General features: G+C 46.6%; 3 protein-coding genes across 5 annotated transcripts in view; all 3 read left to right on the top strand.

Moving 5' to 3' along the window:
- Positions 1–274: 274 nt before the first annotated feature.
- INCENP (inner centromere protein) lies at positions 275–28,562 on the top strand. 3 transcript variants are annotated; one of them, XM_057317173.1, is made up of 18 exons: positions 275–525; positions 3,781–3,927; positions 4,305–4,418; positions 5,330–6,129; positions 11,620–11,671; positions 12,230–12,284; positions 12,367–12,469; positions 13,598–13,649; positions 14,066–14,183; positions 14,258–14,392; positions 19,058–19,167; positions 19,242–19,362; positions 19,605–19,727; positions 20,527–20,795; positions 21,003–21,087; positions 21,199–21,312; positions 23,193–23,343; positions 24,763–28,562. In XM_057317173.1, exons 2-18 carry the CDS (start codon positions 3,788–3,790, stop codon positions 24,975–24,977), a joined length of 2,757 nt encoding a protein of 918 aa, XP_057173156.1. In that variant the 5' UTR covers positions 275–525; positions 3,781–3,787; the 3' UTR covers positions 24,978–28,562. The 3 variants fall into 3 exon arrangements, with proteins under 3 accessions (XP_057173156.1, XP_057173155.1, XP_026343582.2); XM_057317172.1 differs by having other exon boundaries at positions 276–525; positions 3,777–3,927; positions 24,763–28,561; XM_026487797.4 differs by having other exon boundaries at positions 277–525; positions 3,777–3,927; positions 5,333–6,129; positions 24,763–28,561.
- Positions 28,563–53,843: 25,281 nt separating this feature from the next.
- LOC113246932 (mammaglobin-A) lies at positions 53,844–57,817 on the top strand. Its single transcript, XM_026487685.4, has 3 exons — positions 53,844–53,995; positions 54,366–54,553; positions 57,643–57,817. The coding sequence occupies exons 1-3, from the start codon at positions 53,941–53,943 to the stop codon at positions 57,679–57,681; spliced, it is 282 nt and encodes a 93-aa protein (XP_026343470.1). The 5' UTR covers positions 53,844–53,940; the 3' UTR covers positions 57,682–57,817.
- Positions 57,818–70,031: 12,214 nt separating this feature from the next.
- Positions 70,032–70,561, top strand: part of SCGB1D2 (secretoglobin family 1D member 2) — a 3,795-nt gene continuing 3,265 nt past the window's right edge. Inside the window, exon 1 of the mRNA XM_026487659.4 lies at positions 70,032–70,142. Coding sequence (XP_026343444.2) covers positions 70,088–70,142 — 55 coding nt within the window. The 5' untranslated portion in view covers positions 70,032–70,087. The remainder of the gene's footprint in view (positions 70,143–70,561) is intronic.

A 70,561-nucleotide genomic window follows, 5' to 3' on the forward strand; every position in this document is an offset into this window, starting at 1 on the left:
TGTAAGGCTCCACGGACACACACGGTTCCGAAGTCCTGCCCCACACATGCCCAGGCCTCTCGGCCCCGCACGCCTCCCTACCCTGCGGGGCCTCGCAGTGCATGCTGGGGCTTGCAGTTCCGGCGCGAGAGGCCCTGCGCGCGCATTCCTCACAGAGCACGACTTCCTCCCTCGGCAGCTTGCCGCCGCTCCCGGAAGCTGAGCAGGTTAAAGTTTCAGCCCTTCCTTTCCCCGCCTCTTAGTTCCGCAGACGGCCAACCCACGTAGCTAATAGGCGGCCGGGCTGGCGCTTTCTCTTACCTGATTGGTCTAGAGTCTTGCAGCGTCCAGACAAACTTACCGGAGATTGGTCGAATCTTCAGTTTTGAAATTTCGGAGGTTTCGCCGCGCTGCACCGCCCCATTGCTTCTCCGAAGCCGTGAGCCCTGGAGACCCGGAGCTGAGGGTTTGGGCCGGCCGGGGGCTCTGCTAGGGAGGCCGCCGGACTTGGATCGGAGCAGCACTTAGGAGACGCGGTGCAGTCGAGTGAGTGCGCGGGGCGTCCGGCGGGGCTGGGGGTGGTTGGCGATTCTATAGCCTCCCTCCAACTTCAGACCGGGGGCGTGACACCCCCCCGCGCTTCGCCCCGCGGCCTGGAAATGGACGGGCGCCACCTCTTCCAAGTGGCGAGGTGATCTGCCTTGGTCCTGGCGCCTGAGATGACCCCTTACCCTCCACCTAGATCACCAGATTCCGAAAGAATAATAACCCTCTCCCCCCCGCCCCTGCTCGGGTGCCTAGCACCCTGTTTTGTGCTAGGAGGCCCTTTGTTGACCTGGAGGCACAGGAAGCGCACACCAACCCGGGATTACGCCAGATGGCATTTCTGTACAGTTAATCCTCGCTCAACACCTCCCCCACCAGCTGAGCAACATTTTAAATTGACCATTTCCGGAGGCCAGTGCTGCTTCTCATTTTGTCCCTTCCCAAGGACGTTCGCAGTCAGCGGTTCAATTCCATCCCGCCGCCCGTGGCTTTCCCTGCGGGTGCCCAGAGCCTAAATTTGGCGCCTGCCTTTCAGGGACAGAAATCCAGCCGGCGGCGTAGCTTGTGGTTACCAGCGCAGTTTAAATCCAGACCCCGCCCCTGATTTACTGGGTGACTTTGACTTAACTTCTCTTTGCCTCAGTTTCCTCATTTGCACGCGGGTATCCTTGAGATCGTGGTGAGAGTTAAATGGGACGGTGCTCCACCTTAGCATCGAGGCAGGACTGAGTAAGTGGGAGCAGCTATTTATGATCGCGACCGGCCTTCACTGAGGTGTCGTAGTCGGTTAAGTGCCCCACTTCCTGCACCTCAAAGGTGCCTCAAAAAAAAGGCACAGCACAGGAGGCCGGGGGTGGGGTGAGGAGGCGGCTCTGGTCTGGTGTGTGGTGTGAGGGAGGTACTGGGAGAGGAAGGTGAGTTCACTTCTCCCTGGGTGGGATGTTGGGTGCCCTGGGTTTGTGCACACAGGTTCTTACACCCGCGGAAGAGATTTTCTGCTATTCTTTCCAGGAGCCTCTGTGGTACACTGATCTTTCTTTCTCAGTGTCACCTCGGTTCTTACTTACAGTGAGACTTTTTAAGTAGCCAAGCTGAGGTCTCAAAAAAAAAAAAAAAAAAAACCCAAAAAACTTTTCCATGGAAGAAGCCTAAATAAGCAGTTATTCGCACTTTGTGAAAGAAATTCTCACCAACTCTGTTGTTTTGAACAAATACTTAGAAAAAAAAAGATAGTAAATTGTTGCTTGCTGTAGCTCTTCAGTGAACCTTTGTTTTGGTTTTGGCTTCCTTAAACAATTTTCTCTTTCCTGGCCTGGAACTGGAGTCCCACACTTTGCCAGAGCTGAGCTCTGGGACAGAGGGTCTGGGGCGAGGGATGGCAGCAGAGAGGCCATGCCTGCGATTGGCTGGCTTTAGTGCTGTCTCTGCCCAAAGCTTCTGCCATCCTGCTCAACGGGCCCTACCCTGATTAGTGGGCATCTAGGAGCAGGGGCCTAACCTGTGTATGGCGTGCCCTAACCTGTGTAGAATGGTATCCCTGTGTGTTGCCTGGGGGGGAAAGTACCTGTAGAATGTTTATTTCTAGGCATAGAACTGACAGATGAATTAATTCATTCAATAAGTATTCCTTTTATGCCAGGCACTGTGCCAGGCTCTGGGCTTTTTCATCCGCAAGCAAGACAGACAGGGGCTTGTCCCGAGGAAGCAAATGTTTAGTGGGCAGAGACAGGCAATAAGTTAGATATATAGTTACCCAAGTGCCATGCGGAGAATTGAAATTGATGGATGGGATCGTAGGTGGTGGTCAGGTCCTTCGTGAGTTGCTGAGATCCAGGTACAAATAGGAGGCAGAAGTTTCCAGATAGAGGGCAGATCTTGCTGGAGGAACAAAGGCTAGGGTACCCTGGAGATCAGGCCTCAGGAAGTCTTGTGAAGCTGCAACAGGACCTGATTTCAAGCTCTATAAGGGATCAGTGACTTAGTCCCTCCTTCCAGGAGGTTCCATCCTCTTTTTTTTTTTTTTTTTTTAAGATTTATTTATTTTAGGAAGAGAGAGAGCGAATGAGAGCATGCACAGTGGGGAGGGGCAGAGGGAGAGAGAAACTCAAGCAGATGTAGGGCTCTGGCTTGGGGCTCGATTCTGCGACCTTGAGGTCATGACCCAAGCCAAAACCAAGAGCTGGCTGTTTAACTGACTGCGCCACCCAGGCGCCCCAACTAGGAGCATCCGTCTTCTGTGGGAGGCTGAGCTCTGCATGGTTCTCGAATTTACGGGTGTAGATCAGAGTGGCGGGTCACTGCCGTGGCATGAGACACACAGTTTGTTATGATGGCTGATGTCCATCACTCATTCATTCCCCCGTAGGGATATTTACTGAGCTCCTGCTGTGACTAAATGAGCACTTCTTCCTGGCCTGGGGCTTTGATGGTGATTTTATAATTGAGCCTTGAGGATAGGTGAGTTGCTGGGTTTTTTAGAAATTAAGAGCCATTGGTTTTGTATTTTTTGTATTTTTTAATACAAATTTCTTTTTGTATTTCTTAAAAATAAGACATTGCTTATCCACTCCCCTTCTGCTCTCTCATCATTTCAGTTTAAGGGAGAAGGCGGTAGGGAGCTCTTTGGAGAGGAGCTTGTCTCTGAATCCCTGCTTTCTTACCAACTCCTTTGGAATGCAGAACCCTCTGTTCACTGGCCTTTGGAAGAAGCAGTTGGAGCTGATGTTCTTTGGCCCGATGCCAGGGGTCAACTTGTGTGTAGCTCAGGGTGGCTGTGTCTAGCCCTTGCTCACCCACAGGTAGTAAGAGGGGAACCCACAGGCCTGTGATTGGGCAGGTAGAGAGGGGTCCTGTGCTGGCTGCAGTTTCTCCCTGATCCAGGAAAGTGGTTGGCCATGCCTTGTCATTTTAAGACCCAGAAAAGGACATTTGTAAGGGCTGTTGCTACCAGAATTGGCTGGGAAGTGTGGACTTAAGGGAACAGTGGGCTGTGGGTGGCATCAGGGCGGTCGATTGGGAAGGCGTTTGAAGAGCAAGAAGGGTGGGCCCTTCTTTTTGCAAAAATGAGGCTAGTGGATTGGCATTTGGGATTTTGCACCTGTGGGGGTGGCTGCGAGCAGGAAGAGGCTCTGATTCAGGTACTGGGTGGTTGTGGCTGGGGGGATGGGTGCTGTGCCCTGGCAGGGTCTTCCCCTGGAGGAGGTCCCAGCCCCCAACCCTGAGCCCTTGTGCCTCTTGTCTGCTTTCACCAGATAGAGTCACCATGGGGTCGACAGCCCCAGGGCCCATTCACCTGCTGGAGCTGTGTGACCAGAAGCTCATGGAGTTTATCTGCAACGTGGACAATAAGGACATGGTGTGGCTCGAAGAGATCGAGGAGGAGGCCGAGCGCATGTTCACCAGGTAAAGGCAGGGGCGTGCTGGCAGGAGGTGCTTTGGGGGCACAGCAGCCTACATCCCTACCTGACCCACAAGACAGGCTGCCAGGCATCCCTCCAGGGTGCCCGGTGTGCTGGGGGCTGCCCTTGGATCATGGGAAGGAGGGGAGGTGGTGCTGGGCTGGCCCTCGGGGTGGGGCTGCGGAGGCTTGCCTGGTAGCCTTGCTCTGCTCTGTGTCTCTGCGAGGAAGCCCCAAGTGCCTGGCAGGGGCCTTGCTCATGGCCTGCAAGTCGTCCCAGCTCAGCTTGTCACAGCCAGGAAAGGGGTGGGGCAGGCGGGGTCGGGGAATGGGCTGGCGGTTCTGGAGCAGCTTTGATCATCACCCTCCTTGTACCAAACAGAGAATTCAGCAAGGAGCCCGAGCTGATGCCCAAAACACCTTCTCAGAAGAACCGGCGGAAGAAGAGACGGGTTTCTTATATTCAGGATGAAAACAGAGACCCCATCCGGAAAAGGTGGGAGGATGGTCAGCTGGGCAGGTGGGGTCTCTGGAGGCCTGGTTCCCCACCAGGAGACTTTGATTTGCAGGTGTTCACGGGGAGCGGAGGCCGGCAGGAGTAGTGGTGGATGCCATGTGGGCTGTGTTGAGGGGTAAAATGTCCCAGGGAAATAAAGCACGACCCAATACCATGGAGTCCAGTGTGTGTGTGTGTGTGTGTGTGTGTGTGTGTGTGTGTGTGTGTTTGTTCTACGTCTTGGAGGATGGGAAGGATTTCTAGAGGTGGGAGAAGAAAAAGAATACAACCTTCTGCTCGGTGAACTGAACCAGAGTTCTGGACCAGGGTTCCCCCTGTTGCCATACTTGATAATTCCCCGTGGAAATGACCATGGGCTGCAGGGTCCTAGGGGAAAGAGGCTGGGTCTTGGGGTCAGGTAGTCCCTAGCTCATGCACCGTCGCTCTGCCCCGTTGTGGCTGGGTGTCCTTGGGTTAATTTTCCACCTTTGAGCCTCAGTGTGCTCATCTCTAAGGTGACGAGGGTGGTCCCTGCCTCTCAGGGCCGCCTTGTAGATGAAGTGACAGCATGAGTAGAGCCTTCAGCAAGATGCTTGGCGCAGTGTGATCTCAGCGGGAAGTTTGTGTGAATTTAATCTTCCTGGCAGTTCTGCGAGGTCTGGCATTATCCCGATTCATAGGTAAGGAGGCTGAGGCTCAAAGAGGAACAGCCAGGGGTCTCGGCTGGGGGTTGGCCCAGCCTGGACTAGAGCCTTGGTCTTCCGCCTCCAAGCCCTCTGATCCATACTCCATGTGACCTAGTGGCTCCTGGGGAGATCGGTGGCTCCTGGGAAGATCGGTGCCACCTGCTCGATTTTAGGGGTGCCCCTTGCCCTGTCGGGTTGTCTCAGCTTCTGCTCTGCTGCCTCCAGCAGGTTGTCCCGCAGAAAAACCCGGAGCAGCCAGCTGAGCTCCCGGCACCTCCGTAGCAAGGACAAGGCGGAGAAGCTGGCCACGGTGGTCGGGGAGAACGGCTCTGTCCTGCGGCGGATGACCCGCGCTGCGGCTGCAGCTGCGGCGGCCACTGCGGCATTAGCCGCCCCTTCGCCCAGCCCTGAGTCTCCCACAGCCCTGACCAAGAAGCTTGAGAATAGCCTGGCCCAGGGCCCGCTGGTGCCCGTGGTGGAGATCAGCGTCAGGGAGCGCCGCAGTGCCGAGCAACACCTCTGCCGGCTCCAGTCCGCCCAGACGCCTTCTCCGGCTCTGTCCCCTCCAGCCGCAGCTCCCACCGACCACAGCATCTCGATATCGGAGGAGGAATCAATCCCCAAGAAGCCAGAGGCTGGGAGACTGGAATCTGTCACTGTGAGCTCTCTGATGGCCACACCCCAGGACCCCAAGGGCCGAGGGGTCAGAGCAAGCCGGTCAGCCTCCAAGCTCAGGATCGCGCAGGCTTCCCCTGGCCTGCAGGACCTGTCGGGCTCTCCCGCCTCCCCGTGGCAGGAGCGGGTGCTGGCTCCCATCCTGCCGGATAACTGCTCAACGCCCACGGGTACCCGCGTAGACCCGCAGTCAGTGCGGCGCAGCCTGATTGCGCCGTCCTCCCCTGGCCGCCAGGTCTCGCTGGCCCAGAAGTACTCCCTGGTGGCCAAACAGGAGAATTATGTCCGCAGGTCAAGCAGGATTGGCAAGAAAGCCACCGAAAAGCCAGCTGCCTCCGCCCGCATCATCTGTGAGTCTGGGGGGTGGGGCTCAGCAGTCGGTGGGGGCGCTGTGGAGGGTCCTTGGTGCTTGGCTCAGCCAGAGGAGCTCTGGGGAACCATCTAGCAAGGAGCTGTCTCTAGAACTTTCTGCAATGGTGTGAATGTTCCCTGTCCGTGCTGTCCCCTACCATAGCCACTGCTAGCCACATGTGGCTGTTGAGCCCTCAGAAAGTGGCTAGTGTGATCGAGGAACTGAATTTTTAGTTTTATTACATTTTACTTAATTTATATTTAAACTAGTGGCTGTCATATTGGACAGCGCAAATGTAGTCCAACCCTCTTATTTTACAAATGAGGAAACTAAGGTCCAGGAAGGTTGGCCACAGTGTCCCTGTGATTAATGGCCACGTTGAGGCTCAAACCTAGGCCTTTTCCCCGGGGCCGGTGTGTTCCACTTTCTTGCCACAGAGGCTCACGTAGATTGCCCATGTTTGTAGGCCGCCTCCTGGTAGCGCAACTGCTGGTCTGGAGATACTGAGGGAAAGAGATGGGGGTGCTCACTGCAGCAGGCTCATTCCGGAAGGACAGAGAACTCAGCCATTTACCTGCCCCGTGAGCAGGTTACAGAAACTTCGTGGGCCTCAGCTGTTAATGTTAGCCTTCTTTTTTTTTTTTTTTTAAGATTTATTTATTTGAGAGAGATAGTGTGCACACAAGGGGGGAAGGGCTGAGAGAGGGAGAGAGGCTTAAGCAGACCCCCTGCTGAGTATGGAGCTCATCCCACAATCCCCAGATCACAACCTGAGCCGAAACCAAAAGTCAGAGGCTTAACCTTAACTCACCGCGTCACTCAGGCGCCTCTCACGTTAGCCACTTTATCAGCATCTGGTCCCAGCTCAGGGGACCATTGTTCTGGTGGGAGTAGCTGTTATGAGCCACAGAGGAGGATAGGCAGCTGTAAGAGTCAGGGCTGGCAGCCTGGAGGAGGTGGGGTCTGAGCTGGGAGGGTTTTGAAGGATGCCCAGGCTTTTGGCAGGTGGGAAAAAATGGGAGGAAAGGTATCCCTGGCAGAGGGAACAGCCTGTACGAGGACCCAGAGGAATAACTTGGCAAGTGATGGGGTATCTTGGGCTCATGTGCCACACAAGGGGCTTGGGCTTGACTCCACTCACGCGGAGGATGTGGTTCCTTGATGGTTGTTGAAAGGTCCCTGGCACTGTGTGAAAATGGCCAAAAGGAAGGGAGCGAAGGAGGCAGGGAGACCAGGGAAGAGGCTGCTGCCAGGGTCCAGCCAGAGGACGGCGAGGCAGTGGGGTTGATGGAGAAGGGCCAGGTTTTAAGTGACTTTGTCTTAAAATTGGGGTCACTGCCTGCCTGGCACTTCCAGATGTACGAAACACTAGATTCTCATTTGCTAACAGCAACACTGCTAGCCTGTTAGAATTCCTGGCCACTTTACAGAGGAGGAACCTGAAGCTTATGGTGGCCACCGAATCTATAAAATTGGGAAGCGGGCTTGAGCCCCACGTTTCGGCCTTCCTGGGATGGTGGGCTGCTTGCTGTGGAGGCCTTATGGAGAGCCCTGGAGTGGGGTTCGGTCCGGCAGGTAAGGGCGCCTCACCTTGCCAGGTCTTTTCCCCACTTGGGGAAGGACTTGCTCCGGGTCCTGGGGCCTGAGGACAAGTAGTCCGGGCGCCTGGCACACTGTCCGTTTTTGGATTGTCAGAACGGCTGAGATGTGTCTGACTTGCCTTGGTGGTTACCTCAGGCCTGAATCTGATCCTTGGAAGGGGTCTGATGGAGCAGGTGAGCCTGGAGCTCCAGAGGGAGGGCGGGGGAGAGACTAGACAAGTCTGTCTCACTCTGAGCGCAGGGCTCATCCACCTGGAAGTGGAAGGAGGAGGGAAAGGAGGGAGACAGTAAAACGTGGCAATGGTAACCTTGGGCACATCCTTCTCAGGACCTCAGTTTTCCCATCTGTTAAATGGTGACAACACCTGCCTTTGAATGTGGATAGAGACCCCATCTTAATGCTTGGGTATGGTACCGGCTCAGTCAGTCTTCGCCATAAAACCCGAGAAGGCCTGTGTTCCTGATGCTCAGTCTGGGTGTGGCCAGGCTGACCCTGACCTGAACTGGGCTGCGAGAGTGTGGAACAGTGAGGGGAGAGGCTTCCTGGAGGCCTTCCTGATGCCCAGGCTCGGGCTTGGCTGGCCAGGCAACTTGGAGTGAAGGGGGAGGGGGGTGTCTTAGTTTGGGTCCCTCAGAAGCAGCCTTGATGTCAGGATTTGAGTGCAACTTGTTAACTTTGGAGGCGCGGGAAACGCCTGCAGCGGGGTCGTGGGGAAGTGAGACAGGAAGGCCTGCCAGTGAAGGGGCCTGGTGCTGTGGGGGAGCCCCTGGAAGTCAGGTGGAACACTGAGGCGAGGGGCTGCCGGGCAGGGGCTTTCATCCCCTGCGCTCCTGGCCTGGCGCACTTTGGCCAGATCGAGCTGTTGGGCAAAGAAATGGTACAGCAGTTGACGACGGGTGGGTGGGCTCTAAAGCCGTTAGGCAGAGGCCACTTCAAAGTTTTTGGAGGGTCCTGCTCTTTGGGGTCCCCCAGCCACCTCTGCATTGGGGAACCGCCGATCTGTCCCTCTGCCAGGACTGACGCCATCTCCCTGCCACCACACCAGGCCTGAGACCCAAATGGCATAGAGATGGCACTGAACATTCCAGAGGAGTCCTTGTGCTGGCAGAAGAGTTGTGCAGTCACGTGGCCTCTCCTCATCCCTCTGCTCCCTCACTGAGCCCTGAGCTGGGATGGGAAACAAGGGGAGCCATTTTGGCTCCTGGACCCCGCAGGTGGGAGCAGGCCGGGCTCTGTAGCGCTCCCTCCTGCTGCCCCAGGCCCCACTACACCCCCGGAAGCAGGGTCCTGCTGTTCTTCTCTCTCTGCCTCACAGTTTGCTGCTCCAGCCCTTTGTTCTTTTCCCCTCCTTCCCTTCCTCCCATGGGCACCGCCTGGCTTCACCCAAGCTGTCTCTGAGCTTCCCTTCAGAAAAGCCTGCCCTTACCTGCCTCACGGCCTTTGCAGGTGCTGTGCCTTTTGCCTGGACCAGCAGCTCTCAACTTTCAGGCTAAGCACCTGCTTTCAGTCTTAAAAATTACGGAGGACCCCAAGAGCTTCTGATTATGAGGGTTCCGTCCACTGATAGTTACTGTATTAGAAACTAAAACTGCGGGATTGAAAATGTTTCAGTATTATTTAATATTTTATTCTCTGTAGTCCTATTACGGTGATACTGAAGATGAAGAAAATTATTTAATACTTTGATATTTAAAAAAGCCCATTATCTATTAACGTTAGATTTCTTTTTTTTAATGAATAAAATAAATAACTCTTCTCCGAAACAAAACAGTAATGAGGACACTGGCACACTTCGACATCTTGCAGATCTTTTGAACGTGTGGCTCAAAAGAAAGCAGCGGGTTCTGTGCTCCGTCTGTTGCCTTGTGTTGTTTGGGGTAAAGCATATGAAGACAAGTTGGCCTCACGCAGATACGTAGTTGGAAAAGAGTGGAGTACTTTAAAGAGTCTTTTCAGATAATTGTGCACATTCTTTTTTTTTTTTTGATAATTTGGGCATAACCCAAAACAAGTGGCTTCTTAGATGCTCCTTGTAGTGTGAAATCCAAAACTATCCTTGATCCCACCTTGGTCTGTCTTGCACTTTGAATGGAACTTTTAGCCACGTCTGATTTTGTAGCCTTGTGCATTGGTCATTTGGAAAAATACTATGTTACTGAGTTATGTGCACCTTCCAGGTTGTTGACACCCTTCCTCATCTGTTTTTTAAAAAAACACACATTTGTTTTCTGATCTCATGGGAAAAGTCTGTAGGTATTGGGAAGCTATGAAGCTCATGGTAGTGCACACATATTTTTTTAAATTTTATTTTTTGCCTTTTCTTGGAGGGGCCTCATTTTTTAATTGTTGGCAGCAAATATTATTTATTGTCTTATATTAAGTGACAGACTGACTTCATTTTTTAAGAAAATGTCTGCCAAGTATCCAAGATGGAATAGCCATGGTTTGCCAGTTGCCTTTTCAATTAAAAATATTTCCATGAAAAGTGGTTAGTTGGGCTGGGTACTCAAATATGGGCGCTTTCTGCAGAGACACGGGTGGGCAGCAGAGGGCACCACGCAAACTTTCCACTCTCAAACTTTCATATGGAGGATTCCGAAGGCATGTATTTAAGTTTAGATTTGATAAAATTCATTGTTTTTACTCCTTCATCAAGGACATTCTTAAGTGAAACTGGACATTTCTGTGCTGAGCGTGTGAACAGTTTGGTTTCACGACCTCCATCTGGCGCTCAGGCTCCAGCAGTGTCACCTAGCATTGCTTTTGCACTTTTGGGGCAAATCCCAGCACAGTGAAAAGGGAAAATTATGTTTTTGTGTTATGATGGAAACAGGACTTCACGGATCCTGCCGGAAAGGGTCTTCTTGGGCACTTGACTTCCAGAAGTCCGAGAGTGCGCTTTGAGAACCTCTGGCCTGGGCATCCTTCTCCCTGCCAACCCTGCCCCTTTGTGACCTTCTTTTCCTTCACGTCACAGCCTCTAGACCAGCTCAGGTCCCATCCCCCTTATGGTCTTTCAAAATCCTCTGCTCTGTCTTGTCATCACACATACCACATGTCTTCCGCAGGATTATTTGATGGTAATACAGACCGGATACTGGCTCTGTTTTGCTCACCATTGGGTCTCCGGGGCCTGGCTCAGGGCCTGGTACATAGTAGGCCCTCAAAGAATAATTGTGGAATGAATTAGCTGCTTTTTGTTGGGCCCCATGCTGGATGTTGGGGGCCTGGAATCAGACATTCCCAAGATACTCCCAGGCTGGTGAAGGAGCCAAGACGTGCCCTCAGATGGGCAGGTTGCCAGCTAGGGAGCAGTAGGAGACATAAAGCAGCAACTCTACTGAGGCTGCTAGGAGCAGAGAGAATGTGCTCAGGGCCTCTGTACGTGGTGAAGGGAGGGGTTTCTGGGATGGAGAGGGCCTACGTCTAGTGAAGAGGAGTCTCTGGGCTGGAGAGGGCCTGGGTCTAGTGAAGGGAGGGGTCTCAGGTGGAAAGGGCCTGGGTCTAGTGAAGAGGGGTCCCTGGGGTGGAGAGGGCCTGGGTCCAGCGAAGGGAGGGGTCTCAGGTGGAGAGGGCCTGGGTCTAGTGAACAGGGGTCCCTGGGGTGGAGAGGGCCTGGGTCCAGTAAAGGGAGGTCTCTGAGGTGGAGAGGGCCTGGGTCCAGTGAAGGGAGGGGGTCTCAGGTGGAGAGGGCCTGGGTCTAGTGAAGAGGGGTCTCTGGGGTGCAGAGGGCCTGGCTCTAGTGAAGGGAGGTCTCTGAGGTGGAGAGGGTCTGGCTGCAGGTGAAGAGTGGCCAAGCCCCAACCAGCACCTGGCTCTCTGGGCCTTTTGGAGTGGCGCCTGGCCAGTTTCTGAGGCATCATTTATTCATTTGTTTTCCCCTCAGGTCACAGTTACCTGGAGAGGCTCCTGAATGTTGAGGTGCCCCAGAAAGTTGGGTGAGTTCAGTTCCAGGGCTTGGGGACCTTTCCAGGGCTGGGCAGGGCACATGGATTCCTGTGCAGGTGAGCCCCAGGGCTGGAAGCATTTCCTGTGCTGAGCTTTCCCTCCTGGGGAGACTGCCTACTGCTGCAGCCCCACCCCGTTCTAACCAGGCAGCAAATCAGGCAGGTGTCATCCCTGGCCTGGCCTTGACTCCTCCAAGCCTTACCCTGGGGCGTGGGCTCCATGGGTTGTCAAATTCAAAGGGCCTGCTGGCCTCACAAGAGACAAGAGACAGACAGTGGCTCATCCGGCACGCGGGGTTGGGGTGGAGCCGGGGTCCCGAATCAGGCCCTGATGCAGTGAGTGCACCGAATTCAGAAGCTGACCGCCCTTGTCTGCCCAGGCGGCAGACACTCCAGGGAGCCCCGGGCTCTGGCTGCTGTCCTCCTGGCCTGCCTGGCAGTGTGGGTTTGTGACCCAGGCCAGGGCATCCGATGGGCTGGGGAAGGGCTCCTGTGAGGAGGACTCAGGCCGGCTGAGCGGGTCCCATATGCCTCTTGCTCTGTTTTCAGCCCTGAGCAGAAGCCCAGTGAGGAGGCTGAGCCTGTGGAGTCAGATGAGCCAGAGGTAAGGCAGCAGGCCGGGGAGAGGAGGGCTCGGGGGCCTGGGAGTCCCAGGTGAGACCCCAAAGCCTCGGTTCCTCCCCCAGGTCCCCAAGAACGTGCCCCGCAGTGCCACCAAGATCGCCATTAGCACACCTGGCTCGCGGCCTGTGGCTGGTGGCCAGGAAACGCCCTCTGAAGGGCAGCAAGGTGAGTGTCTCTGACCTGCCATGTACAGAGACCAGGGCCGTGCTGGCCTTAGTGGCCTTGGCCTGACTTTCTGTCTGGGGAGAGGGAAGCCCATATCCTGCACTATCGGCCAAAGGTAAATGAGACCCAGGGGTGTGTAGATCTCCTTTGGGTCCGCAGGTTTCATCGCCCAGCTTTTGGCTAGAGCTGCTCCAAGGGCCATGTGAGTGGCCACGGTTGGCCGGTGTATGAAGCCGGGTGGGGGTGGGGGGCCTGAATTGGGACATTGACTGTGAACGTGCAGGTCAGAGACTTGAACCCCTCTCCTGGGGGCAGTGGAAGGAACTCTGCGCTGGGGTGTGAACACCTGGCCTTGTTGTGTCTCTGCCATGGGCTCACTTCTCACCTTTGTGGGTCCCCTGTGTGCAGAGGACAGGAGAGCTTTGGGCTCAGGCAGCCCCAGGCTGCCAGAGGCCTGGCTCATGTCTCCTTAGTGGGAAGAGCACGATAGCTGCGAGGTCTTTGAACAAGGCTTCCCAGCTCTATGAGGGGGTCAGGGACAAGGGCCAAGCCAGCCCTGTAGCCCACAGGCAAGCTGCGAGGTCCCTTTGGAGGAGAGTGTTAAACGGGAAGGGGAGATTGGCTCTTTTCCTGAGCAGTGAAACAAAATGTACTGACCCCACACCCCACGTGGGGACCCTGCACAGGAGCCCTTCTCTCCTCCTATCATGCTGACCCCAGCTAATAGGCCTGGAGGAGTGGGGTTTTGAGGCTGGGTAACAGGTCTGTTAGAGTTTACAATTTCCATAGGCTTCAGCTCCTGGAAGTTACCCACCCCCCAGCTCTCAGTGTTAGAGGTGGATGAGACATGGTTGGGGTCACCTCAATAGGATTGTCCTGCCATTCTTGTCACAGGGGCCAGGCATGGGGGGTGAGGGGTCCACGGGCTGGGCATAGCATGCTGGGCTCTGGATGTCCCCACATTTCTCAAGGCCAGTCGGTGCTGAGGCTGATGGCTTCTGCCAGTGGCCACCCTGGGTTCTGCCAGGAAGAGAGCCTAGCCCCTGCCATGGCTGCTCCTGGTGGGGGGGCGCTGGCTGACCCCTCCAAGCTGTCCCTGCAGCCTCACCGAAATTGCTGTCTTTACAGAGCCCAGGACTGACCAAGCAGATGGCCCCAAGGAGCCACCCCAGAGTGTCAGGTTTGCGTCTTGGCAGGGCCATGCCAGCAACGATCCTGAGGGGCCCAGTGGGGCGTGAACCTTGAGTCCTTGTTCGGGGAGGGTGGGCCTGTGGTCGGGGGCCTCTGTTTCTTCTCGACAGCGGTGGGGCCTAGTGCTCCGGCTCAGCGAAGGAGCTGGCACCCCGCTATGAGACAAACCCGGTCTGGGAGTGGGTGACCGGATCCTAGACCCCGTCGTCTGCATCCTCCTGGCTGCACGACCAGGACAGGGCAGCACAGCGTTGGTCAGGGAGATGCCACGTCAGCAGTGCTGTTTAGTCTGGGGCCCTGTGCTCGGCCCATTTTGTTCACAGGGTGACCTTGTATGGGTGTGGCTGGGGCTCTGGGAGGGTCCGGGCTCAGCCCTGTGATGCGGCTCTCGCCACGCTGGGGCAGGAGGAAGCGCAGCTACAAACAGGCGGTGAGTGAGCTGGACGAGGAGCAGCAGCTGGAGGAGGAGGAGCTGCAAGCCCCCAGGAGCAAGACCCCTTCCCCGCCCTGTCCAGCCAGCAAGGTGAGTGGGCATCTGCCCTCCCTTGGTGCCCAGCATGCGCACACGCATGGCCTTACCCCGGTCCTCATCCACAGGTGGTGCGGCCCCTCCGGACCTTCCTGCACACCGTGCAGAGGAACCAGATGCTCATGACCCCGACCTCGGCCCCCCGCAGCAGTGTCATGAAATCCTTCATCAAGCGCAACACTCCCCTGCGCGTGGACCCGAAGGTGAGGGAGCCCGTCCGCCTGGCCGAGCTTTGCTGGAGCTGGGCCAGCGCGGCTGCAGGCTCCAGTCTGTCCCCTCGGCTGCTGGGAGTAGCGTGGATCTGGGCCAAGGCGGCTGTGACCTGGCCCTGGTCAAGAGCCAGCTGCATCCTCTATGGCCATGGGCTGCCTCAGCATCGGAGGACTGTCCTGGCTCCCTGGGCTCTGCACTGCGGCTTAGAGGCTCAGCGGCTCAGAGGCTTCGCGGCTCAGCGTGACGCCTGGGCCTCGGCTGCTGAGCTGGGAAGTGGTAGAAATGGCATAGCTGACCAGTGCCATGGCCATCCATCCCCATGCTCCCCGCAACCCTCTGGGGGCTGGAGTAGCTAAGGTGAGGGACACACGTGGACGCTGTGCTCACTGGGGAGGACGGCTGGTGAGATGGGAGGAGGCAGGGGGCTGCTGATGAGAGGCTGCGGGCCCCACGCCGATGCTGGCATGGCCAAGAGGGTAGCCTGCTTTCAGGGCGTCCCCCAGCCTGGCATTAACTCCTGGCTTTTTCCTTGTCTCCTCTCCCCCACAGTGCAGCTTCGTTGTAAGTAAAGCCTTTTCCTGTCCCGGTAACCTAGCTCCCACTAGCACTTACCAGCGGTAGCCCTGCTCCTGCAAACCCACCAGCGCCTGTAGAAGCACTAACATGGGAAGTGGAGGGGGAACGGCCGAGGGGGTGGAGAAGCCGGAGGCGCTGGGTGGCTGCCTGGAGACGTCCAGCCCTTCCGGTGTCCTCCCCCTGCAGGGTCTGTCCTCTCTGCCCTTGTCTCTGCTTCCAGGAGGACGAGTGTTGATCTCAGAGCCTCCCTGAAGCCAGAGGAGGCAGAGGGGGTGTGGCCTGCGGCTACTTATGGGGGTCACAGCTTGAATTTCCCCATAGCACCTCCCGCCCTGCTCCCCAGCACCGGGCTCCCCCTCGGGGTCTGGGGCTGCGAAGAGAACAGATAAGTTGTCTCTGATCCCCAGAGCCACTGAGATTGATGGGGTCACAGACCTGAGCTACTTGCCTTGAGAGGCGGAGCAGTGGGGGGATACCAGGGTTGAAGGCTGGGTCTGGTGGGGGTGGCGGTGGAACTGTCAACAGCGGCCTCTGGAGAGAAGGCCACAGAAGCTGTTCTCTTCTCAGATACCTCAGAGCTGAGCTGGGCCACGGGCCCTGAGGAAGGAGCCCCAGATAGCCGGGATCGGCTCATCCTGGAGTCTTGGCTTCCTGGGGTTTCCTTTGTTCCCGCTGGCGCTTTGAAGGGCCTCCTACTAGGAGGGCTTCTGCCTCTAGCTGAGGGCCTGGGGCTTGGTAGGTCAAGGGGCTTCTCAGCAGCTGGACAGGTAGGCCCTGAACTTTCCTCCGGTCCCCTTTGGTTGAAAGAGGCGATGGCATGCCTTATAATGTGCAGGCGAGCAGGCTGTGTGGCCTTCCACTCCTGTTGTGTGCCAGACCCCTGCTAGGCACCTGGGCCCACAGCAGCGAACCGGACTTGGCCTTGCTCTTCCTATAGAGAACTCCCATGCCCCACACAGACGGTTTGGAACCTGACAGGCCTCGTGGGGATGACTGAGAGGTCCAGGGAGCTGCCCTTTCCTGCTTTGGGGAGCCCAGATCCCTCACCGGGCATCTGGGGGTGGTGGACCTGTTCTCAGGAGACAGGGGGCCTAAGTGGGTCATAGGGACCTCGGGGCCTTGGACTAGTTTCCTAACCTTTGGCTGAGTGTCCTTTGTCTACAAAAAGAGATCGAGGTCGCTTCATAGAAATGGATGAGCCAGAATCCTGTGTTCCAAGCACCCAGCACAGGGCTTGGTATGAAGTGGTTTTTGGTAAGAGGCAGAGGGCCTGCTCGGTTGAGGTCCCTGGAGGCAGAAGGGCCTCCACAAGCTTTTGGTTTTCTCACCTGCTACTTTGGCCTCGATGGTGACCTCTGGGGAGCAGGGACAGCCCAGCCCACCTTGGAGGCTTGGGGCAGAGGGCGAACGTGGATTCTATGACACGGACAACTCTTGCTTTCTTCTATAAAATTCGCAATGCTCAGGATAGTTTCCCTGACCTGTGTTGGGAGATTTTAGGACTCAAACTTCGAGAGTAAAACCGGTTTTGCTGAGCCCTGTAGGAAGCTGGAGTCTGGTTGGCACTTGGGGCAGGAAGAGAGGGGAGTGGGCCCTCCAGGTACTATGTGACCTTTGCCTCCCAGGTGCTTTCCTCACCGGAGAGCAGGGGGTGGGAGTCGACTTCTGATTTCTCCTGCTTGGGTGACCTTGAACCTGCAGAGTTACACCTTTTACCAAATGTGGAGTGTTCGCAGCCACTATTGCTAAGAAGTTCTGCTTCAGTACTGCGTTCTTGCCTCTCCATCGTGGATGGCAACAACACCCATGCCTGCGGCGGGCCTCCCTGTGTGTCTTGCAGTCCTTCAGTCTCGGTTCATTTCTCTTCAGCAGTTTTTTCTCTCTGGATCAGATACACTTTGTTGACTTATCTTCATGTTTACTGACATGTGCCTGTCTTTCTCATTCTGCTCTTGGACCTTGGCTCTGAATTTTTTAATCTCCGTTTCTGTATTTTGAGCTCTAAAATTTCCAATTTGCCTTTTTCTAGATCTTCTCTTTGCTGAGATTTCTCTGTTTTGCCAGTTGTCTTAAGAAAATGATTACTGTCAAAACACAGCCATAATAGCGGCTGTGATGTCTTTGTCAGAGAAGTCTAACATCTGTCATCTTGGCATTGGTGGCTTCTGATTGTGTTCACGTGGGAGCTGAGATTTCGCTGGTTCTCTGTGTACTAGGAATTGTGGATTATATCCTGGCCATTTTGCGTATCATGTTATGAGGCTGCGTGTTATTGAAATCTTATAAAGAATGTTGGTATTTTGCTCTGCCAGCGACCCACCTGGTTTGGTTCAGGCTGCAGGCAGGGATATGGTTCCTATGTTCAGATTTCAAAGCCTCTGCCATGCTCTTTGGATCTGTCCTGGGTGTGCTGGTCGGTGGTCAGGATAGGATCTGGCAGGTGGTCTGTGAGTTTAATTCTCCAAAGTTCTTGGTGTAATAGGGTCAGACCTACGTATCTGCAGCTCGTGGCTGAGCCCTGGCATTCACAAACAGCCTTACAGTGTCGTTTTCTCCGTCTATCTCGTACATTTCCCTTCTCTGGGGATCCCCCTCTCCATCCTCCCTCCAGGAAGCTGGGCCTTTAGTTACCCTGGTGTGCTGCGTGCGTCCACGCCTACATCCAGAGTCACCTGGTTGGGGGGGACAGAGAAGACCAAAAGCCTTGTCACAGCCTTCTGGGATCACAGCTCCGCAGTGTGACTCTTCAGTTCCTATAACTGCTGCTGTCCCCACTGCCACAGGGTTGCTTGTGGCCTGCGGCACGAGAGGAGGAAGAAAAGGACAAACTGAAATTGGGGTTTCTGCATACTCTGCGCATTAGATGTTCCCTTTCCACTCCCTGAGTCGGAACGAGAGGGCCTCTCCCAGATTTTGTCTGTCTGCGCCCCACGGGTCCCTCTGGGGTTTCAGATCTTATTGAGTTTAGAGGAGAGGAAACATAGTGGTAAACTTCCTGAGGGTTTAGTGATGCCTCAAAGCCTGATCTTCTCCATCTGTCTGCTCACACAGGCCTCACATAGCTGCTCCGTGCACTCAGGTTTTATGGCCACATTCAGTGGGAGAGGCCGTGTGTACCAGGTTGTGTCTACCCTCAACCCAGAGGAGCCCTGCTCTCCATCTTTAGGGTCGTATTGCCTTGGGGCCAGATTTCTAGGTGGGAAATCTGCGGTCAAGGTCAGAGGCTAAGGGGAAATGGACAGTCACTCATGCAGGGAGAGGGGCCTGTGGGTGCCCGAGCCCAGAGGTGAGGGTCTGATGGGAGCCAGGAGAGGGCGATGCAGGGTGGCTCTGGTCCAGGTCCCAGCCCCCACCCTCATGCCCTTGGCCATCAGGGGGCAAGGACCAGTCTTGTCCTTGGCCAGGGAGGGCTCGGAGCCCCCACCTATGCCCTCTAGTTGCCCACCGCTGTGCCTCTGCGGCTTTCTGGGCATGCGGAGGAGAAGGGCTCCATCATTGATCTGCTCCACAACCAACTAGTACTTTAAAAAAGTCGTAAAAATCATCATGTACCTGTTATCACAGGGAGTTTGGAAAAGAGGCCATCCTTAATATATCTCCCCAGCCTGTAGTAATCTGTTAGCATTTGGCCATCCTTCATTTTTTTCAAATATCGAGAAACACAAAAGAGTGTGCGTGTGTGTACACATAGTATAAAAGTGACAGAGCATAGTACTAATAGATGAACACTTATGTACCCACCACCCCCCGTGTGGAATGTTAACTGTAACTTCTACAGCCGTCTGTCCCTTCCCGGTCTCCTCCTTCCTTCTGTTCCCAAGTGCACTTTAACATAGTTACAATCAGAACATATATCCAATTTTGAGCCTGACTTTTGTGCTGCTGCGACTTAGCAGGGTTCAGTCCAGGGCACTTGGGAGGCCTTCGGGTCCCCCCAGAAGGACTGCAGCCCCAGGCCTCAATCTGGTTGGGGAGGGAGGCATGTTTGGGGGTGACTCTGCCTCTCAAGCAGTCTGGCCGGGGCCGGGGGTTCCCTGCTGCACCAGGGCCTTGTTCAACACCCCCCACCCCCACCCCAGGAGAAGGAGCGGCAGCGCCTAGAGAACCTGCGGCGGAAAGAGGAGGCCGAGCTGCTCCGCAGGCAGAAGGTGGAAGAGGACAAGCGACGGCGGCTGGAGGAGGTGAAGCTGTAAGTGCTCGGGCTCCTGACCCCGGCCTGCCCCGGCCTCGGCTTGGTTCCCCACGACTGCCCTGTGCCCGCAGGAAGCGTGAGGAGCGCCTCCGCAAGGTGCTGCAGGCCCGGGAGCGGGTGGAGCAGATGAAGGAGGAGAAGAAGAAGCAGATCGAGCAGAAGTTTGCTCAGATCGACGAGAAGACCGAGAAGGTGCGAGCCTCAGGCTGGTGGGCAGCCATGCTCGGGGGGGGGGGGGGGGTGCGGGGGCATACCCTGGTGGGCCCCAAGCAGGTCAGATTTGGGGCCGTGGTTTCTGGGCGCCCCTCCCCTGGGCTGTGGGGAATAAGCTGGGTTTGCAGGGGCACGGGGTGCAGAGTTCTGGGCCCATTCTGCAGGGCTGAGTGAGGAGGGGTGTGCTGTAATGGGCACATACGGGGCGGGGGGCTCTGCAGGCCAAGGAGGAGCGGCTGGCTGAGGAGAAAGCCAAGAAGAAGGCAGCAGCCAAGAAGATGGAGGAGGTGGAGGCTCGTCGGAAGCAGGAGGAGGAGGCGCGGCGGCTGCGGCGGCTCCAACAGGTACGAGGACAGGTGGGCGAGGCTCGGGCGTTGGGAAGGGTGGGGAGGGCCTGGATGTGCCTCAGTCCCGGGGTTGGTCTTGGCGGCCCTTGTGGCTTCAAGCCCGGAGGAGGTTCCACAAATGCTCTGAAGACACGGACGGTGACAGTAACTTGCCTCCCGTTTTCTCTAGAGGTGACAGTTTGGGGGGTAAGTATAGAGACTCGGGAGCCAGATTTCCAGTCTCAGCTCTGCCACTCAGTCGCTGTGTGACCCTGGGCAGGTCACTCGACCTTGCTGGGCTTCAGTTCCTTCAGCTAACGGTGGTATCTACTTGCTAGGGTTGGTGTGAGGATTGGACGTTTTGCCTCGAAGAGTAGGGGTCTACTTCTTCTTGGGAAGTGTCAGTCTTGGGACGATAGGGAACACAAATCCGTCACCAGGGGCTTCTCGTACTAAAAACTACCGTGTAGTTAGTATTTGCTGCGTGCCAGACACTGTTGGAAGTTTATTCGGTGTACGAACTCAGCAACTTCATGAGGCTGTAGGTATTGTCGTTCCCTCTATCAGTGAGGAAACCGAGGCCAGAGAGCTTCAGCCAGTTGCCAGGGTCACACAGCTGCTGAGTCCGGCTCCCGTCCCTACCCTTAACTACTGACACGGCTGCTGCCTGAAAGCGGTCTTCTCGGTGGTTCTTGTGCAGCTCTGTCCGGGAGGCGGCGGGCTCTCGGCCGGCTCTCTGCGCTCCTTCCCGGACCCGTCCCTCGCGTCGCCGGCCCCAGGCTGGCCTGAGGCCCCTGACCTTGCCGTCTGTTCGCAGGAGGAGGAAGAGCGGCGGCACCAGGAGCTGCTGCAGAAGAAGAAGGAGGAGGAGCAGGAGCGGCTGCGCAAGGCGGCCGAGGCCAAGAGGCTGGCGGAGCAGCGGGAGCAGGAGCGGCAGCTGGCGCAGCAGCGGGAGCAGGAGCGCCGGAAGGAGCAGGAGCGGGAGCAGGAGCGCCGGAAGGAGCAGGAGCGGGAGCAGGAGCGCCGGAAGGAGCAGGAGCGGGAGCAGGAGCGCCGGAAGGAGCAGGAGCGGCTCCAGGCCGAGAGGTGAGGGCCCACTGCCCCGGCCGAGGGGCGTGCCGTCGTCCCGCAGTCTGCTTTCCGGCGAGTGTGCGGAAGCCAGACTCGAGGGGCCCTCAGCGGCAGGCGGCTCCTGCCTTCACCGGGGGAGCTGCTAAGGGACAGGCTCCTTCTTGGGGGGCGCTGGGCCGGGACGCGGCTTCCTGCCCTGACAGGCTGTCGCCTGGTCCCCAGGGAGCTGCAGGAGCAGGAGCGGGAGAAGGCGCTGCGGCTGCAGAAGGAGCGGCTGCAGAGGGAACTGGAGGAGAAGAAGAAGAAGGTGAAGGGGAGCGGGCCTGGGGCTCTTGTGGGGTCTGGCCGCTTGGGGCTGGCGGGGGGTGCGGGGGCTGCCACGCACGGTCGCTAACCCCCGGCCTCCGCTGCGCCCCAGGAAGAGCAGCAGCGCCTGGCCGAGGACCGGCTGCAGGAGGAGCAGCAGAGGAAAGCCGGGGAGGCGGTGGCGGCGGCGGCCAGCAAAAGCCTGAACGTGACCGTGGACGTGCAGGTGAGGCCGGGCCCCCGAGCGGAGGCCCCCCTTCCCCCGCCCCGGGCTCTGGTTCTTCCCTTCCCGGGAGCTGGAGGCACAGACTGTGGATTAGGACCCGAAGAAAGAGGAAGGAGACAGTTGGCACAATTGTTTTTCCCATGTTTGGTCTGTATATTTTCTTACTCTTAAAAGTAGAATTTTTTAGGGGCGCCTGGGTGGCACAGCGGTTAAGCCTCTGCCTTCGGCTCAGGGCGTGATCCCGGCGTTCTGGGATCGAGCCCCATATCAGGCTCCTCTGCTATGAGCCTGCTTCTTCCTCTCCCACTCCCCCTGCTTGTGTTCCCTCTCTCCCTGGCTGTCTCTATCTCTGTCGAATAAATAAATAAAATCTTTAAAAAAAAAAAAAAGTAGAATTTTTTAGAAAAAAAAAAAAGAAGAAACTAAACTTTTTTTAAAAAATATAAAGTGAAAGAAAGTACCCTTACAGGAAAAGTTCGGTGTGTATCTTTGTATAGTTTGCACATATAAACCTTCTCTAAACACACACACACACACACACACACACATGCACACTCATCCTCATCCTCTCACACACACTCTCACATACACACTGTCATACACGCACACCGTACTCACACTCTGTCACTCATACACTCACACACTCATTCTCACACACACTCTCACATACACACTGTCGTACACGCACACTGTACTCACACTCTGTCACTCACACATGCACACTCACATAGACACACATTCTCTCATACACTCACATACACACTGTCATACACTCACACACACATTCACACACACACACTCACACACACAGAGTTTTAAATGGGCACCGTCTGCCGTGCCGTCTTAGTCTGCTCAGGCTCCTGTCACAAACTGCCACACTGGGTGGCTTAAACAACAGTTCCGGAGGCTGGAAGTCCAAGGTCAAGGCACCAGCGGCTTCAGTGTCTGGTGAGAGCCCTCTTCCGGGCTCACAGACGGCTGTCTTCTCCCTGCGTCCTCCCAGGCTGAAGGGGAGCAGGGGCTCTCTGGGGTCTGTGTTCTAAGGGCACCGATCTCACTCAGGAGGCCTCCATCCTCACGACCTAATCACCTCCAAAGGCCCCACCTCCCAGTGCATCACACGGGGGTGAGGATTTAACAGAAGAATTTGGGGGGTGTGGGGAGCACAAACAGCATTTAGTCTATACCATATACCACTTGGCAGCTTGAGTCCCTCTCCCCTTTATTTCTGTTTCATTTAGTATGTTGTAGACATCTGTGTGTTTCAGCACTTGTAAATCTCCTATTTGACAGCCGTGTGCCAGTTGCTTGTACCAGAATTTCTTTTTCTTTCCTGAAGATTTTATTTATTTATTTACTTGGAGTGTGAGCAGGGGGAGGGGCACGGGGAGAGGGAGAGAGGGCATCTCAAGCAGACCCCGTGCTGAGCGTGGACCCCGACACGAGGCTCGATCTTAGGAACCTGAAATCATGACTTGAGCCGAAATCAAGAGTCGGACACTCAATGGACTGACCCACCCAGGTGCCCGTGTACTAGAATTTTTTTAACAAGCCCTTATAACAGCGTATTGCTCTTATAGACAAAATGTACGTGGAAGGGTTTTCATGGCAGCATAGTTTATGATAACAAAAACTCGGAAATGAGCTGAATATACATCTATCACAAATGGTTAAAAAAAGTACCAATCATGAGGTTCCCAGGGGAGTGTCCTGGGCTGTCATGTATGTGGTATGACTTTTTTAAATTAAAAGGTGAATCCCTGAACCTTTTTTATTCCCCATGAAATGAGGGGTGGTGACTAGAGCCCCAGTGTTCCTCAGCGGTGAGAGATGCCAGAAGGTGGGGAGGGGGAGCTGACAGCCACGTTTGTCTTCTCCAGTCTCCAGCTTGTACCTCGTATCAGATGACTCCGCAGGGCCACAGGGCCCCCCCGAAGATCAACCCAGATAACTACGGGATGGATCTGAACAGCGATGACTCCACCGATGACGAGGCCCATCCCCGGAAGCCCATCCCCACCTGGGCCAGAGGTAGGCAGGGCCCAGAGTTCCCCAGGACACCTGGGTCCTCACTCCTGACATCTGGGACCCTGGAGGTAGTGGCTCGGCAGCTGTGGGTGTCAGGAGGCTGTCGTACCCACGGGCTGGCAGCTTGAAGCAGTGGCCCAATAAGCCTGCGTTGGGCCTTGGGATGTGCCCAGGGAACGGTGGGCACTCTGTGGCCAGTGTTGGGCACCGCTGTCCTCAACAAATGGGTTAAGGCTGCAGGCGGGCACGGTGCTGGGTGTTCCAGCTCAGGCTCTGTGCCCCTCCTTGGAGCCCCACCCAATGGGCCAGCTGAGAGTTGGACCCAAATAAGCGGCTTAGGGTGGGAATACTGCCAAGAGGTTTTAGCGCACCAAGAGCTAGAGCTGGGGGTTCCAGGCAGCTGGGGAAGGCCTGAGGCAGGGGTGCTTGAGCAGGGTTTGACCCCCGACTTTACAAGCCCCAGTGTTTAAACAGGAGTGCAGGTGAGGGTGACCAGGCCACCGCCAACCGGGGGTGCAAGGCCTCCTGGGAAAGGGGCGGGGCCTGTGCATACAGTGGGCACTTTATAAGAGTGTGCTGAGCTGGGAGTCAGGGTGGGATGCAGTCTTACTCCCCAGAGAGAAGGGCCCAGAGCCCCATAGGGGGTCAGCTCTCTACAGAAGACACGTTGCTTTGGTGTCACCTCATTTAAACTCCACATTAGCCAGAATCTGGTTTAGTCTCCTTCACTTCTGATATCAGGTCATTTGGCAGGTGGCAGCAGGCAGGGGTCCGCATGGCCAAGAAGCCAGATCGCTGGCAGAGCCACCTAATGGGGGTTGACCTTCACCAGCTTACTTACACTGGCTCAGTTTTCTCATCTGTGAAATGGGGGTGATACCATCTGAGAAGGGTTATTTAGGACGAAGTGAGTTAGTGTTTGTAAGTGCCAGGCAGAGGTTCCACCTCCTGACCCCCCAGAGGCCCCCTCAGTAAGACCCTGCGCCGTGGGACCTGGGGGCTGGGGAAAGAAACAGCCGACCACAGCAGTCAGGGACGGCCACGGATGCTTCCGTTCTAGAGCTAGGCCGGTCTCCAGAGCCCAGCGCCCCCGGTCACTAGCCGTGTGCCTTTGGGCCCATCTCACTGTTATAAAGTGAGGAGAATAAAGGAGCTGCCTCCCTGGCGGTTGTGGGGATAATGAGGTCCTACAGGGAGGGCCCCCCGCAGGGCCCGGCCCCTGTGAGCCCCTGAGGACCTGTGCCAGAGCATGGCCATGGGGACAGGCAGTAAGATCACTTTCTGGGAAGAGGGCTCCGAGAGAGGAGCTGATGTGGCAGAGGTGGGGGCATGCTGGGGTGGAGAGGGTGACAAGGGGCCGGGGAATGGGGAGGCTCAGGAGGTGCCCCGAGGCAGTGACCTGACCCTCCGTGTCCCCCGCAGGCACTCAGCTAAGCCATGCCATCATCCACCAGTACTACCACCCCCCGAACCTGCTGGAACTCTTTGGAACCATTCTCCCACTGGACCTGGAGGACATCTTCAAGAAGAGTAAGCCCCGCTACCACAAACGCACCAGCTCTGCGGTCTGGAACTCGCCGCCCCTGCTGGGCGCCAGGGTCCCCGGCAGCCTGGCCTACAGCCTGAAGAAGTACTGAAGCCCCTGGGCTTGCTCAGCGGTCTCAGCCCCTGTGTGTGTCTGTCTGTCCGCCCCTCTGTCGGTCTGGTGCCAGCCTGCCCGGTGTTCTGGCTCTGGGGGTTTGCCGTGTGTATATAAATGTCCTCTGTGTGCTGCAGGTAGAACATGGCCCAGGCCCGTTTGGAGGCTGCACTCGGTGGGTGGTTGGGGGAGAACCAGCCCAGCCCCACCTGGCCTGCAGACAGCACTCTGTAAATAGATTCTTATGACTCAGCTGAATTTTAGCCTCTAGTGTTCGAGCTCTAGATTAATAAAGTCTGTTCCTTCAAGCCTGCTGTGGGTATCGTGGAGATAGGGGGCCTTGGAAGAATGCCCTGGACCCTGGCCCTGCAGCCGCGTGTCTCAGGCCACCGATGGGCGGGGGGACCAAGGGACTTTTCCTTTTCCTGAGGTGTGCTTCCAGGTCACCTGGGTCTCACGTCAAGATGCTGATGCAGTGGGTGATTCTGATTCTGTCCTTGGGCAGTGCTGAGACACAAAGCAGTTACTTGCACGATGGGGCAGGTGAAGCTACTTTCTGATTTTCTGGGGAGCTCCCTGTTTGTAAAGGGGGGCTTGTTCTGTGGGGAAGACAGGAGATTGAGGTCGGGAGGACTGGGCCCTTGACACAGCTCTGCCACCTAGAACAGCCCCTCAGCCCCACAGGCTCCACCCTTGCTGCACAGATGGTCAAAGGACTTGACAAGGTGTGCACACTGCTAAAGCAGGAGCTCTGATTAGAAAGATATCTCCTGAAACCACGTTGGGACAGTGCTTGCAAGCAGTTGAGATGTTTCTCCAGCAAATCCAGGCAGCCGCTCATTGAATGCTTCGCGTCAGTGGAAGCTGGCCCTGGTCCTGCCCCATAGCTGCCTGCTGTGTTCTAAATGTGCAGTGGCCGGCTCCTTCTCATCTGCTGCTCCAGGCCCTAGAACAGGGGTTGGCGAAGTATGGCCTCAGGGGCCAAATGAAACCCTTGTAAAGTTTTACTGGAACCTACCCAGTAGAAACAAATGCCTGCTGTCTCTGGCTGTTCTGCCGAGGGCAGAGTTAAGTAGTTGTGACAGAGGCCTGATGGCCTACCAAGCTGAAAATACCGTGACCCTTTACCGAAAGTTTGCTGACCCCTGCTTTAGGACAAAATGAAGGCTAAATTCAAGAGTGCTCGAAAATGAGGAAATAGCAAACATACACAATAGACTGAAGTTTAGAGGAATCCACCTGTTTAAAAGAAAAAGTTAATGGTTTATTCAAATGTGGTGCACAATTCAAATTGGTTCCATATGCTCTTGGACTAGAAACTGTTGTGTGGGGTCCATTGGCGAGCGTGTTTTTGCCCAGAATTGATGAATTTTTTTCTTTTATGGACTGTACTGTTTGGTGTCACGTCTAAGACCTCTTGGTCTAGCCCCAGTTCTCAAAGCCTTCCTCTTATATTTTCTTTTAAGTGTTTTATAGTTTTACAAATATTACATTTGGGTTTGTAATCGACTTTTGAGTTAATTTTTTCAAGGTGTGAGGTTTGTTTTTGATTTATTTGGTTTTGGGGGGCATATGGTTTTATGTCCAGTTGTTCCAGGACCATTTGTTGAAAAGGCTGTTGTTTGTTTTCCACTGACTTTTTTCTGCATCTTTGTCAAGAATCAATTAGCCATATTTGTATGGGTCTATCTTTGGACTTTACATTCTCTTCCATTGATCTGTGAGTCTCCTATTTCCAGTACCACATCATCAAAGTTCCTGTAGCTTGTATCCATCTTAAAAATCTGTTAGTGTGATTCCTCTAACTTTATTCTTTCTTTTCAAAATTATTTTGACTCTTCCATCAATTTTGCCTCTCCATATAAATTTTAGAACTAGCTTATTTATACAAAAGCGTTGCTGGGATTTTGATTGGAATTACATTAAATCTGTAGATAAGTTGGGGGAGAATTCACATACGTTAGTGAGTCTTCTAAACAGACACATGTCTTGTCTCTCCATTTATTTGCATCTGTGGCTTCTGTCATTAGCATTTCATAGTCTCAGCTTACAGATCCTGTACAAGTTTTGTTGGACTTATAACTAAGTATTTTATTTTCTTAAATGGTATTGTTTTTCTAATTTTGGTTCCCAGTTGTTCATTGCTGGTATATAGAAATAGAACTGATTTTTGTGTGTTGACCTTGTATCTTGTGATGCAACTAAAGCAGTATGTAGAGGGACGTTCATAGCACTAAAGTGTCTGTGTTAGATAAAGGGTGTTGAACCAATGACTTTAGCTTCCACTTTAAGAAATTAGAAAAAGAAGAGCAAATAAAAGTGTACACAGAAGAAGGGAAATCACGAAGGTAGAGCAGAAATCTATGACATTGGAGAGAGAAAAATAATAGAGAAATTTTAACTAAACCAAAAGCTGAGTCTTTGAGAAGCTCAAAAAAAAAAAAATTTACAAACCTCTAACTAGATTGATCGGGAGAAAAAGAGAGAAGAAACAAATGGCCAGTGTCAGGAATGAGAGAGGTACAACCACTATAGATTCTGTAGATATTAAACCAACAGAATATTATGAGCTACTTATAATAAATTGGACAATTTAGATGAACATAAATTCCTTGGAAGATCCAAATTAACTTAGTTCACTCAAGAAGAAATAGAAAATCTTAATAGTCCTAATTATGAAAAAAATTGAATTTGTTATTTAAAATCTCACAAAAAAGGGCGCCTGGGTGGCTCAGTCTGTTGAACGGCTGCCTTCAGCTCAGGTCATGATTCTGGGGTCCTGGGATCGAGCCCCACATTGGGCTTCCTGCTTAGTGGGAAGTATGCTTTGCCCTCCCTCTCCCCTCCCCTGCATTCATGTTCTCTCTCTCTCTCTAATAAATAAATAAAATCTTAATAAAATAAAATAAAATCTCACAAAGAATACCCTAGGCCTAGATCACTTTAGTCGTAAGTGCAACCACACATTCAAGAAAGATATGCTACTGATTCTACGGAACCTCTTTCGAAATTAAAGAGGAAAGAATGCTTTACCCCTCCATCAATGAGGCCAACATTGCCCTGATCCCAAAACCAAACAAAGACACTGCAAGAAGGGAAAATTAGACGCCTATCCCTCATAAACCTCAACACAAAAATTCTTAACAAAATTATGGTAAATTAAATCCAACAAGTTCTATAAAGAGGATAATACATCTTAACTAAATAGAGTTTATCCCGAGAATGCAAAGTAGGTCTAACACTTGAAAGTCAACTAATGTAGTTTGCCATATTAATGCAGGAGGAAAACCATGTGATTAATAGATGCAGAAAGTGCATTTGATAATGCTAAGTTGTGATAAAAGCTCTAACTAAGCAAATTAGAATTTTTTTGGTCTCATATTTAACTTTGCTTCTCCCACCAAGCTGAAGGTATGGTCAATAATATGACTTAAATAAGTATCAAAAAATAAATGAGTGAATGAATTATAGCATGCAAATTAGACTCTAAAAGGAATTTCCTCGGTTTGATAAACAACATCTACAAAAAAAAAAAAAATCCTTCAGCAAATATCATGGTGAATGTCTTCCTAACAGGTCCAATGCAAAGATGTCCACTGTCATTACTACTTTTTTTTTTTTTAAGATTTTATTTTATTTATTTGACAGAGACAGCCAGTGAGAGAGGGAGCACAAGCAGGGGGAGTGGGAGAGGAAGAAGCAGGCTCCCAGCAGGGGAGCCTGATGTGGGGCTCGATCCCAGAACACCGGGATCACGCCCTGAGCCGAAGGCAGACGCTTAACAACTGCGCCACCCTGGCGCCCCCACTGTCATTACTTCTGAACATTTTACTGGAGGTTCTAGCCAGTGCAATAGGATGGAAAAAAGGCAGGAGAGAGAAAGGATTACAGCTATATTCAGAGATGATTTGTGGAAAATCTGGTAGTGTCTACCAGGATTAATAAGGGAGTTTTAGCGTGGTTGTAGGATACAAAATTAATATACAAAATCACATGTATTTCTTTTAAGTTTAACATTTTAATTGGAAATAGTTCATATGGCGCATTCAGTGGAAGCTCAGATAAGCAAAGTGCAATAAACAGAATGAAATATCACACAGAAGTCTATAAATCAACATGAAAAGATATCCTAGGTATTTGAAAAGGAAAAAGCATATTACAAAATAAGAAGTACAGGGAGTCTATTGTCAAACATTTTTTCTAAACTATGTAGTAGTATTTTTGCAAATATTTTTCATAATATAAAAACAAAATTAATGATGTTTTAAAACATTTACTGAATCAATCACATGTATTTCTATATACTTACCTTGCACAATCAGAAATCAATATTAAGAGACTTTGCAATTTATGACTATCAGGAATTAACAACATCTTAGGAATAAATTTGACAAGAGATGTGAAAGATCTTACATTAAAACAAAACATTTCTGAGAGCAGTTAATGGAGACCTAAATGGGACATACATATTGTTCATGGATTGGAAACAATTTTCTTAAGATGTCAGTTTCCTCCAGTTTGATCTACAGATTTAATGCAATGCAATCTCAAAGTGCAAATAGGCTTTTTTTTTTTTTGGCAGAAGTTTATGAGAAATGAGGTTACAGTGGTAAGAATGGTATGGTATTAGTGTAAGGATGGACAGATCAGTGGAACTATAGAGTCCAGAAACAGAACTACATACATACAATCACTTGGTTTTTGACAAAGGTGGAAAGGCAATTCAGTGTGGGAAGGATAATCTTTTCAACAAATTGTCTTGGAGCAATTGGATATGTTAAAAAAAAATCTGCAGTCCTTCCTCACACCATGTATCAGATTTAATTCATGATAGATCATAGGCCTAAATGTACAACTCCCAGAAGAAAACCGGACAAAATCTTAGTGTCTGTATTTGGTACCAATTTCTTACACTTGATGTAACAAGTATGAACTGTAAAAGAAAAAGTCTATGTTGGATTGGTATAAAGGTAAAAGTCAATCAAAATTGAAAACCTTTTCATCTTTAAAAGTCACTATTATTCAGCATCTCTCCCCTGCTCTCCCCATGATTGGGATAATGGAAATAACCTATCCTTTCATATTCCCGGGAATAGTACTAGGAATGGTCTTCACCACGTGGTCAGAGTGAGGATGAATGAAACATGTTCATGTAGACTCTTGCTTCAGTAGCACCTGCCCAGCCAACCTTACCCCTCACCCCACCCCTTGTCTACCTAGTACTCTTCCTCTTGTTGGGCCCCAGCTAGTTGCCTGTCCCATGAGGTTTTCCCTGTCTGCCTCAGGTAGACCCAGGTACAGCTTCTTTCTGGTTCCATCTGGGCTTCTTCACAGCCCAGGCCTCAGTCTCTATGCTGCAAAGATCCATGTGCCACTGACACCCCCCTGCAGCTTGGTCTGCTGAGCAATGGTGAATCGGCTTGGGCAAGAGCCCTGGCAGCTTCTGCTGCTTCTGGGCTTCCATGATGCAAACATTCCTCCAGAAGGTTTAGGAAAGAAGGAAGAGCAGGCATGAGAAGGGAAGTTGGCCATGACCTGTATTACAGAGGTTTGCAATCTCTACCCAGATCTTCAGTTTTTTCTTGTCTGAGCCACTTGGAGCTTAATTCTCAGGTTTGCTTGGATGTCTACAGAGCTGGATAGCAGCACCCAGAACCGTAGAAAGCTGAGTTACTCTAGACCTGAGGTTTTGTATTCCTCAATGAGAAATGCAACCTCAGTTGCCCCCAACCAAGTAGCCAGTAACTTACATGTTCAACCCTAGCCAAATCCCCACTCCTGCCCAATTCTTTTGAACATTCTCAACCAAGGAAATCTGCCTTGCATGCTGGAAAGAGGAAGTGAACTAATTTTCTTGAAATTGGGAACTTTAAAAATAGTCATACCTTCCTTTGGTACTTGCCTTAATTGCAATTTATTAAGCCTGAAAAAGTGGATGTGAAGGCCAATGCTTTCATTCAGAGTTAGGTCTCTAAATTCATGGACCTTTAATATTTGCCCACAGATAACACATATGTGTGTGCATACACACACACAGACGCACAGACACACACACGCCTGCCTACATTACTTTGCTCTTTAAATATTCTCCATTCCTCTGCTATTAAGGTATAGGAAAGTTGATCATATCAGATTAATTTCAGGATAACCTCTCTGGGATTACATGTCAGGGAAGAGGAGTCAATGACCCATGAGCACTTTGATGTTTCTTTTTTTTTTTTTTTTTGGGTATACATTTAGTAGAAAGACTTTATTATTTTTTTTATTTTAATGTTTTTTTTATTATATTATGTTAGTCACCATACAGTACATCCCTGGTTTCTGATGCAAAGTTCGATGATTCATTAGTTGCGTATAACACCCAGTGCACCATGCAATACGTGCCCTCCTTACTACCCATCACCAGCCTGTCCCATTCCCCCACCCCCCTCCCCTCTGAGGCCCCCAGTTTGATGTTTCTGTGGATGTCTGTTGTTCCTGCCAGCTCTGCCTCTGGCCTGAAGGCGTCTTTGGGGATGGGGAATCCGGGCCCAGAATCACAGCAGGGGAACTTGAGGAGTGTATTTGTGTCTCTGAATTGCAACTTGAGAATAGCAGAGGCAGGGGCCCTCTGAGGGGCTCCTATCACACGTGCCCCTGAGATCCCTGGGATCCTGTAACGAAACAAGCATTGGATCACCTGTGAGGGCGCCTATAGCTGCTCGAGCTCAGAAGCCTTGTGAGGGGCTGGGGCAGCAGCAGGGGCAGGAGGGTGCAGTCAGCCCTGCAGGAACGACAGGGAAACAGATGCCAGCTTAGAAGGCTCTTGCCCCAGGGACCTTGTCATGATGTTATTTGCGTGTTTGTGATGCCACTGGACTAAAGTGGTTGACAGCAGGCACTGTGTCTGAGGGAGAGAGGTTTGAGGCGACGCAGGGAATTACAAGGTCAGGCAGTGATGGTAGCTTCATCCGGTCAGCATTTCATCAGAGATCCCTTCAGGGCTAAAAAGGACCCAACTTCATAGCCACTTGGGCAGTCCTGGCTTGATCTAGGTGCCTACCATCTTCCCTGGATGGACAACTTGTGGGTCCCCAATCCTCTCCCTCTTACCCCAGTACCCCTGATTATTTCAGCCACCAGGCCACCTTCTTCCACCCACAGCACCCAGCCCTCACCTCTGTAGGAGACCCCAGCAGGGAAGAGCCTTGCCAAGAAAGCAGTTACAGTGTTTTTATTGAGAGGAGCCAAGAAAAGTTGGCAGGCAAGTGGGCCCAGGTGAAGATGGTGGCTCTTGAGGGAGCACTAGGACAGCCCTACGAGCTCCGGTGGGAAGCGCATTCTCTGTGGAACTGCTGTCCCTTCACCAGGTGTGTCTCGTGTTTTGCTGCAATAGATCAAGAAGAGTGACTCAGGCAGAGAACACAACGTGGCAATAACTCATCCAGTAAACTCACTCTGTCGGGGCCAAGGATATGGGGTTTGTCATCCATCCCACCTAACTCTTCCTGGGGAATAGTGTAGGAGTATGGATAATAAAGCCCCTACTCTGTGTGAGGCACAGTGCAAGGCACTTGGCCTTGGCTCTGTTCTTCAGTCACATCTGCTGTCCAAGTTGGGGCTCGTCTTATTTTCATCTTCCTCTTACGCTTATGGAAAGTGAGACTGAAAACGTTCGTCACTTGTCCAAGGTCATACAGTGTGTGCAAAACCCTGGGCAAGTTGTAGGTTTCAGTGGGGGCACAAAGGTGAGGTTGGCCATTCCTACCTCCTGTGTTCTATCCCCCTCAACCTACCTGTGTAAATCAAGGCATGCTTTGGGGAGCTTACTTGAGTGGAAGCTTGAAGGATGCATTGGAGGGTGTTAGATAGGTGAGGTGGGGAGCAGCACATGTGTGTACAGGGGTTCTGACCTGCACAGCGGATTGGGTGAAGGATGTAGGAGTGGTTCCTTACCCCCCGCAGCCTCTGTGGACCTTATCTGTAGGGTGGGTGTAAGAATAGAGCTCTTACAGTGAGAATTAAATGAAATCCCATCACCATGCTTTCTATAGAGCTCAGCATCAAGGAATTTGCTCATTCAATGTTTATGGATCTGTAATCTGAGGAGTGGGGGCTCCTGCTTTCTGGGTTTGGGGCACTTCCAGGTCTCAGTAGGGCCATCCACATGCAACCAATAATTGTCACTTGTTGGCTTCTCAGCCTCTGGACCCTTCCTATTTGATAGGAATCTGAACACAGGTGGGTGACAAGTCCCACCCCACCCTCCCCTTTTGGAAGCTGAGGGGTGACAGACTCATGTTTCCCACTCTCTGACGTAGAGTGCTTAGTTAGACATGAGGCAGGTGGCCCAGATTTGCCAACGGCATGCTCTCGTCCAAGACTTTCAATTCTCAGGGAATGACAAGAACATTCCAGAGCAATCATGATTATTCATGGCAGCCATGGTGAGCATGAGAATCCAGTGCCCATGAAATCCAGTGGGGCGGCCGTGAGCATTTGATGACGCCATCACCAGGGGCACACCCTAAGAAGGCCATCCCATGGCTGCATCCCGGCTCTGCCCAGCCTCACTTGTTCTGGCATGTAGCAAATCTAGTCCTCCCCCTTCTTTGTGATTTCCCTCTTCTTCTTTCTTTCTTTCTTTCTCCCTTCCTTCCTTCCTTCCTTCCTTCCTTCCTTCCTTCCTTCCTTCCTTCCTCCCTCCCTCCCTCCCTCCCTTCTTTCCTTCCTTCCTTCCTTCCTTCCTTCCTTCCTTCCTTCCTTCCTTCCTTCCTTCCTTCCTTCCTAACAGCTTTTGGGGAATACAGATCACACACCACACAATTCACCCATTTTTTAAAAAGTAAGCTCTATGCCCAGTGTGGGGCTTGAACTCATGATCCTGAGATCAAGAGTCCCATGTTCTACTTACTGAGCCAGCCAGGTGGCCCACAATTCACCCATTTCAATTGTGCAATTCAGTGACTTTTAGTGAATTCAAAATGCTGTGCAACCATCACCCATCTCTGGTTTCAGAACATTTTCATTGCCCCCAAAAGAAACCTCATACCCGTATCAGTCTCCCCACAAGCTCTGGCAACCACTAATTTGCTTTCTGTCTCTATGATGTCTCCTATCCAGATATTTCATATAAACGGAATCATACACTATATGGTCTCTTGTGTCCAACTTCTTTCACTTGGCGTGTTTTCCAGACTCATCCATGTCATAGCATGTATCAGTATTTCATTTTTTTTAATTGAGGTATAATTGACATTTAACATTATATTAGTTTCAGCGGACAATATAGTGATTCTGGATTTGTACGTATTGCAAAATGACCACCACAATCTAGTTAACATGTCACCATACACAGTTACAAAACTTCTCTTCTTGTGGCGAGAACTTTTAAGATCTACTCTCTTAGCAATTTTCAAATATGTAATACCGGATTATTAGCCAGTTAGCACGCTGTACATTACTTCCACATGACATATTTATTTTATAACTGGAAGTTAGTACCTTTGGACACCCTTCACCTTTTCCTCCAACCTCCTTCCCTTGCCTCTACCAATCTGTTCTCTATCCTACGAGCGTGTTTTGTTGTTGTTGTTTATTTGTTTTTTAGATTCACGGGTAAGTGAAATCATATAGTATTTGTCTTTTTCTGTCTGACTTATGACTTATTTCACTTAGCATCCATCCATGTTGGGGCACCTGGGTGGCTCAGTTAATTAAGCGTCTGCCTTCGGCTCAGGTCGTGATCCCAGGGTCCTGGGACTGAGCCCCACATCAGACACCCTGCTCAGTGGAGAGCCTGCTTCTCCCTCTGCTGCTCCCCCTGTTTGTGCTCTCTCTCGCTCTGTCAAATAAATAAATAAACTAAAAAAAAAAAAAAAAGATCCATCCATGTTGTTGCAGATGGCAAGATTTCATTCCTTTTTATTCCATATATATACGTGAAATAGATAGATAGAGACCTCTCACAATTTCTTGATCCATTCATCCATTGACAGACCCTTAGGTGGTTTTAGATCCTGACTGCTGTAAATAACGCTGCGAATGCTGCAGTGAACACAAGGATGTACATAGCTTTTCAAGTCAGCGTTTTCATTTTCCTTGAACAAATACCCAGAAGTGGGAAATTTGTGTCACATGGTGACTCTTCCTGTAAGTTTCTGAAGAACTTCCATACCGTTTTCCACAGGAGCTGCACCAATTTACATTCCCACCAACAGTGCACAAGGGTCCCCTTTTCTCTACATCCTCGCCAACACTTGTTGTTTCTTGTCTTTTTGATAGTAGCCATCCTAATAGGTGTGAGGTGATAAATCATTGTGGTTTTGATGTGCATTGCCCTGATGATGAGTGGTGTTGAGCATCTTTTCATCCTGTTGGCCATCTGGATGCCTTCCTCAGGAAAAAAAAAAGTCTATTCAGGTCTTCTGCCCATTTTTTAAAAAAAGATTTTATTTATTTGACATAGACACGGCAAGAGAGGGAACACAAGCAGGGGGAGTGGTAGAGGAAGAAACAAGCTCCCAGTGGAGCAGGGAGCCTGATGCAGGGCTCGATCCCAGGACGCTGGGATCCCACCCTAAGCCGAAGGCAGACACTTAACGACAGAGCCACCCAGGCGCCCCTCTTCTGTCCATTTTTTAAGTAAGTTATTTTGTTTTTTTGTCACTGAGTTGTAGGAGTTCACTATATATCCTAGATATGAAATCTCTTATCAGATATGTGATTTGCAAATATTTTCTCCCATTCAGCAGGTTGCCTTTCCTTTTGTTAATGATTTCCTTTGCTAGGCAGAAGTTTTTAGTTTGATGTGGTCCCACCTGCTTATTTTTGCTTTTGTTGTCTTTATTTTTGGAGTCAGATCCAAAAACTCATTGCCAAGACTGGTGATTCAGGGCCGCCGTAACAACGTACTATTACCCAGGTGCCTTGAACAACAGAAATGTCTTGTCTCCTCATTCTGGCGGCCAGAAGTCTGAAATCAGACCTAACAGTACTGGCTCTAGAACTGGGAGAAAATAAAGGAGATTGTATAGTAAGGTAAATGGAGTAGCACATCAGCAAAAGTGCCTATGAGCAAAGGTATACAGGTGTTCTACTACACATATCACTGCATCATTTCTGTAACTTTGTGGGGGGTTTCTGTTTTTTTCTTCCAAGATTTTATTTAAATTCAAGATAGTTAACATATAATGTAGTATTTGTTTCAGGAGTAGAATTTAGAGATTCATCACTTCCATGTAACAGTGCGCATCACGAGTGCCCTCCTTAATGCCCATCCCCCATTTAGCCCATCCCCCACCCACCGCCCCTCCCGCAACCCTCAGTTTGTTCTTTATAGTTCAGAGTCTCTTATGGTTTGTCTCCCTCTCTGTGTTTATCTTAATTAATTTTTCCTTCTCTGCCTTGTGTTCATCGTTTTGTTTCTTAAATTCTACATATGAGTGAAATCAGATGGCATTTTTCTCCAGTTGACTTATTTTATTTAGCACAATACACCCTAGTTCCATCCATTTCTGTAACTTTGAAATTATTTCCGGCTACAAAGTAAAAAACTGTATTCCTGAGGCAAAGATGGGTTGTGATGAATAGAGCTTCTTCATTCATGTCCCTGATGATGAGTGATGTTGAGCATCTTTTCATGCGTTTGTTGGCCATCTGGATGTCTTCTGCCCATTTTTAAATTGGATTATTTGATTTTTATGGTGTCCAAGAGAATATTCTCAACAATGAGTTTTCCTTCTTTTTTGTCTTTACTACAGTTTTTTTTTAGAGTAGTTTCAGGTTCACGGTATAATTGAGAAAAAGTGCAGAGAGTTCCTACATATCTCCTACTCACACACGCAGCCTCCCCCACTATCAACATCCCCCACTAGATGGTACATTAGTTACAGAGGATGAACCTCTGTGGACACATCCTTATCACCCAAAGTACATAGTTTACATTAGGGTTTGTTCTTGGTGTGTTACAGTCTATATGCCTTTTGTGAAATCCATGTGATGTGCACCCCTTCTTATACTATCGGATAGTTTCACTGCCCTTAAAATCATCTGAGCTCTATCTATTGGTCCCCACCTCTCCCCAAATCCCTGACAACCAATGTTCTTTTTTAAATGCAATTTTATTTTATTTTTAAATTTATATTCAATTAATTAACATATAATGTGTTATTTGTTTCAGGGGTGCAGGTCTGTGACTTATCAGTCTTATATATTACCCAGTGCTCATTACAACAATACCCTCCCCAGTGTCCATCTCCCAGTTACCCCATCCTTCCACCACCCTCCCCTCCAGCAACCCTCAATTTGTTTCTTATGATTGAGAGTCTCTTATGGTTTGTCTCCCTCTCTGGTTTCATCTTGTTTCATTTTCTCCTCTCTTCCCCTATGATCCTCTGCCTTGTTTCTTAAATTCCACATATGAGTGAGATCATATGATAATTGACTTTCTCTGATTGACTTATTTCCCTTAGCATAATACCCTCTAGTTCCATCCATGTTTGTTGCAAATGGCAAGATTTCTTTTTTTTTTTTGATGTCTGGATAATATTCCATGGCATATATTCCACACCTTCTTTATCCATTCATCTGTCGATGGACATTGGGGCTCATTCCAAAGTTTGGCTATTGTGTACAGTGCTGTTATGAGCATTGGGGTGCATGTGCCCCTTCGGATCACTACATTTGTATCTTTGGGGTAATGACCCAGTATTGTAATTTCTGGGTCACAGGGTAGCTCTATTTTCAACTTTTTGAGGAAACTCCATACTGTTTTCCAGAGTGGCTACACAGTTTGCATTCCCACCAACAGTGTGAGAGGGTTCCCCTTTCTCCACATCTTCGCCAACATCTGTTATTTCCCGATTTGTTAATTTTAGCCATTTTGACTGGTGTGAGGTGGTATCTCATTGTGGTTTTGATTTGTATTTACCTGATGCTGAGTGATATTGAGCACCTTCATGTGTCTGTTGGCCATCTGTATGTCTTCTTTGGAGAAATGTCTGTCCATCTCTTCTGCCCATTTCTTGATTGGATTATTTTTCTTTGGGTGTTGAGTTTGATAAGTTCTTTATAGATTTTGGATACTAGCCCTTTATCTGATATGTCGGTTGCAAGTATCTTCTCCCATTCTGTTGGTTGTCTTTTGGTTTTGCAGACTATTTCCTTTGCTGTGTAGAAGCTTTTTATCTCAATCCAGATCCAATAGCTCTTTTTTTGCCTTTGTTTCCCTTGCCTTTGGAGATGTATCTAGCAAGAAGTTTCTGTGGCCAAAGTCAAAGAGGTTGCTGCCTGTGTTCTCCACTAGGATTTTGATGGATTCCTGTCTCATATTGAGGTCTTTCACCCATTCTGAGTCTATTTTTGTGTATGGTATAAGGAAATGGACCAGTTTCATCCTTCTGCATGTGGCTGTCCAATTTTCTCAACACCATTTTTTGAAGAGACTCTCTTTTTCCAATTGGCTATCCTTTCATGCTTTGTTGAAGATTAGTTGACCATAGAGTTGGGTCTAAAATGAGTCTCTTGCAGACAACATATCGATGGATCTTGCTTTTTTTTTTTTTAATCCAATCTGATACCCTGTGTCTTTTGATTGGGCCATTTAGCCCATTTACATTCAGAGTAACTATTGAAAGATACAAATTTAGTGCCACTGTATTGCTTGTAAAGTGACTGTTACTGTATATTATCTCTGTTCATTTCTCGTCTATGTTACTTTTGGGCTCTCTCTTTGCTTAGAGGACCCCTTTTAATATTTCTTGTAGGGCTGGTTTGGTGATCACAAATTCTTTTAGTTGCTGTTTTTCCTGGAAGCTTTTTATCACTCCATCTATTTTGAATGACATCCTAGCTGGATAAAGTATTCGGGGCTGCATATTTTTCTTCTTTATCACCTTGAATATATCTTGCCAGTTATTTTTGGCCTTCCAGGTCTCCATGGATAGGTCTTCTGGCAATCTAATGTTTTACCCTTGTAGGTTACAGACCTCTTGTCCTGAGCTGCTTTCAGGACTTTCTCTTTGTCTCTGAGATTTGCAAGTTTCACTATTACATTCGGGGAGTTGACCTAGTTTTATTGATTTTGAGAGGGGTATTTGGCTGCCCTCTTTGGAGAAATGTCTGTTCATGTCTTCTGCCCATTTTTTGATTGGATTATTTGTTCTTTGGGTGTTGAGTTTGATAAGTTCTTTATAAATTTTGGATACTAGCCCTTTATCTGATATGTCATTTGCAAATATCTTCTCTTATTGTGTTGGTTGTCTTTCGGTTTTGTCAACAACCAATGCTCTTTTTAATGTCCTCATTATTTTGACTTTTCCAGAATGCTTGCCACAGAATGTAAAGATCCAGTAGAACCCCAAGTCCCTTCGAGTTGCTGAACCACTCAATGGGAGAAGCCTGGGCTCCTGAATGACTGGATGTGGTCAGGATGTGTCATGGACAGGCCACTGGGAGCACCCTGCTCCAGGTCAATGTAACAATTTTTTAAAAATATCCAGGAAGGAGGGGCATGTTATCTATGATATTGTCTAGAAAAACTAGCTCATGGTGATCAAAGCAGTTGATTTTTTTCATTTTGTTGAAATACTTTATTTCATTTTGTTGTCATTTTTAAATCCTCCACAAACAGGCCCATTCATTGCCCATACTCCGTGGGAACACTCCCTGCACCCCCCGCCCCCAGCCCTACACCAGCCCCCTCAACTTCCAGCACATTAAGGAGCATCTCTCCTGTCCTGGCCAACTCCATTGCACTGAGATATACTAATAATAAGCCATTATTTTTTAATCCACTGAAATAATGAAAAATAAAGATATAGATATAGAAGAAAATTAAAGATATATGTGTGTTTTGAAGGTAAAGGGAGAAGATCAGAGTCTCCGAAATGACTTCTGCAACCAAATGGAATAGATTTGCCACTTGGCCCTATCTCTGAGCAGTATTTTCCAAAAATGCACAGTCCTACAACTGAATAATGGTTCTCAAAGCATTATTTTTTATTGCATTTTTAACATATAGGCATATGCAGTGTGCGGCAATTCTTAAATCCTGTTTTCCTCTCTCTCCAGTTTCTCTCACCTCTTGGGTCTCTACTCAAAGGGTTTCTTTCTCACTGAGAAGAGTAGAGTTTTTAGGTTTTTCCAAGTCTCAATGTCTGACTCAATGGAAGACAACTGGTGTTACGTATTTGTTTCTTTTGTTTGTTTGTTTGTTTTTAATTATGACATATGGTATTTATTTTTTCATAGTAATTTTTTATTCTGTTATGTTAGTCACCATACAGTATATCCTTAGTTTTTGATGTAATGTTCCATGATTCATTATTTGCATATAACACCCAGCGTACCATGCAATGTGTGCTGTTTCAGTCTTATATGTTGCAACATCACACGTCATATAGCCTTTGAAAAATTCCACTGTACATTTGTGAGAGAATGAGAGTAATCTGAGAGTAATTAAGAAATCTTAATGCTGGGGCGCCTGGGTGGCACAGCGGTTAAGCGTCTGCCTTCGGCTCAGGGCGTGATCCCGGCGTTATGGGATCGAGCCCCACGTCAGGCTCCTCCGCTATGAGCCTGCTTCTTCCTCTCCAACTTCCCCTGCTTGTGTTCCTTCTCTCGCTGGCTGTCTATCTCTGTCAAATAAATAAATAAAATCTTTAAAAAAAAAAAAGAAATCTTAATGTTATTATTAAAATCTTTTTCCCTCCCAGGACCCCTGGAAGAGTTGGAGTCCCCTCAGCAGTCCCTGGAGGCACTGTAGTATGTAAACATGTCTGCATATATAGTAAAATTTCTCCTCTGCATATCAGAAAGATGAAAGCCAGAGAGGACTCTTACTTTCAAGGGTTAAGCACATCTAGGGGTTACCAGAAAGAACATCAAAAATTATTGCATTAACATTATTATTATTACCTCAGCAAATGAATAGAGAAAACCTCATAGTTACATGAATAAAGTTATTTGATAAAATCTGGTAATAACTCTTAGTAAAAATTCTAGGTAAAGAAAGAATAAAACCATTTAGAACAAAAAAAAAAGCCATTTTCAAAGTCAACAGCAAACATCACTTCAAAATAATGAGTGTGAAAGATACTTCCATGAAAATCAGGGAAACAAAAATGCCTGATCTATTCATTGTTAGTTAACATTGATTGTAAGTCCTATGTGTCACCTTAAAATAAGAAGATGAAATGATCATAAATATTTCCAAGGAGATAAAATACTTTCATTTGCAGACAGTGCAATTCTTTCACCAGGAGACATGAGACATGCTCACCAAGTACCACTGGAAGTACTAAAATAATAAGATGAGATACTTCGTAGGTGGCCGGATACTTGCTGCATTGATACGAATACAACAGTTTATATGCTGTATGGGAGAGCCAGCGAGATTTGTACATGAGTAAAGATACCCCATTTGCAAAAGTAACAAAATCATAAAATACCTAAGAACAAATCTAATAAGTAAGATACATACCATGTCTCTGGACAGTAGTATACAGATGCCAAGCTTTCAAAAACTGATATATAAATGTAATGGACTTTAAGGCCGGATCCCCTTGGAACAATAGTAAGAACTAGACAAAATATTTTAACATTCATATGGAAGAATTCACGTCCGAAAATGGCCAAGTAGATTAAAAAGAACACTGAATGGTGACTTGCTCTGATACTGAAACTTACTGAAAAATAATTCACCTCAATCCAGATTAGTGTTGGCACAGAAATAGACAACCATAACGTGGAACATAATGGAGAGCTCAAAAATGGATCTACATAACCCAACATCACCTAGTGAATAAGCTCTCTTTTGCCAATGATTTAAATGTCACCATTATTTCTGATCTGGAGAATTTGGGGACGTCCTCTTATAAGCTATTGGTTCTCTATTTTTAAGCTGTTTTAGTGAATGCAGTTCCATTAGTGGTTTTTATACTAGATAAGGCTGCTTTTATTTCATGCATTCTACTTTTTGCAAAATGCCATGGCATTTTTCACTTCCATATTCTTCTTGAGGAACTTTGTGTCATTTCATCAAATATGAAAACCAATTTAGGTAGAATGTCAACCCACTGATTTATAGTTTGATCAATGTACAAACAAAATGGACCCATGTGTATCAGGAAGAGAATATATAGCATAAACAATTGCATTCAGTAGTTAAAGAAACTGGTTTTTGGGCAGACATTGCTAATAAGCATCTGGAAGAAAGAAAACATGACTTCTACATCTAATGATATTTTGAAAATTGAAACTGGCTTTAAAATTAAAATGTAAGAACTTAGGAACTTCAGCTAAATCCTTGGAGTGGAAACCAGATTGCTTCTGGATGAGGAGTGAATAGAAGGTAAAAAAATGAACAGTCACTCCCCAGGGTCTTGTGATAGTTTTTCCATACGTTGATCAACAGAGCAGAACAGTTGTGTTGTTTCCTGGGTTATTGTTCCCTAGAATTATTAAGAACAATTCCTGTTTACATAATATCCAAGAGAATGGTCTGGCCAGACACTGGGGAGTAATTCCGCCAGAAATCCTCATCTCCTAGACACCTCACCCTCTCTCCCTCCCCTCTTCAGAGCTGGACTGTAAGGTTATCTCATCAGTGAATCCTTTCCTGTCCACCCTACTTAAAATCATCAACCCCTTTAGTTTTTCTCCATGGACTTTAATCTTATTCCATGGCACTTACTGCTTTCTAATATAGCAACGATTTTGCCTCCATATTTTACTTATCCTTCTCTCCCCTTGATAAAATATAAGCTTAATCACAGCACAGATTATTGCTTATTTTCTTCACTGAAATTTCCCCAGTGCCAGAAACTGTCTTGACATGAAACTGAAGGGAAGGAAAATTTTTTCCTCTATCCTTCAAGGTCTTTTAGCTGATAATTAAATTTACTTAAGAGAGCTTAACAAGAGTGAAAACACAAAGTTTTATAATATATGCATAATAAACAGCACCTAATATTAAATTGAGACCTAAAGAGAAGACCAAGACAGGCAGTTTTTATACTTTTTAGACAAAAAGACAATAAATCACTGAGGAATTGACAGGACAAAGAAAACTTAACTTTGGGGGCTATAATTAGAAAGGAATTCTAATTGATCTGGGGTAGTAAATTAGTAAAAAGTAACAAGGATTGTTTATACAGCCTTTATGGTTTGGCATTTTCTGTCTCTTGTGATAAGGAAACCTACCTCCTGATAGAGGAAGGGTAACTTATATGAGGAGATTTATTTCCTGCTTTCATAGGCAACAGAAGATGGTCTGAGTGTCCTTATAAACTGATTGCTTCTTAAATCAATTTTATTGAACATCATCCACAAGCCAAAGCGGCACATTTGGGGGCAGCCTGCCCTTGGTCTCTACAAAAGGCAAGTTCAACAAGAGGTTTCTGAGTGAATGACCCTGATGTAAGAATCAGTCAGTGGAAGGACTCAGTCAAGGGATGATCATGAGAGAAACGGGTGCCAGGCAAATTCAGCTCTGAGAAGGATGAGAAAGTCGCAATGGAATTGAAGAAAAGACCACTCCAGACAACAGTACAAAAAAGAACCACCAGCAAAGAAATGGAGTCTCCAGCATGATCTGACTTGCATTGCATCATTTACTTACCGTCTTGGGTTAAGGAGATTACTGTGAAATGTGGGGGTGGGGTGGCAATCAAACACCGAGGCTGGAGGCATGTAAATGATTCCCCTCAATGGAGCAGCAAGCCCTCTTTCTGAAGGGACCTAACAATCCCACTGCACCCGAGCTCTAAGCAATATCACTCCAAGAAGAACCTGTGTCCCACTGGGGATGGAGATTCTCCAGGGCTTATGATAGAAGAATTATGGAATTTCACTTAAAAGACAACATGAGTGGAGATGTGATATGTGAGGATGTCAAAGGGATGAAACAGATGCTTATTAACCCTGTTTATTGGTTGGCACATAAATGAGCATACTGATGGGAACACAGACAAGCAAGTGTTTTCCTCAGGTTTAGGGTTATGGACAAGAAGAGTAGGGCAGATACGGATGCTCGGCTTTCCTGGAATAGATGCGATTTCTAGAGAGGACCACAAGATGTCTCCCTTCCAGTGGCAATGATCTAAGCGCCACATCCTTGCTCTGGATAACTGCATCCAGTTTGATCACCTGGGCAACTCCTGCTGATCCTTCAAGACTCAATCTATCACCTGACACCTTGTTTAGGAACCTGGGATCCACCTTCCTGCAAACATTAGTAAAGTCACTCTCTCTCTCCAGCTCCCTCTCCTTGCTGAATCCTGTGTTTACTAGAGAATGTGACAGGTAGAGGAGGATGCAGACACAATTTTGGTATCAAAGCCCTCAAGACGAAGCAACGGGAGGTTAAATGAGGAGAGTTATGGTTACTTTCACAGTGTTTACTCTAAGCTTTAAGGGTCCATGGGAGATGCTCCAAGGCTGTGCTTGGAGAAATTGAATGGACCAAAGAAAACACCTAAAAACATCACCACATTTGAACCTCAGCAAAACATTTGTCAAACATTCTCTCTCATTCCATGTGTGTTTGCACAGCTGACAGGGAAAATGTTTTTTTAAAGGCCCTGTCAGCCCTCCATTTCAAAAAAATCACCTAGTGCTGGTTTAAACCTCATTTATGTTACTAAAGTGGATCTAATTTTCACAAGCTCCTCTCCGTTTGTCTCTTTCTTTCTTTCTTTTTATTATGTTCAATTAGCCCACATATAGTATATCATTAGTTTTTGATGTATGTTCAATGATTTGTTAGTTGCGCGTAACAGCCAGTGCTCATCACCACACGTGCCCTCATTAATACCCATCACCCTATTACCCCATCTCCCAATTCCCCTCCCTTCTGTAACCCTCAGTTTGTTTCCCTGAGTCCAGAGTCTTTCATGGTTTGTTTCCCTCTCTGATTTCTTCCTATTCAGTTTTTCCTCCCTTCCCTATGTTCTTCTGCTCTAATCCTTGTGTTCCACATATGAGTGAAACCATATGATAATGGTCTTTCTCTGTTTGACTTATTTCACTTAGCATAATCCCCTCCAGTTCCACCCATGTTGATGCAAATGATGGGTATTCAACCTTTCTGATGGCTGAGTAATATTCCATTATATATATGAACCACATCTTCTTTATCCATTCATCGGTTGAAGAGCATCTTGACTCCTTCCACAGTTTGGCTATTGTGGACATAGTTGCTATGAACATTGGGGGTACATGTGCCCCTTCTTTTCACTACATCTGTGTCTTTGGGGTAAATACCCAGTAGGGCAGTTACTGGGTCCTAGGGTAGCTCTATTTTTAATGTCTTGAGGAATCTCCATACTGTTTTCAAGAGTGGCTGTACCAGCTTGCATTCCCACCAACAGTATAAGAGGGTTCCCCTGTCTCCACATCCTTGCCAAGAATTGTTGTTTCTTGTCTTGTTAATTTTTGCCTTTCTAGCTGGTATAAAGTGGTATCTCATTGTGGTTTTGATTTGTATTTCCCTGATGGCTGGTGATGTTGAACATTTCTTCATGTGTCTGTTAGCCACTCATATGTCTTCTTGGGAGAAGTGTCTGTTCATGTCTTCTGCCCATCTCTTGACTGGATTATTTGTTTTTTGGGTATTGAGTTTGAGAAGTTCTTTGTAGATCTTGGATACCAGCCCTTTATCTGTAGTGTCATTTGCAAATATCTTCTCCCTTTTTAATTAATTAAAAAATCTTCAAAATATATGGGGTTGTATTTAGAGGACAATCCCAAAAATTCAGGACAATCTGCCCATATCAGAATCTAGTTTTATCACATTGACAAAGTCCTTTTCTACCACGAAGGGTAACATTGCAAGTTGCAGGGGTTAAGGTGTGGGTATCTTTTGGAGAGTTTTATAAGTTTACTACATTCACCCCCTCCCCAGCATCCCAAATTTCACTGAGTGAAATTGTCCCCTCTGCTCCCACAGTCTCACTTCTGAGCTTCCACTCCTTGCCATCCCCACAGGCAACATCACAGTCCAGTCTCATCCTGCCCGGCTTGCGTCAATGTCTCCTATGTGGTTTCCTGGGCTCTGTGATACCTTACCTGCAACATATCCTCCTCATCCATGCCAAAGTGACCCTCCCACTAAACTGTAAATCTTATCTCACTCCTAGCACCATGAATTACTAAATGTTATGTGCGTCCATACTTTTGAATAAGAAGACTTTTTGAATATTAAACCCAACCCTCAAATTATAGTCGGCAATTGATACTACCTCTCAACTGAGAAATAGAAAGTAACAGCTATCTACTATTATCAATTGTTAGCAATACCTTTATAACAAATGTGTATTTTTAACACATCAGGAAATATGTACACTCAAATTGGTCCCCTTTTGTGAAATACATTTCATATTCATCTTATACACTTATGCTCAGTGGACTCAAGGATTATGGAGCTCTTGCAAACTCTGAGATACCCAGACTGCAGACACACTGTTGGGGGGGGGAATCAGTGCCCACCATCTGCACTGCACAGGAGGACATGCATGGCTCCATCCCTGGGTACCCCTTAGCCTCTATCCCTGATAAGCCAGGACAATATGCTCAGTCATAAGTGTCTACATACCATTCACTTACGTATCGTGCTGAGTCACACCATTTTACCAGGGCAGGTGGGGTTGTCTTTGCCTCTATATCCTCTCTGAATAGGACAGACTACAACCTCACCTGTAAGGTCCATTTCACGTCTCCTCCTCTGTGAAACTCTCTCTGAGTTACACACCCTAAAACAAATCTTTATACACAGACACACATTTCACACTCAACAACACACACACAGATACACAGTTTTACAATCACACACAGACAAACCCAGAAACACACAACATCACACTCTCACACATACACACACACATCCGTCCATTATCATTTTGCCTTTCTGTGATAGAATATTCATATCACACCCAGAGTTGTTTTGGGTAAATTAATATAATAAAACAAGAGATTTTATCAATCACTATTGTTTTTTTTTAATTCAATGAGCCAATATATCATACATCATTAATTTCAGATGTAGAGTTCAGTAATTCATCAGTTGCAAATAACACGCAGAGGTCATCACATTACATACCCTCCTTAGTGTCCATCACCCAACTACCTCATTAGCCCACCTACCTCTCCTCCAGCAACCCTCAGTTTTTTTCCTGTGCTTAAGAATCTCTCATGGTTTGTCTCCCTCTCTGATGATTTCTGACTCAGTTTTCCCTCCCTTCCCCTATGATCTTCTGCACTGTTTCTTATGTTCCACATATGAGTGAAAACATATGATAATTGTATTTCTCTAATTGACTTATATCTCTCACTATTGTGGTTTCTAAAATACTAAGCACTTACATTCTTTGAGCACTCTTAAGGGCTAGTCATCATCCTGGTAGATTAACATGTTCTGTCTCATTTACTACCTACTAGTAGTCAGGAAGGTAAAAGATTATTACCACCACTGAATGTGGAGATGAAGAATGTCTTCCTCAAGTGTTCCTCAACTCTGGCTCTGTGTTGGAATCAACTGCGAAGATTTCAAAAGCAACTGATGCCCAGACTGCTCCCTTCCCTGCCAGGACCAACATATAGACATCTCTGTAGGTAGAACCCATGAAGTCCTCATTTCTTCATCTCCATCTCCTTTAGGTTCCAGTGGTCCAGTGACTGGGGAGGCAGATGCCACCTATTGATGGGGGAGAAGGACAAGAATCTTCATGATAGAGAACCTCCAGCATCATCATGCTAGTCGCCTTGAGACCTTTTGGTTTTTATTTAAGTTTTATTATTATTTAAGTAATCTCTATACAGAACATGGTCCTTGAATTCATGACCCTGGGATCAAGAGTCCCATTCCCTCCCACTCAGCTGGCCAGCCACCTCCTGCCTTGAGGCCTTTTCTTAGCTACTTCTGTAAACCCTCAAGCCTGGTTTTGTCAGGGATATTCATGAGGTTCACCACTGTAAAACTAATAAACTCAGGGTCTCATATGGGACCATTTTCCTTCATGAGCTGCGCTAGAGAGTGGGAGGGAACATAAAGCAGGACTGTAAAAGTAGGGGCTGGGAGGAGAGAAGTTTATAGAGTGATTGGTTACTGGGTGAAGAGAATCTGTTTGAGATGACTTCTGGAAATGGGTAACCACAGTAACACTGTGAACATACTAATATAGTGGAATCATGTCAAATTACAGGACATAAGAGAAGTGAAAAAGATATCAATATATCCCTGAGAATGAGATTCTACCATAGAATTCAAAGGCCATAAGACATTTGACCAAGAACAAAGGCTTATGAGCTGTGCATTCTCTTTGAAGGAAGACTTTGGGAGGACACGATGACTGAGTTGGGTTTTGAAGGACAAAGAGGATGTGGATGACAGAACGGAGCAACCAAGGCCCTCTGTGAACAAAAACAAGATGAGCTCTGTGCACCAAATGACACAGATGCCCACACTCCTGCCTGCATCTGTCTGCACTGGGGCTCCACTCGCTGTTCACTTAGTGGGAGGCTACCTAGCACTACTGATCTTTTGCCACAGGGCAAATGATTTTAGTGATTTCTCTAGCCTGAGTTTCTCAAACAAGCCTTTATTGACATTTGAGGTTGAAAAGTCGTTTTTGAGTAGATGTCTTAATCATTTCAGGTTGTTTAAGAACAGCCCTAGTCTCTACCCACTTATTGCTAATAGCACACCACTTATTGCTAATAGACAGTGACAAGTGCCTACAGGTATAGGTGGAAGGAGTCAGTCAGCTTCAGTAGAAAATCACTAATCTCACAGTGCAATTACTTTATATCAGTTCTCCCATATACTCCTTGTAATACCCTTGAGGACCAGAGGTTGACAACTGTGTATGCCTACAGGTAGCAGAAAAATTTGGGCACATAGTGGAGGGAAAATGACTAACTAAATATAGAAGATAATGGTGCAGATATCTAATGATCATAAGAAACTGTCACATGTCTATGGGGATTAAATACCTAAATGCAAATTTTGTGGCACTGCTACATTGGATAAAGTTCACAATTTTGGTGAATAAGCCAATGAGAATTCACTGGAGGCAAAACCTGATCCTGGCGTGGCTTCCAAATCTGTCTTGTGCCCCAAGTCATCAGATGGATCCGGGAGAGATTGGATTAAAGTTACACTGGCTCAAGGTAATGGTTACTTCCGCTAGCCCTCTCCCTGTTGCGACACTAAAGTCCTCATCCAGAAACATAAACAAGGTGATGTTAACACCACAATGACAGGGTGTGACCTGTTTTTTTGTGTGGTGTTTGATCCCCGATTTCACTAAAGATTCAAATTTAAATGCGCTTCACTTTATAAATAGACCTAATAATAAAACATGCAATATAATCACTAAAATCTTTGTATAAATACAAAATCTGTCCCAAAAAAGTTACACAACAATTAATTAAGCACCTACTGTGCCACTGCCATCACACAAAGACCAGAGATGAACAGGCAGTACCTTGTAGGAGCATAACAGGGAGGAAGGACCATGGGATCAGGAGCCTGAAGATGTCAGGAGAGAGCTGCACACACAGAGCCAAGGAGTCTTGGCAAGGGAGATCCTTAGAGATTTGGAGCCAGGGAAGGGCACATGAAGAAGGCTGTCTTTGCTGTGACATTGGGAAGGAATAGGATTTCAACCCAGTGGAACTGAGGCAAGGACGGTGGTGAGGGGAGTCCACAGGGAGCAAAGTCCTCAACAGAAAACTGGTGGGCCTACATAGAAATCGACCTGGAGTTCATATAGGGCAGTCATGTGAGTCGAGATCACAAGAATCCATTTGAGTCATAAGATGAAAGTCCATAAGGCTCAAAGTAGGGAGGTCAATAGTGTTGAGAACTGTTTCTCAGACAGAACAATTGGGCCCTTATCCTGGCTGCCACCCACAAGTGTAGGGTGATGGTCAACTTACTTGACCTCTCTTGCATTGTCTGAAGATGGGAAGAAATGATATGCCCACCTCATGGGGAGGTGTTGCAGGAGAGGACATGACCCCCAGTTGACCCATAGCTGGACCCAGGCAATTGGAGTCTCCTCACCCACCTCTCCTGTCCTTGGAAGGTAAGTTCCACTTCCCTGCTCTACTCCCAGATGCTGCCCCAAGCACAATGCTGTGAGAGAGTGATGTGGTGTTGAGACCATCTGAACTGGGTATGTGACTGAACCCGCTTAAAGTCTCTCTGTAAACTTTCTGATTCTGGCATCAGTATAGAAATCGACCCATCTTGCAGCTACCCAAGACAAGCCTTGTATACAAGCTCCCTTGCTCATGAAACCTGTCACATACCAATCTGGAGTGGCTGGTCTTTTCTTTGGTTTCTCCCTATCCTCTATGTATAGGGGCTGCCTTCAGATTACATCAGGATGATGCAGAGGAAGTTGCCAACCAAGGGGGGTGACCACACATCTCAGTTTTCTCAGAAGAATCATGGTTTATACTGCTCTCCTGGCACGCCATCCATTTTGTGATCTCTCTCACGCTCTAAAGTACCCTCTTTGGGCCAATAAATGTCATCACCATCCTTCACATTCATTTGTTGTTGTCAAGATTAAAGAAGGTTTGCTTTAGTGCTTTGCCTTGAGTGAACACTCTGTTATTGTTTGCCATTCACGTTTTATTGAATTTTGAAAATAGGTAAACACCCACTGCTGCTGGGTTTTGAGAAGATTAATAAAACCAACAGTATGTGGGATATGTTTGACAGAGAAGTTCTGTGTAAATTATATCAGTAAAACTCTTCCAAAAGAAGTCAAAGCAGTACCACATAGCATGGATCAAAATACAGTGCTTTTTATTCAAACACAGGACTTTTACCTCGGATCTCAACATGACCTTCTCTAGGTCTTTCAGAGAATGTGAAGTTCAACCAACTTGATAGTGGTCTCTGACTGTCCTAGTAGTCCTTCAAGGTTTATTATAAGAGCTTTCTCAATTTTGTAAAATGAATCACTGGCAGCTGACATGTTCATAGCATCTGCTCTGTCCCCAGCCCTGTTTTGAAGACTTATGAAAATCCCAGGACTATTCCTAGTGTACATAGAGACGCAGCCGTGAAATCTCCATACCAGGCTTGGCACACAGCAAGGGACTTTCCTGGTCTAGGAATGGCCTAGATACTGTGAAAAACAAACCTCTCACTGCCTTCAAGATGTCTCCAAGGCCATGGCCTCTCCTATCATTTCTGGTCTAGGTATGTCCCTCTCTCGCTAATTTCTAGACATTGACATGATCATAATGAGGAAGAGGTTCACTTCCAAAGAACATGCCTGAGGTTATGTCCCAACAGCCCTGCAGGTGAGGGGCAGAACCGGTTTTATAGAATGAGTGAAAAAAATGTGAGATATCTTCTCCTCAAATACTGCAAATTTGATTCATACCAGTAACTTATAATTTAAAACCATTTAAAGATCATCTAAATTTTAAAGTAATTTCTTCATAGGCTTTTGCGCTAATGCATGAAACAATGAGAAAAGGTGGCTCTCACTGAATATTATTACTTTTATGAAGTGTGGCAAGGTCTGATATGACCAAAATAATGGTGCGGGTTTATCATAGGTCTTGCATGAGCCAGAGGACAGGCCAAATATAACTCTCTTTTGCCTCATACTTTCTTCCTCTTACATGAAAAAAGTATTCAGGGCAAAATCTGTACCTATACAAATTCACCCATACACCATGGTTTGTCTTAATAGCAAATGAGTATCTGTCTTACAAATACCCAAACTGAAGTCTCCTTCATTCATCTAGTTTCTTACCATCATTTGGGGACCTGACTTAAAGCCCTTTTTTGGAAGGGAAAACAAAAGGCTAGGTACACATGCATTCTGACCTTTTGGTTTCTTCTATTTCTCCTTGTCAACACTGGCTTGCCAGTGTGTCCTCTGTGGACTGAGTTTATTGTTTGTTAATTCACCTGAAAATGATCATCATCCTCAATGGAGAAAACATGAAAGTAAAAAAAAAAATAATATACCTCTTACTGTGGGCACCATGTACATGATGTGGGACTTTATTTTAATTCATTTATTTCATTGTATTATACTTTATTTATTTTATATCATTTAATTTTATTTTTTACTGAGTAAGAAACCTCTACAGGGACCTGTTTCCCAGCAGGTAACAGGGCAATTCCATAATATTCTGGGCACCAGGGGGACTCCCCATCAACACCTAGCCAAAAAGTCTCTCATTTCATCACTGAAGTCCTTCATTTGCCTTTGAAATGGAGATTGGCAGCAATGGTAAACTGAGGGAAAGTACACAAATAAGGACATCACCTTCTTCCTTATTTCTAGCCTCTCCCTAAATTAGTTTTGATCTCGGTTACTTATGCTGGAGCTGAATGATGGGAATAAATGACCTAAATAATCCAAAGAGCAAATGCTGCATTCGTGAGTAATTAACTCATGTCCCTGGCTCTCCCATCAATTTCATTTTCATTTGCTTAACTTGAGCCAACACTGTTTCTCTTTTTCCTATTACCTTCGTATTGTCCCTGCTTAAACCGATGTGGTTTTTCTATTTGTATAGAATGAGGCTGTCCTTGTCTCTCTTGATACCAAGAAGCACAATATGTTTGCTTTCCTTGTCTTGCCAAATACCAAACGCTCCAGAGCCTCTGTATGCGGTATTCCCTCTGCCAAGAACATGCTTCCCTTTGATATCATTGTCTAGTTGTCCAGGATTTAAAGTCCATCCTCCTGTAGCTTGCCTGTACCTCTGTACAGGACGCTGCCCCACATGATTGTTTTGTGGTTCTGTAGCAATCACTTTCTGATGCCTCCCAACCCTTTGGGCATGTTTGTTGTCTTCCTTGTGACAAGTAAGCTTTTCAAGGTTGAAGTCCTGGTGGAACAACTGAATCCTGGTCACACAGCACAGGCCCCAGTCATGGGGGAGGTCCATGGTTACCGTTGAACAGTGGATGGATGGATGGATGGATGGATGGATGGATGGATGGATGGGTGGATAGATGGAATGACCCATTTATTCGTGATTACCTTGTTTGAAGCCTTGGATAAGCTCTTCAAAGAGTGTCTGTCGTCCTTGCAAAACCAGGCCTGGATTTATTCTTGCTCATTTTAGAAATGAGGAAAAGGAAGCTTGAAATGACCAACAGTTTCACTTGCCCAAGGACACTCCGTGACTAGGTGTTGCATCCGAGATTTAAATCCATATCTGCTTGAGCCCAGACCTGGTCACCATTCCTCCACTCAGCACCTGCCTCTTCTGAGCAACCACTTGCTCTACTGCTTCACGCCATCCTCTGAATCAGTGGAGAAAAAATCCTAAACAGCTAAAAAAAAATTCAGATTTATAATAGACTGAGTTAATGATATTGAGTTAGTTAAATGATATATTCTTTGTAAAAGAGCCTTCAGAGAGAATGAGACATTGTGATTATTTCCCAAATATCAAGTACCTTACTAAAGTGTCTATGGGCCAGGGCAGTCTGCCCCCAAGAGAAAGTATGTGGTATTGCACTGAACCCAAATGGGTGGTAAACCAACTGAGCAGACACACAAGATAGGAAGCTGTATGGACCTTGAAGAAGGAGGAGGGTGGGGTGCAAGAGGATATGAAGACTGCACTAGTAATAAAACAACGAGGATGATAACACAGGCTCACTTTGCTGTAATCTGATTAGTTAGCAAGCACTTTTGCATTAATTTCATCTAAAGTCATGCATGATTATTGCAGTTCCAAAATTGTTTTGGATCCAACAAGCTCTGTCTCCTTGGTTTCTAAAAACAGAGCACAGGCTGGCTGGGTTGCAGTTGACTCTTGCTGTCACTTCCTGGTCCAAAGCCAGCTTCGTCATGTGACTCATTCTCTCATTTATGGGAGGGATTAAAATGGTGAACAGGAGAATAAAAGGAGGACTCCTAGGCACTCACCTCCAAAGTGAGTTCCTTCCTCCCCGGCAGATCAGACAACCAGAGCTGCCCTCAACCATGAAGCTGCTGAGAATCCTTGTGCTGGTTGCCCTCCCCCTTTCCTGCTTTGCAGGTGAGTTCTGTGTGGGGAAGATGGCCTTTGGGTCATGTCAGGTCCCTCTGGAAGACCTCCTGTTCCCCAAACTCCAGTGCAGAGCATTTCATTTCTCCAGTGTCTTCGTGTTTCCTGGTTACTAGCGTTTGGCTTCTCTGGGCTATGGGGGTAGTGTGGGGGTGTGGAGGGGGCACACATGTTTTCAGGCTTATAGGAAATCCTAGATCCCGAGCTTACTCTGTTAGAATGGAGAACTCAAGACCATTCATCATAATCTCTCTGAATGTATGTGTCTACTGAGATGTAAGAAGATGACCATATCCTAGGGACTCCCAAAAAGGGCTTCATACCTACATAATTGAGACCACTTCCGTATGTTTTCTTCCAGGTTCTGGATGCTCATTTCTAGAAGAAGTGGTTAACAAAACAATTGATCCTCAAGTGAGCATGGATGAATACCAAAACTTCCTTAAACCTTTCTCATCTGGTCCTGAATCTGAGCAGGCCATAGCAGAACTGAAGCAGTGTTTTCTCAGCCAGTCAAATGAAACTCTGCGCAATGCTGCAGCAATGATGGTAACTATGGTTTCTTATGTTGAGCTCTCAAACCACTGGACAAGGACAAGCAGGCTCTAAGTTTGTCACTCATTGTGCCACAGCAGGGGTTACACATGACTTATTTTATTTCAGTGAATTTAATTGTGGGTGCATGTGAATCTTTTGATATCCAGAGAGCCAGCCAAGGTCCCAGTGCTGACTTGACTCTTCACTTTGTGGAATCTTTAGGGAATGTAACTTAAAAAGGCCAAAGAGGGAAAAGAATACACACACCCACACACATACACACACACACCACACACTTTCTATCAAGGTATAAAACATCTGATTCTTAAGAAGTCCTTCACTTGTAGAAGTGGTCAACAAAAAAGATCCCTTCTTCATTGAAACAAAGAGGAAAATGTTCATAAGAATTTTTTAAAAGACGAGAAAAAACAAAAGAGAAAGAAAAACAACAACGAAAGAAGTAAGGGATATAAACAGACAGGTGAACAGAACAGAGCAATACACTATCTCCTGAGTGTATTTTGGTCAGTTTATTGGAGGAAACTACACCTCAAAATTGTAAAGGAAGAAAGACTTACACATACAAAAATAAAATTAAATACATTGAAAGATGTAAAGATGAAAATTAAAAAAGACTTTAACAAAACAAAATACAAAACAAAACAACAACAACAAAAAGAGAATATGATTAGGCAGGTGAATAGACGTTGGGTGTATTTTGGTCTGTTAGAAGAAACTCCATCCCAAAATTTTTAAGAAAGAAAAACTTATATACATACAAAAATAAGATTAAATACTATGAAGGGATAGGATGCGACTGTAAAAATGAAAATTAAAAAAACATTTTAAAAAAGGACTTGATGAAATAAGAAGGTGGTTGAAAAAGGAAGGAAGAAAACAATTTTTTAAAAAAGAAAAAACATAAAGAAAATTTAAAAAATTAAAGTTGGAAGACGGAAGACGAAAGAATCATGGGGATAAAGTTCTATTTGCTCTATACCCCTACCGCTGGAGTTCTGCAGTTCTCCTTGATTGGTAAAGTTAGTCTTGGCTGGATTTTTTTGCTAATCTTCTGGGGGAGGGGCCTATTGCATTGATTCTCAAAGGTCTTTGGCTCAGGTGGAATTGCACCTCCCCTACCAGGGGCCAGGCTAAGTAATCTCCCAGTTGCTCTTTGTGGCTTTTGGTCCCTGAAGGCTTTCCTAGCAGCTTTAGAGGATGAGAATGGAAATGGTGGCTTCCCTGGAAATCTCCTCCCCAGAGCCTAAAGCTCAGGGCCCCACTCCTCAGTGAGCCCTGTCAGTCAATCATTCCTGTCTCCCTGGTCTCCAGCCGCCGCACTCTGCTCACTGGGCCTGTGACCTACTGAACGTTTCTATTTCAGGCATGCGACGCCCTTTACAGGATCCAAACCCAGTAGACTCCTGCAGTGCACTCCCTCAGCACTTCTCCCCGGGGGAGGAAGGAGGGGGTTTCCCTGGTTCTGTCACCTGTTGGGCCCCTGTTCGAAGAGCAGTGGCCCGACTGTGCCTCGGATCATGGTAAATGGCAACCCTGAGCTGAGAGCCCACTCCTGGGCTCACTCTTTGCAGCCTGCTTCATGGCTCGGATACCTGGGAGTTCTGCTGCATTCAGGCACCCCCAGTCTTTCTGTGACCCCAGGGATCTGAGACCACACTGCGCCAGCTAGGTTTCATCCCCGCTTAGCTCCCTGAGCCGCATTTCTCACCAGAGCAGACTTCTAAAAGTTTGGATTTTGTGCTCCCCTGCTCTGTTACTTGCCAGTAGCCTGCTGACAGAGGCTCCCTTCCTCCACAGTCTATCCGAAGCACCCACTCGAAGAAGATTCTCTGTATCTTATTAATAGAATTTAAAATGCACTTTCAAGCAATCCCAGTATGTTAGTATAAATGATTGCATACCTTGACCATTAATTATAGAACCCATGGATGACAAGTAGAGATCACGGGTATGAATCTGCCATGGGGGGCTAGAATTGCATAAAGCCCAATCAGTAGTGTGTTTGTTCTCTATATTTTATTCCCTATCCTAATATGCCATTGAAAGCCTTCCAGGGTAGACAATGTAGAGATATTGCCAAAGCAAAAGGTAAACGTGCCCTTCACTGAGAAGCTGCTGACACAGGGTACAACATGGATGAACTTTGAGCACAACATGACAAAGGAAACAAGCCAGGAAAAAAGACAACTATGGCATGAGGTCATTGACATCCATTTTCTAGAGCAGCCAATCTCCTAGTAACAGAAGGTAGAAGAGTGCTTCCTAGGAGTTGGGCGGTATGGGAAACGGGGATTGTTCAGTGGCTATAGACTTTCACCATAGCAAGATGAAAATGTTCTGGAGATTGGTTGCACCACAATCTGAACATACTTAACACTGCTGAACTGTATACTTAAGAAGATGAAAATGGTCAATTTGATCTTCTGTGTATCTACCGTCAGTAAACATTTTAAAGCCTGAAAATGCCTGCAACCAAAAATAATGGAATATTTCTTTAAAAACCTTGATTAGACTGATCACTTGGAGTGCACATCTCCATTCTTTTAATAGTTTCTGTTTCAGACTGTTTTCGGTATTTCTTTTTTTTTTAATAATAATTTTTTATTATGTTATGTTAGTCACCATACAGTATATCCTTAGTTTTTGATGTAATGTTCCATGATTCCTTATTTTCGGTATTTCTAACACGTAAGGACACGCCAGAGCTCAAAAACTTCACACTTCCTTGTATTTGAGCTGAGACTTAACAACTCTTTGTTGAAAACTGATAATACACACAGCCTATTTATGGGATATGCTATGTTTAGGAACAGGAAACTTTGAGAAAACATTAGTACAGGGATCCCTGATAAGGAAGAGATCTAGACACACCAGCACCTCTCTGGCATTAATAAAGTCTCCTGATCCTTTGAATGAGAGACAAGATAATTCTGATCTTAATTCAAACACCGACTTTCTTGGAAAACAGATGTCTGTGGACAAATCCAGGAAGCCAAGGAGAAGAAATGTTTATTTTTCAACACTTTCCTTTCTAACAGAGAGCTGAAAATCTGAGTGATGTCTCTGTCTTTGTTTTCCAGCCCATGTTATATGAAAGTAGGTCGTGCGCTGCATTTTAACATTCCACATGACTTGGGGCACTGAAGACTACAAAGAATGGACAGAAACTGACTGCTGATTAATATGAACCACAAGTTTCCTTTCCTTTTTGTCTTTTGATCTATTAACTGCAGGACAATTAATTGTTGAAACATTAAGTACATTTTCATTTCAATAAAGTATCTGCAAATGGAAAGTTCTTACGTTACCTATTCAAAATGGACGCTTTAGAGAGCCTCTTCTCCCACAGGTGGTTGTGCCCCTGTGCGCACGCGCACGCACAGGCACACACACACCCATATGTAATTCTTCATTGGACAGCACGTGGGTGAAGGACTTAGGAATGTGAAAAGCACTTTGCTCCTCCCCATCTGTAGCCCAACAGGGTCCCCTCTGAAAATGAGCTCTTCCACACTCCTGGCCCCCATTTCCCTTGGTACCATGTGGGAAGATCTCGAGACTGCGGTTCTAGTGTTTGGGACACGTGCAGGTCCCTGAGACACTGCAGTCAGTCTTTGTCTGTGCTGTGAGCCCAGCTCGCCATGGCTCGGCCTGTCTCAGCTGCTGCCCCTGACCGAGAGAGCAGGTCCAGGCCTAGAGCCAGGGAGAGACGTGAGTCTTACAAACAAGGGCGAGTCCTGTCTTCATTTTAAATTTTAATATGAGACATTCATTTTGATTTTTGAAACATTTCATTAAAATGTGATTTACCCTAATTACTGAGATTGGGGTGGCCCCCCTGAAATTCTATGGGTGCCCCTAGTCCTGTGTCTGCAAGTGGCCATGTGGTCCAGGCTCTCCACCACGATGACCTAAAAGGCCAGGTAGGTTGAGAGAAATGTGTGTGTTCTGTAGGAATAAGGCAAAGCCAGCAGTTTTTACACTGAACCATAGCTCTTCTTACTTCTACCTGTCCCCACATTCCTGTCCCCAAGGATAAGTTATTCCCACCCCTTCTACTCACAACTCATGATATCCCTCTTCCTTCATGGGCTATCCTGTCGTCCCAGGAGACCCTGGACCCTTCCTCAGGACTGTTTCTCACTTGAGCCAGGGCTGACTTCCACCAGGCAAAACACATACACGGAATTAGGCTGACAATACTTTCAGGATTCCACAAATATTATAATTTCCTTAAAAATATTAATAAAAAATGACTATAGTAATAGTGAATACATACCAATGAACCAGAGTGGATTATATTCATCTTATACCGATACAGTATAAGATATGGTATTTAATATTTTTTTTATAGAAACTGGCCCCCAATTCCTAAGACTCACAGCAGTCATAAGGAGTTCCCCACTTACCTTCTCCCAAACACCTTAGGGTCTGTGACACCATTAGGCCCAAGCAAAATGACTCTTGCGCAGGACCCACATCTTAAAAGTTCCCCCCTATCTCACACACACACACACACACACACACACACACACACACACACACTTACATGTTAAGAACTCATGGGTGAAATCATATGGTATTTGTCTTTCTCTAATTGACTTATTTTGCTTAGCATAATATCCCCTATTTCCATCCATTTCTGTGACTGTGAAGGCATTACCAAGTACAAAGTTAAAATCTGTATTCTTGAGGCAAAAAGGGTTTGTGCTGAACACAGCCTCTTTATTCATGTCCCTGATGATAAGTGTTGTTGAACACCTTTTCATGTGTCTGCTGGCCAGCACGTCTACTGTCCAACTTTTAATAGGATTATTTGATTTTTATGGTGTCCAGGAAAATATTCTCAAGGAGTTTTCCTTCTTTTTGTTAGAGGTTTTTTTTTTTTTAAGATTAGTTTTAAGGTCACAGGAAAATTGAGCAGAAAGTGCAGAGAGTCCCCATATATCCCCTCACACACATGCACAGCCTCCCCCACTATTAACATCGCCCACCAAGTGGTACATTTGTTACCTTTGATGAACCTCTATGGACATATCCTTATCACCCAAAGTCCATCGTTCACATTAGGTTTTGTTCTTGCATTTGTATAGTTTATGCCTTTTGTGAAATCTTTGTGATGTGCCCCCACCCAACTCATAGTACAGAAAAGTTTCACACCCTTGAAATTATCTGAGCTCGGGGCGCCTGGGTGGTCAGTCGTTAAGCATCTGCCTTCGGCTTGGGGCGTGATCCCAGGGTCATGGGATCAAGCCCCACGTCAGGCTCCTCCGCTATGAGCCTGCTTCTTCCTCTCCCACTCCCCCTGCTTGTGTTCCCTCTCTCGCTGGCTGTCTCTCTTTCTGTCAAATGAATAAACAAAATCTTTAAAAAAAATTAAAAAAAATTATCTGAGCTCTATCTATTGGTTCCTTCCTCTCTGCAACCCCTGACAACAATTATTCTTTTCAATGTCCCCATAGTTTTAACTTTTCCAGAATGTCTGCTACTGAATGCAGAGATCCAGTAGAGCCCTAAGCCTCTTTTAGACACCAGACAACTCAATGGGAGAAGCCTGGGCTCCTGAATGACTGGATGTGGTCAGGATGTGTCATGAACAGGCCACTGGAGAGCACTGCTCCCAGATAATGTAACAATTATTTAAAATGTCCAGCAAGGAGAGGTATGTTATCTGTGATATTGTCTAGAAAAACTAGCTCATTCATGGTGATTGGCAAAGAAATGGAGTCTCCAGCATGATCTGACTTGCATTGCATCATTTACTTACTCTCTTGGGTTAAGAAGATTACTGTGAAATGTGGGGGTGGGGTGGCAATCAGAAACACTGAGGCTGGAAGCATGTAAATGATTCCCCTCAATGGAGAAGCAAGCCCTCTTTCTGACGGGACCTAACAATCCCACTGCACCCGAGACTCTTAGCAATATCACTCCAAGAAGAACCTGTGTCCCACTGGGGATGGAGATTCTCCAAGGCTTATGATAAAGGAATTATGAAATTTCACTTAAAAGACAACATGGGTGGAGATGTGATAGAGGTGGGGATATCAAAGGGATGAAATAGATGCTTCTACCAATCGATGAAGAGAGTCCTGTTCATCAGTTGGCACATAAATGAGCATACTGATGGGAACACAGACAAGCAAGTGTTTTCCTCAGGTTTAGGGTTATGGGCACAGAGGAGTAAGACAGAGGTGGATGCTCGGCTTTCATGGAATGGGTGTGATTCCTAGAGAGGACCAAAAGATGTCTCCCTTCCAGTGACAATGACCTAAGCTCCACATTCTTTTTCTGGATAATTGCATCCACCTTGATCACACTGACAACTCCTGTTGATCCTTAAAGTTCAATTGATCACCTGACACATTGTTTAGGAACCCAGGATTGACCTTCTTACAAACATTAGTAAAGTCACTCTCTCTCTCCAACTCTCTCTCCTTGCTGAATCATGGTGTTTACTAGAAAATGTGACAGGTGAAGAAGGATGCAGACACAATTTTGGTTTCAAAGCCCCCAAGAAATGAAGCAACAGGAGGTTAAATAAGGAGAGTTATGTTGGCTCTCACAATGTTTATATAAACCCTAAGTGTTCATGGGAGATGTTCCAAGGCTGTGTTTGCAGAAACTGAATGGACCAAAGAAAACACCTAAAACATCACCACATTCAAACCTCAGCAAAGCATTCATCGATCATTGTCTCCCATTCACAGTGTGTTTGCCCAGCTGAGAAGGAAGACATTTTTTGAGGCCCTGTTAGCCGTCCCTTCCAAACAAATGACTTAGTGCTGGATTAAATCTCATTTATGTTACTAAAATGGATCTAGTTCTCACAAGCTTCTGTCTGTTTGTCTCTCTCAATCATCCCACTCTGCACACCTTGAGTGTAGGATGCTTAATATTTTCATACATTTTTTTAATTGACCGAAGTCAACATAAATTATGTGCTCAATCATGATAAATTAATAGACTCAATTTGCAGAACCAGTTCTGTTAGTACAAACTGAGGAGGGGATAGCTCATCTCTCTCACTGACTGCTTGTTCCTAGACATTCAATAAAAACTGGGACTCTGATCCCTGCATCTCCTACCCAGGGAATGAGATAAGCGAGGAGTGGAATAAAAAATGCCGAAAGACACTTTGAGGTCACTTCCAGAGCGGATTCCTATTCATGGGTTGAAGGAACCAGGGGTTGGAGTGGAAGGAACTGGTCCAGAGCACCTGCAAATAGCTTCAGCCGTCCTGGATTTCTCCTGGTTGCAATTTCACCCCCTGCCCAGAAGTCCATGTTGTTCATGTTGCTCGGTTTCCAGCATGCAGTGAGACAAGGTCTTCCTCTGTTTTGACCCTGTGCAAAGTTGTTGAAGGTTGACTGTTACTCTAGCATGGGTTCTTTCTCTATCTTCATGTCATAGCCTCCAAGAAGCCTCCCTGAATGTCCCCTGGTTAGGGGGTCATCATCCATGTTCCCATAATTCTTAAAGCGCTGCCCTTGCTGGGCTTCTGTGGGTCCTGGAGACACTACTTTTACAATCGCTGCAAGGGGTGACATCAAAAGCTGAGAAAACATGACTTCTGCCTTCTTCCCACCTTTAAACTCCCATCAGTGAATTCCATTGGAACAGCACACAAGGCAGCACTGGCAAGAAAGTCTGGGATATGTAACTCTCAGGCCCTCAGTTCTAGAAATAGAGACATGAGTAGGACAAAGCAACTCTGGAGCTGAGAAAACATAGAGCCTATCTGGCACACAGTGATTTAATCTACAGAGCCTGGGTGTTATTTTTCAGCCTGATGGAGACAAATTGTCTGACCTGTAGAAAAGTTAAAAGGTGGTAAATTTGTTCCCTACAACATCATAAACACAACTATTTGCATAATACATACATCAGGTAATGCACCTATAAGCTTTATTGGACAATACCCGTGTACTAGGTAATGCTGGGATAAGAAAGGTCCCTTGAGGTCTTATGTTTTATGCTCCTCATCAGATCTATGATGAGAGATTAGGGAAGATCCTAAAGTACATGTACATAAATATTAGGGCAGAATGGAGATTAAAGAGGCTCAATACCCACAAGGCATAAGTAACCTTTATTGTCCACTTCACTACAAAAGACCATTCAAGAAGAAAGGTCTTTGTGGTAAGCAAAGTATAAATATCAACAACTAAAAGGTCTTCAGAATCCTCTAGCGAATATTAGTTCATCCGTTTCCTGGCACATCTCACAAGTCTTGAGGTTATTTGGCCTCTTCCTTATGCAGCTCTTCCAAAACTAGAAACAACTTTACTCAACCTGTTGTTGATGCCACAGTGTAACTGCTTTCCTCGCTAGGCTAAAGATGGAGAAAATCAAAGTGGCATCTGAGTGCCATTTCCTTATGTGTTTGTGAAGCACAAAAACTCCCCCTGTTTGGGAGGAACCTCTGATGAGCTTGTGACTTGCTGTCCTCAAGGTTCTCGTTCGCATGTAAGGCCAACTTATAATAAGGAGCATGTACCTCGGGGATGGAGCTGCACACCTGCCAGAGTGTAGAGATGGTCAAGAGGAGTTGTTAGCACCTGGCAGCCCCTCTGGAATTGCTCTCTGTAACATGTTACTCGGACAGAACCCATCAATTGTGACAGAGTCTCGCCTTGGTCTGGTAGCCATGACTCCAATTTAAAAGGAGCTTGGAATGACATTCAAGTGTGTTCTTACGGCAGAAGAAAACGGCTGGAGTTCTACCTGGAAATCTCCTGGGCCCATGACAATTTCATATGTGCAGCGCTCAGCAGCTCATTTAAATGCACACTGTATGCTTATTGTATCATCGAGAGGGCTTCAGGCGACTGTAGGCTTGTTACTTGTGATTTATGTGGTCCGTAGTTTGTCACTTGATTTACATACAACCTTGCCAGAGCTCTACGATTAGAGTATAAGATGTGGTTGTAATTTAGTGTTTAAACCCATGCAGATCTGTGGGAAAATTTGTCTCATAAATTGAGATTCTTTGTCTAATTTTTTTTTCTGAACAGAATTCCCAAAAAGAGTCTATCGAAGAGCAAATGGATAACTCATCAATAATAGGTGGATCTGGGTAAACGCGAACATATGTTCTTCTAGGGTATTTAACATTGCATAATTCCTATAAGTGTTTAGTTATTTTCAAATACAAAGTTAACAGTATTGCTCAAACAAAATGGTGTAAACAAACTTCGCCTTCCCAGGAAGGAAGTATCTGATACAGCAGGGCCATGGGAAGACCCCAGGCGTATGACTCAATGTGCTGTTAGATGAAGGCTCCTCAAACTCCAGGTTGTGACTGAAATAGCACCTGGACTGGATTCCCTGCATTATCAAACGCACAAGTAGAGCAGTGAACACCATGAGAAACTGTTATGGAAAGTTCTGGAGCAACCAAGTATTTCTGAATTTTTCTTCATTCTTTTCCCTGTGTATGACACAGGAAAGAGATTTAGACACCATAGTACCATTGTGTTATGGCAGGAGTTGGCAAACAGGTGAAGGAAACAATCTCTAATGCCCAATGACTTTTGCCATGACAAGTGCTCCTTTAGCCACTCACAGCTTGTAGCAAGATAGTTTGAGCATGCCTTAGACGTATGAGTGTGTGGCAGATGATCTGTGGGAGTAGTAGACGGATTGGTCAGCTCACACATTTCCCTGAGGAACCTCAGGGTACAAATCTGAGGCTCAAGAGTGTACAATGACAAATTGGGAAATCATAAAATGGCTTTGTGGAGTGTGTAAGATAAGGTCCAGTGGTGATTTGGGTGCCATCAAACATTCTTGCAGCTTTGGATAAAAGACAGATATATTTCAATTTTTGATACTTTTTAAATCTATGATGTAAAATGTTATTGATAAATACATTTCTTAAAGAGCTGAATGAGGCCCTTTTTGGTTTTATATGTCCATGAATATCATTTATTGCTACAATGGGGCAGGTTTATTCATATTCTGCATCTCTATAGATGTAAACCCTGAAAATCCTGGTCACATGAATGTACAGTTGGGAAAAGAGTGAGTCTATGGCAGCAATGTGACTCGATTCTTTGAATTCCCTTAGGTAACAGCTAAAAATGACATAGTGATCTGTCACTTCAAGTTGATTTGTCATCCCCAGCTAAATTAGGTCCTTTGATGCTATCCAAAGCAAGGAATCAGAAACCATTCTTGTGAAAAAAATGTGTGTACCACGAAATATAACATTCAATTATTCTTTTTTGAGTCAGGATATTTGTACACAGGGTCAACACTGTGTAATATCTGATGGGTGACATGCATGCCTCCGTGTTTATAAATTGGAACAAGAATGTTCATTGCAGTGGAAATGGGACATGACAGCCAGCGTGACCACGTGATGTAAACTTTGTAACGCTATTTGTGGACCTTATGATACAGAAGTCCTCTCTTAATCTTTCCATGCCCCATGTATATGTTAAGCCTTAGAGAAACCCTGGGATTTCAACTTCACCCAAAAGGACATGTGTGACCAGTGTCTCCTGCTGTGAACAGGAGCCCAGAGACCCTGTGTGGCTTGGGGATAACTAATATCTATCCCTACACACCACTCTCCTATACCTTCAGTTCTGTACTCAGTGTTTAGGAATTTAAAATCACAACAGCTATTTCAGTGTGATCATATGCAACAAACTAAGTGATGGAAAAGTACTATAGGAAAAACTTTAACTGAGAGAAACCCCATTTTAATGTGAGAGAAATCCCAAAGGAACCAAAGCCAAATTCTAAAGCACACTTTGTTCACATTTAGGATAAATAAACATTCCTCGTTGGTGGAGTCAATTACATTCGGGTTGAGATTTGACTTGGGAGCGAGTGGATTTATTTTGTTTGACATTGTACTTGTATATTTTCCTTTCTGTTATCTAAGCGTGATAGCGGACATTACTGCCAGAATCTGTGCTGAGCATTTTTCCTGTATTAATTCATTTATCCTAACACAAATCCTATGACATAAGCACTACTGTTATCACTTTATTTGGCAGGTGAGGCACCAGGCTAAGAGGGTCAGCATCTCGCCGATGTGCCCACAGGTAAAAAGTGCAACAGCTGAGCTTGAACCCAGTAGTCCAGCCCTACAGGTGGGCCCTTACACACTGCTCACACTGCTCAATGAACAAACACATTCTCCTTTGACAGATCCAGCACTTCAGAGTTCAACACGCAGTGTAAAACTACCCAATGAGGATTCTGATGCGGGCTGGGTTGGACATGTAAACTCTACTTTGAGAAGAGTAGACTACCTTAAATGTTCTACTATTTCCTTCAAGAGCCAAGTGTGTGCCTCTGGTTTTTAAGTTTCCTTTTTATATCTGCAAGTAAAATTTCATGATTCGATTCATAAGATTTTGCATATTTCCACTGAGGTTATTCCAACCTGTTTTTGTTGCTGTTATTCTGTTGCCAACGGCATCATTTTTTCCATGATGTTGAATGGTATGAGCAGGTTTATAGGAAAGTCATTGGTGTTTACAAGCTGATCTTATATTCAGCTCCATAATGAACTTTTGTCAGTTCTAATACTTTTTCAGTATTTTTTTGCCTTGATCAATTATCTATATGTGGTGACAATTCCTTTGATTCATGTTTTTCTGATTGTCTCTTGCTGAAAGAGAATGTTTTAACAAGATGTTTTCTTTTTTTTTTAATAGCCCTTATTGTTTTAGGGAAGTATTAGGTTAACAGAAAAATCAAGCAGAACATACAGAGTTCCAATGTGTCCCTCACCCCCACATGTGCACAGTCCCCCTTACCAATATCATGCCACACCTGATGATACATTTCTCAAAATTGCTGAACCTATCCTGACACAACCTTATCACTCAAGGTCAGGAATTTACATTAGATTTCACTCAGGTCGTACATCGGATGGGTTTTGACAAATAGATCGTGAATCCAACATCATAGTCTCATACAGAGTAGTGTTGCCAGCCTGCAAATCCTCTGCACTCTGCACATACATCCTTATTTCCTCCCCAACCAACAGAAACCACTGATATTTTATTGTCTCCATAATTTTGCCTTCCCAGGATGTCATAGACTTGTAATCCTACACTACGCAGCTCTTCAGGTTGGCTTCTCTTATTTGGTAATATTTATGTAAGGTTCTTTCATGCCTTTGCATGGCTTATAACTCTTCTTTAAAAGATCAATTGCATAGAATGTTAGAACTATACTCCATTGTCTCAAGGTACCACAGTTTCTTTATCCATTGACCTACTGAAGGAAATCTTGATTGCTTTCAAATTTGGGCAACTATGAATGAAAATGCCATGAACATCATGTGGAGATTTCATGTAGATGTGTTTTCAGCTCCTTTGCATAAATACCAAGAAACACAATTGGTGGATCATACTGTAAGACTATGTTTACCTTGATAAGAAACTGCTAAACTGTTTTCCAGAATAGCTGTACCAATCCGCATTCCCTCAGGCAGTGAATGAGAGCTCCTGTTGCTCCACTTCCCCACCAACATTTGGTGTTGTCATTATATTACCTTTTTTAAAAAGTAAAAGAAGAAGAAGAGAACTGGAGAAAGAGATGAAGAAACTAGCTTAAGGATCATCGCCCAGAAAAATTCAATTGAGATGCAAGCAGAGACTATGGAGATTAGAGAGACTATGGAACTCTGGGAAACAAACTGAGGGCTTCGGGGGGGGGGGAATGGGATACGCTGGTGATGGGTATTAAGGAGGGCACATATTGCATGGTGCACTGGGTGTTATACGCAAGTCATGAATCATGGAACATTACATCAAAAACTAGGTATGTACTGTACGGTGACTAACATAATAAAAAATATTATTATAAAAAATAAAAATAAATTTTAAGAAAGAGATGCAAGCAGAGAACTTCACTGTCATCTACCTCTGTCCCATCTCACATGTCACCACCTCCAGCCTTCCCTGACTGAGAGCACCAATTTGTTACTTTTTAATTCCCACACCATCATGCCTGAGCTGGACCTATCGACTTCCAAACTGAGCAATATTGAGCAAATTTCTTACTTTCTGCAAGTTCGTTGACTCAGCTGCTGAATAGAAAACCTAACGGCTTGTAGACTTGTAGCTATGATTGAAGATGATACATTATGTTTTCACATTCTTTGGCCATAGCTAGCAAGCAAAAATTAGTGCTGCTTGTTTTATTGCCACTATTATTATTGGCTAAAGGAGATTTTGCAACCCAAATGACCTGTAGGGAGGATTACAATGGTATGTTTCCAGATATCATCAGTCCACTGTTATTGTGATGACTCGATTTTTATTGAACATGATATTTTACTTCCCCCAGCCCCTGACAACCACCATTCACTCTCTATTTCTATGAAACTGATTACTCTAGGAACCTCATATTAGTGGAATCATAGAGTATTTTCTCTTTTTACTAACTTCTTTCCCTTAGTGTAATGTCCTCAAGTTTCACCCATGTTGTAGCACGAGATAGGCTCTCTTTGTTTTATAGGGCTGAATGTGAATAATCCTACGTTATATGTATCTACCACATTTTCTTTATCCATCTGCCCATAAACATAAAGAGGTTCTTTCCACCTCTTGGCTATTGCGGATAATGCTATATGTGGATAATGTATACACGGGTATGCAAATACATTTGAGACTCTGTTTTCAATTCTTTAGCATGGGTACTGACAGGTGAACTTGAGTGATCATATTAACTTTCCTTTTAATTTTTGGAAGGACCTGCAGGCTCTTTTCCTCAGAAGCTGCACCATTTTCTATTCCCACCAAAATGCGCAAGGGTTCCTATTGCTCTACATCCCTGCCAACACTTTTTTTTCTTTTCCTTCTTTTCTTCCTTTCTTTTCTTTCTTTCTTTCTTTCTTTCTTTCTTTCTTTCTTTCTTTCTTTCTTTCTTTCTTTCTTTCTTTCTTTCTTTCTTTCCTCTTACATTAACCATCATAATGGGTGTGAACGGCCCGTGTGATTTTGACGTGAGATCTGAAACCCAGCATGAAAGCACTAGTGCCAATAACCCTAGATGTGTCTTAACACACCCACCATTCTGCCCCCACATCCCACAGAGTACAGTGGAAACTCTTCTTGATTTAGTCCATTCTGTCTCTCCAGTCACAAAGCCTTTCCTCTGCCACCATGCATTGTTGTATGTAATACATGTTTCAGGGTAACCTACGTACCCGATATGCCCCAGGAATGTGGTTTATGCCTTTTTGTCTCCCCTCAAGCTCTTCCCTCAAGATCCCTCCTCCAGCCACTTCTTCCAGTCAGAATTCTATATACCCTTGAATGGCTCTCCCATATGCTCCCTTGGATAACCAAACTGACCTCCCAATGCCTTTAGTAAGAATTTTCCACACCTCCTCTGTGTTTTCATAGAGAAGGATACTCTAATTGGAGATAGGCAGAAGAAGAGCCCTTGTGGGGAGCTCTACTGCCTCATCCTGATGGCTCTGAGGTGTGACCCTTCCAGTTGACAAGTAAACCTAAGGAGGACCTTCTTTTTCACCATGTAGAGCTTGATATGATTTGAAATATCTTTTGATATTTTTTATTTTTTTATTTTTATTTTTTTTAACAGGATGGTTTAGGCTTTTTTTAATAATAAATTTTTAATTTTTTTTATTATGTTATGTTAGTCACTATACAGTACATCCCTAGTTTTTGATGTAATGTTCCATGATTCACTACTTGCATATAACACCCAGTGCACCATCCAATACATGCCCTCCTTTTGATATTTTTTAAAATATTTTTTAAAATATTACCTTAAAATAGGAAATTGAGGAGTTAGTCTTCCCCTTCGCATTGTCTTCTCTTGGGACATCCAGTGCACCATGCAGTACGTGCCCTCCTTTTGATATTTTTAAAAATATTTTTTAAAATATTACCTTAAAATAGGAAATTGAGGAGGTAGTCTTCCCCTTCACATTGTCTTCTCTTGGGATACCGAAAACCACACATTCCTGTCATTGGGGTCATCGTGTTACTAACCTTTCTCCCTCACCTGCTCAATTGAAACTTGGCATAGCAGGCATCATTTTATACTGAAGATACACCCCAGCCAACTTTAGTGGTTTGTTAATTCATATTTATTCATTTATTGCAAGAATATTTGCTTTTCCTCTCCTGTGTGCCAAGCACTATGTTAAGTAAAGATGAGCAAAACCAGAGACTGCCCCTGCAGTTCAGGAGCTAATGTCTGGGGGAGGTGTGCATCAATTAATAGACTATACATTTGGAAAACTAAAACCTCAATGTTGCTACAAAGGAGAAGTGCATGCTGCCAGCAATGACTATGAACAGGAAATTTGACCATGCCATTGGGGTCTGTGACTTCAACGGAGGACATGAGCCCTGAGAAAGGATTGGAGGGCTGGAAGCCAGGCCCATGGCCTGACCACTTGTTTATTTGGGCAGCACCAGGAAGGCTCACTGGGTATAAATAGTCCTGGGCTCCCCAGCCTCCTGAGTTTAGCTCCTAGTTACCTCTCACTAAAGCTGAAATCTCAAAGCAAAATACACCATGAGGCTGTCCCTGAGTGTCCTGCTGGTCACTCTGGCTCTTTACTGCTATGAGGGTGAGTATCATTTCTAGTCAGACAGGCACCAGCCTTGGTGAGTACCCTTCTCTGAACTAGGTGAACTTATGTGGCTTTCTTCTTTTTCCTCTACTTGGGAACTAGCCCTCCCCTTCCACCCCATCTCCCAAGCTCAAGACTCCTTTGGTCAGTTCCCAACATCCTGGAAGTTTTACAACAAATTCTTGCAGGTAAATTTTAAGAGTTTCCACTGAAGCCTCTCTCATTATCTATGCTATGTCTTTCAGAATCAAGAGGACATAAGATTTAGTGTGAATCATGGCTCTGTCACTTACCCATGCTCTGACCTTTAACAAAATGCTAATCTCTCCAAGTCTCTTCTCATCCTTGGGTTTGACATTTACCACAAGGGTAGCTATGCAATGGAGTGAGATTAACTGTCAAGGGTTTAGCTTTGG

The sequence above is a fragment of the Ursus arctos genome, unplaced genomic scaffold (assembly GCF_023065955.2).
Source record: "Ursus arctos isolate Adak ecotype North America unplaced genomic scaffold, UrsArc2.0 scaffold_23, whole genome shotgun sequence".
Classification (NCBI taxonomy): domain Eukaryota; kingdom Metazoa; phylum Chordata; class Mammalia; order Carnivora; family Ursidae; genus Ursus; species Ursus arctos.

What these genes read in the sequence shown, in the direction of transcription:
- LOC113246932 (XM_026487685.4), top strand. Translation starts at nt 53,941, where the DNA reads ATGAAGCTGCTGAGAATCCTTGTGCTGGTTGCCCTCCCCCTTTCCTGC. An exon ending in CCCCCTTTCCTGCTTTGCAG is followed by an intron (nt 53,996 to 54,365) that starts GTGAGTTCTGTG and finishes GTTTTCTTCCAG; the next exon opens with GTTCTGGATGCTCATTTCTA. An exon ending in GCAATGCTGCAGCAATGATG is followed by an intron (nt 54,554 to 57,642) that starts GTAACTATGGTT and finishes TTTGTTTTCCAG; the next exon opens with CCCATGTTATATGAAAGTAG.
- INCENP (XM_057317173.1), top strand. Translation starts at nt 3,788, where the DNA reads ATGGGGTCGACAGCCCCAGGGCCCATTCACCTGCTGGAGCTGTGTGAC. An exon ending in TGCCTCCGCCCGCATCATCT is followed by an intron (nt 6,130 to 11,619) that starts GTGAGTCTGGGG and finishes TTTTCCCCTCAG; the next exon opens with GTCACAGTTACCTGGAGAGG. An exon ending in GCCCTCTGAAGGGCAGCAAG is followed by an intron (nt 12,470 to 13,597) that starts GTGAGTGTCTCT and finishes CTGTCTTTACAG; the next exon opens with AGCCCAGGACTGACCAAGCA.